Source organism: Acomys minous (assembly GCF_964271855.1).
Source record: "Acomys minous genome assembly, chromosome: 13".
In the NCBI taxonomy this organism is placed as follows: domain Eukaryota; kingdom Metazoa; phylum Chordata; class Mammalia; order Rodentia; family Muridae; genus Acomys; species Acomys minous.
In genome coordinates, this window is record NC_140495.1 from 112,487,813 (window position 1) to 112,558,349 (window position 70,537).

A 70,537-nucleotide genomic window follows, 5' to 3' on the forward strand; every position below is an offset into this window, starting at 1 on the left:
CAGCACTCGGGAGGCAGAGGCAGGCGGATCACTGTGAGTTCGAGGTCAGCCTGGTCTACAAAGTGAGTCCAGGATGGCCAAGGCTACACAGAGAAACTCTGTCTTGAAAAACAAAAAACAAACAAACAAACAAACAAAAAACCCAAATCAATAGTCCCTATAAAATATATATTAAAAAAATAATGGTATTTACAAGTGTCTATATGATGCTAACACATACAGCCCGTAAGCCTCGTGTTCCACTAAAATGGACTGTATTCTCCTGTTTCTTTGTATTGGTTTTAGTTGAGTATTTAAAAATAACTACTAACCGCTAAGGTGCGTGTATATGAAGTTTCCTTCCTGCTATGAAGCTTCATGCCCCTTGTGGTAATTATTTTGGTAACTCTGTATCCTATTATCATTTTCCCTTTTTTTCTTTTTTTTAATGTGTGTGTTCTTTGTGTATGTGATGCAGGGTTATATGTGTAGGTACGCATGTATGAGTTCATGTACATATACGTGTGTGTGTACGTGGGGCCTGAGGTCAACATCAGATGTTTCTCTCAGTTACTCGCCACTTTACTTATAGGAGCTCGCTAGTTTCTCCTGACTTTCCCCTCTGCAAGTGCCAAGCTTACAGGCACTGTTCAGCTTTTATCCGAGCTCTGGGGGAGGTCTAAAGTCCAGTCTCCATGCTTACACAGCAAGCCCTTTATTTACTGTCCAACATGAGTGAAACAGCTGTGGTAGTGGTGTGTGCACGTACTCCAGTACACAGAGGCAGGAAGATGTGGAATTCCAGGCCAGCCTCTGCTACACGGTGAGAAACTTCCAGGAAGGTGCCTACAAGCCTCCAGACTGTTCTTGCTGGGTCCAGACTCCATTTGTGTCCCCAGGAAGAGCTACAGTTTGTCTAAAATCTCCCAGGCTCCCAATTGCTGTTTTTGAGACTCCAGACAAATGTCACACACCTTCCCTGACGTCTACAGGCTTAAATTCTGATCCCTCCCTACTTATGTTGTAAGGGCTTTCTATTGCCAAGAAGAGAGAACCCATCCCAGTTAGCTTAAATAGTAAGAAAGTTTGTTATAAAAACAGATGCAGAAATACAGGGAATTTTCTACCATTTTCCAGGCCTGGTGGAAACGACGGCAGGTGCAGGGTGAGAAGCTCCCAGAAGGATCAACCTCCAACTTGACTCACGCTGTTGGGAGAATTTATTGCAACTGGCCCCTTGATTGCTGTCGGCTGGAAGATGGAGGCTGCTCTAGGAAACTAGGACCTGCCCACGTATCTTCCCCCCCCACAGCCACCGTAACTTCAGCAAGAGTTTCTAGAATGTATCTCGGTAGAACGCATCTCGCTAAAGCAAGAACGAGTCCAGTGGAAGAAGACACGGTCACTGCAGTGACCGCCATCACTCCTGCTGTAGTCCTTCAATGAGAAGCCACCCACACTCCAGAGTTGCACGTAAGTTACACATGCACAGGGACATGAGGGTGAGAACTGTGGATGTCACCCTGAATCTGTCTGCAACAGTCGCAACGAATGAACAATGTGGGCAGCACAGCCGGCTGGCGGGGGGCGGGGGGCGGGGGCGAGGGGCGGGGCGTCCATCAGAATCAGAAGAACTGTTACCCAGGTTACCCTCCGAGCTCCATACGCTGAGGTGGTCTCCTTCTGCTGTGTCACCCGGATACTTTGATGCTCACAGGACGGCGTAAGCAGTAGGTGATACCCACCAGCTCACAGGTTATATGGAGACTGTGCAAATGGCCCTGGACGCGGTGGAGATCTGCAACGCCTGGCCACACCACAGGCTGAAGCGTGGCTTAAGAAGGAGACTGTGTCGGAGGTTAGGGCATCAGGCGAGAGTCTCGGGCACGAGAACACACCAGGAGAACTAATTGAGCTTTGGACTGGCTGAAGGAAGGTGAGAGAGGAGTCCTTCTAACTTCTGTGGTGCACTCCTGAAAGCAAAGATATCATCCATAAATCTTACTGAATCTTCTACCGGCCGGGTAGTATGAAAGTGCCGAGTATGCCTCTTTGACTTGAATTTAGCCCATATATACATCTGTGTCACGTGGGTCTGCATATGTCTTCAAGTGTGGGACAGAGGGGGAGGGACTCATACCTGTCCAGTAAGTCACTGGCATCCTGAGAGAGAAAGGGTGACAGTCACAGTCAGTTATTCTCACCACTGAAGACCCTTCCTAGCTCAACCCTGAAGGACACTCTGCATGCCACCAAAAGAGCTGGAGGGCATAGCATCCTTCCTCACCCTGTTGTGTGGTGGTGTGGCTCTGTACAAGCCACTCTCCCTGCCCTCAACACACACATACACCACACGCACTCACGCATGGACACACGTGCACATGAGTGGGCACACACACAAGCACACACACACAAGCACACACACACACACACACACACACATCACCACACCCCAGGAGTACCTCCCCTTACACCTCCCAGAGGGGAACCCATAGTCAGGCTGTTTATTATTCAAAGACTCCCTCTCTAAATTTCGGGGTGCCTCAGGAAGTACACCTTCAGAGTACTGGCATCCAGTTCCTTGGCCATTCTTTCCAGGCCAGAGACCAGGATGCTGAGCTGGGTTACTGCCACCACCACCGGTAGGTCCTCTTGTTGGTCCGGCCAATGCTGAGGAAGGGCTTCCGGCGGCTCCTTGGTTTGGCCTTGGTTCTGCAGCTCCGTTCTTAGCCCGTGGCTCGCCCAACCCACCTAAAACCACAGCAGAGGAGCTACCTTAGATTCGACGATAGAGGGCGCTCTCCTGGCTCTCTGTGCACTGAGCAGCTAGGCGGGAACACTGGCCTCCAGTCCCCTTCCTCCACAGCCTTGCCTCACCACCCACCGCACCACGGAAGCAGCTGCTCTCTTCACAAAGCACCTCCCTGCCCACCTCACAGTTCCGAGCACATCTACAGATATTGGGACACACACACACACACACACACACACCACTCAGCTGTGTTCTTTTAATGTCTGCTTTTAACCCTGTGAGGAGAGAGCTCATCCAAGTGATCGATCGAGAGGGACAGAAAAGTGATTGTCATGAACAAGTTGGAATCTCATGATTTGTAATTTTCAACTCTGTCTTTTGATTCTCACCATATACCTTGGGCGGGGGGGATATGTGTTCTTTTTTTCCCCCCCCCCCCTTAAGAAAAAGATGCATGGTGGTCAGAAGGCTTCACATGTGACAAGTCACTCTGTTTACCAATCTCAAAGACAATCCCACAGCCAGAGCTTCAGCCTGCAGGACCGTGATTCCACAGCAGGCTACTGCAGGGACAAGCAGCTGTCGGCAAGGAAAGACGAGGCCCTTCAGGATTCTAGATCATTCCTGGGACTCAGACACCCACCTGCAGATCCTGCAGCTGCTCCTCTTCCTGAGCCTTAAGCCGCTGAAGGTCCCCAAGGTCCTTTCTGAGCTTTCTGATTCTGCGGTTGAGTCTTTCCTAGAGACAGACACAGCTGGAGGGTGAGGCCGTACCCACAAGGGAATCCTCCACAGAGCACAGTGGGGCCTTGGGTGAGACCGAGAATAAACACCCAGACCAGGTGTGGTGCTTTGCACCTTTAATCCCGGCACTTAGGGGGCAGAGGCAGCTGCACCCCCGAGTTGGAGGCCAGCCTGGTCTGCACAGAGTTTTCCAGGTCAGCCAGGGCTATGTAGTGAGATCCTGTTTCCAAAAACAAAACAAAGCAATTTCTGGGGGATGGCTCAGCAGTTAAGAGTAGCTGCTGCTCTTCAGAAGACCTGAGTTTGGTTTCCAGCATCCACAGTGGACAGCTCACAACTGCCTGTAACTTCAGCTTTAGGGAATCCATCACCTGCCTCTCTTCTGACTTCCAAGGACACGCACACACACACACACACAAACACTTTTTTTTTTAAAGAGAAAGCAAACATAAATAATGTCAATAACTTTAAATACACGGCGCAATAGTGGGAAAATGCAAGGTGTCATTGAAAATGGAATTCTCCATTTTTATAAACATGTGTTGTGTAGAGATTTGTTTTTATTTTTATTTTATTTTATTTTGTTGATTTTTCAAGACAGGGTTTCTCTGTGTAGCCTTGGCTGTCCTGGACTCACATTGTAGGCCAGGCTGGCCTCGAACTCACAGCGATCCACCTGCCTCTGTCTGCCGAATGCTGGGATTAAAGGCGTGCGCCACCACGCCGGGCTCTTGTTTTTATGTTTAACTATGTGTTTGAGTATTGTGTACGAATATGAATATGTGCATGCATGTGGGTACCCAAGGAGCCCAGAAAAGGAACCAGATTCAAGGAAGATAGAATTGCAGGTGATTGTGGGCTACCTGATATCGGTGCTGGCAACCAGACTTGGGTCCTCTGAAAGAGCAATCAACGCTCCCTCTTAACTGCCAATCCTCTAACTTCTGCAGGACCGTGTGTGCGTGTGTGTGCGCGTGTGAGTGCGTGTGTGTGTGTGTGTGTGTGTGTGTGTGTGTGTTGTTGTTCTTCTTCTTGTTTGTTGTTGTTGTTATTAGAGTAGAGACAGGGTTTCACTATGTAGCCAAAACTCTTTTGTGATGCAGAGATCAGCCTGCCTCTGCCTCCAAGTGCTGGGGCTAAGGGTTTGCACCGCCACACCCGCCTCCAAGCCATTGTTCTGATGCTAACATGAAAAAGTAATTAAAGCAACTTTAAGCAAACCCTGATTATAAATTCTCCAAGTGTAACAGGACTTCCCTGGCCTCGGATTCTCCACCTGCCCCCACACTCAGCCTTTGTCCTGGTGCAGCCTTTTCTCTGGGTCTCAGCTTCCATGTCACCTCCCATTAGGCCGTGGCTGGCCACTCATTATTCTCCTTCTTAGATCATAAACGCTTGTAGTTCTTTCGATTTCTTGTCTGCCTCTCTAACAAGTGCAGTCGGTTTTGTTCGTCATCATCTTTTTTTTTTTTTTTTTTTTGGTACGTGCAGCAGACACTCACTGTTTGCCTTACAGGAACAAACGTTCTTATTTATTTTTCTGCACTTCCTGTTATTACTTAAATACGGACGTGAAGTCAGCAGTCATGAATCACCTCTGTACTTCCTCCCAGTGCTTGGTGTGACACCTTACGGAAGTCACAGACCCTAGTCAATCATTCAAGGATGGATGTGCCTTGTCCTTGCACGCCTGACTCATGGAGAGCCCTGCCCCCTCTGCTGTAGACTCCGCACTTAGTAGGCACAGAAGAGCATGGTTCGTTCAGCTCTCCAAATCACCCTATGAATCCAGTTCTGATTTAGACTCTCTCATCTGCTGGTCCACATCATGACAAGGCCAGCTAGCTGAGAGGCTGGAAATGTACCCTTCCAGGCTGAGGAAGAAGTTCAGTGATTGGATATTCTCTCTCTCTCTCTCTCTCTCTCTCTCTCTCTCTCTCTCTCTCTCTCCCCCTTTGTGGAGCTGTGGTTTGAACCCAAGGCCTCACTCATTCCAGGAAAATGTTCTGCCTTCATTACTCGATAGAAGGACCTGACTGGGAAGCACATACAATGCAGTCAGGCGGAGGTCAGCACTGGCTTCCACCGGGGCAGCACCCAGGAAGCTTCGGGCCTTAAACTTTGTGTATGCGTGGCAACAGTAGTCCTCACTCCTAGGTGCTGATGTGCGCATGTGGAAGTCAAGCGACTGTAGGTGCCTGCTCACTGCTTCTGAAGCAGAGGGGCGTGGGAAGTGGGGTCCTAGGCGTGAGGAAGGCGGCAGGATAAGGGTGGGTGAGGCCACTCCACGGGAGACTTTGAAATGACTAGAACTCATTTTAAGGATATGGCATCACAGGAAATCTCAGAAGTGTTCAGTTTTGCCTCCCCGGATGACACAGGTTTCTCTGGCAGATGAGCAGGTTACAAGGTATGCCTTTGACTCCTTCAGCTTGTGAATAACAGGCAAGGAAACAGCAGTGCTGAGGAGGAGATATAGCTGAGGGAAAGTACAGCTACGGAGCATGTGCAAGGCCTTGAGTTCAAACCATAGAACTGTTTTTAAAAACTAGTTTTGAAAAAGAAGGAAGAAAGGAGACAAAATTAAGGCTCGGGAAGAAGATGTACCCTGGTAAGATGTTTGGGGCAAGGGGAAAACATCAGAAAAAGAAACACCAAGGGGATTCCATAGATCTGTAATTCCAGCACTCAGCAGGCTAGGGCAGGAGGATCGACATCAGGTACAGACTAACTATGACTACAGAGTAAGTTCCTGACTCAAGAAATATGAACAATGGGGCTGGAGAGACGGGTGGCTCAGTGGTTAGTAGCATGGCTGCTCCTGCAGAGACACCTGCCTGTTCCAGGGGATGTGCTGACATCTCCTGGCCTCCTCATGTGCCAGGCATGCCTGAGGTGCACATATAAATGCATGCAGGCCATACATTTGTGCACATATAATAATAAAAAAAACCAAATTCAATTATAAAAAGAAAAAACAATGAAAGCTGGCCATATTATAAATGTACAATTCTTAAAATAGTTTAACGTGTTCAGTCTGGTGTCATATGCATGAAATCTAGCTACTCTGGAGGCTGTAGCACTGGGATCAAAAGTAAGATTTGGCCTAAAAATAAAACCAAAAGAAGAAGGGGAGGAGGAGGAGGAGGAGGAGGAGGAGGAAGAAAAGAAGAAGAAGAAGAAGAAGAAGAAGAAGAAGAAGAAGAAGAAGAAGACTGAGCCAGGGGCAGTGGTGCACACCTGTAATACCAACACTCAGGAAGACAGAGGCAGGAGGATTGCTGTGAGTTTGAGGCCAGCCTGATCTATAAAGTGAGTCCAGGACAGCCGAAGCTACACAGAGAGAGCCTGTATATTTAGCATAGCCTGGCTTATATTTTGCATGTACAAGACCCTAGGTTCAATCTTAGTACTATGGGAGGAAGAGGAGGAGGAGAAGAAAGGGAAGGAAGAGTGAAAAAAGGAAGAAAGGGAAGGAGGTGAGGAGAGGGAAGCCATGGCGCACAGGCAGGAGCATGCAGAACCACAAAGCAGGATTTACGTGGAACATCCTGTACGTGGTAGTGGGACAGTTTACTATAATTTGGGAAAAGGTAAAGTTAAGTTTCTATACTCTACTTTCACCAAGATGCATGTTAAAAGATACTAATCATGACATTCTGTGTAACCTAAAAGCAACAAGCTGCGAATAATCCAGTTTTCTAGCTTTGGTCCGTTCACAGGACTCGAGAGAAAGCAGCTGATGAAAGATGTTCAAGAGATCTGGATGCGTTAAAGGGAAAGCAGAAAACGCCCAAAACATATTTTTTAGATGATAAAAACATACAGAAAAAGATGAGGGAACTAGAAAGATGGCTCAGTGGGTAAAGGTGTCTGCCATCTTGTCTGACAACCGAGTTTGGTCTTCATAACCCACTTGTTAAAAGGAGAGAACTGACTTTACAAAGTTGTTCTCCGACCTCCGATGCCTATGACCACATCATATATACACACAATAATAGATAAATGAATAGAATCCTTTATGCATTCGTTGTTGGTTTTTTTTTTTAAGTACTGAGGATTGAACCCATGGCTTCATTTATGTCAGACAGGCACTCTACCACTGAGCTATAGCCCGTGTGTGTCCGTCCGTCTCTCTCTCTCTCTCTCTCTCTCTCTCTCTCTCTCTCTCTCTCTGTGTGTTTAAGAGAACATTCAAACACTGTTTTTTCTGGAAGTATAGATTAAAAGAAATCTAATGCTGGTTCCCCTGAAGACTGAGAAGGGGTAAAGAGAGGAAAGGATTCATCATTTTTATCACATTTATTTATTTGGAAGGGGACGCACCATGGAACTTGTGTGTGTTAGTAGACGGCGGGTGGGAGTCATTTCCATCATTCTTCCAAATTCAGGGAGTGAAGCTCGGTGACAGGCTGCTGTACCCACAACTATCTCCTATGCCAGAGGCAAGACTGCTACCTTTGATATTTTATATTCTGATGTTGCCTCGGTTTACTACCAAAAGCATGAATCATTTTTTAGAAAAAAAAATAAAACAAGAAACGGCAATCATGATTAGTAAAGGAAGAATAGAGTTAAACAGGACACCATGTACTGCTTAGGAAGCAGTAACTCACAGTGACACAGCCTTACCTTGTAGTGGCTGATGGCAATTTCAATGGAGAGCTCAGTATGGGACTGGTGCTCAGGTGATTTGAGGCATTCCACGCACAGGAGGTGTCTGCTTGCCTCACAGAACACGCACATCTTCTTCTGGTGGCTGTAGCACATGTAACTGTCTCCGAGGACCCCCTCAGAACAGGGCTTCCTGCAGACTGGGCAGCCGAAGACTCCGGAGACAGAAGCCTTATCCATGTGCTGGCTGAGGCACTTGCGGCAGAACAGGTGTCTGCAGTCGGTGCTCACGGCCTCCTTCAGAGGATCCAGGCAGATAGGACAAACGTCCTCCCGGTTGTCCTTGTGCAGAGGGACCATGGTCCCCTCCTCACTAGCTTCCCTACTGGGTCTTTTGAAGACTAGACAGTCCCAGGCGAGAGGGCTCAGTGGAAGCTGATCTGGAACAGGACAGAGTGGACTGAGGCCTGGACTTAAGGCCACTGCCCACCCTGTAGCAAAGAGGCCAGAACCTGGGCTGTAAGAAATACAACTGTGCAGGGATTTCAGAAACAACTCAGCGCTTGCTGAACTTAGAATTATTCCTTGTTTTTCACACACCCAGGGGAAGCAGGTGGTCCAAAGCCCAGTTCTGTTTTGAGAGTTTTCTGTGTGATCATTTTACAGTTCAGAGCTAAATTTCAGGTCATTGTGTCACAGTCTTGGCCAGAAGGCAACCATCGATGACCAGCTGCCACCCATCGGTGACCAGCCGCCAACCATCGATGACCAGCCGCCAACCATCGATGACCAGCCGCCAACCATCGATGACCAGCCGCCAACCATCGATGACCAGCCGCCAACCATCGATGACCAGCCGCCAACCATCGATGACCAGCTGCCGACCATCGATGACCAGCTGCCAACCATCGATGACCAGCCACCAACCATCGATGACCAGCTGCCGACCATCGATGACCAGCTGCCAACCATCGATGACCAGCCACCAACCATCGATGACCAGCTGCCGACCATCGATGACCAGCTGCCAACCATCGATGACCAGCCACCAACCATCGATGACCAGCTGCCAACCATCGATGACCAGCTGCCAGTCTTATGTAGTGGGTGGTGGGTGGGGAGAGCTCAGCCAGAGTCATGTGTCCCTCCTGGGCTCTTACCCTACAGGGATCACTGCTGCTGCTGAGCATCACTGACCACTTAAGGTGGAACCTTGTCTGTGAGTCCTTATTAACCACTGAGGTTTCCAAGAATGAAACGCTGTCATGTTGAAAGAGAAAGAGAAACTGGGCGGTGACACACGCCTGTAATCCCAGCACTCGGGAGGCAGAGGCAGGCAGATCGCTGTGAGTTCGAGGCCAGCCTGGTCTACAAAGCGAGTCCAGGACAGTCAAGGGTACACAGAGAGACTCTGCCTCAAAAACAAAAACAAAAACACAAAACAAACAGACAAACAAAAAAACCAAGAGAGAGAGAGAGAGAGAGAGAGAGAGAGAGAGAGAGAGAGAGAGAGAGAGAAAACAGGAGGTGGAGAGGGACATGGGGAGGGAGGGAGTTGGGGAGGGAGGGTGGTGGGGATGGAGGGAGGGATAGAGGGAGGAAGGTAGGGAGGGGATGGAGGTGGGGAGGGAGGGGGAGGGAGGGAGGGAGAGAGGTGGGGAGGGAGGAAGGGAGGGAGGTGGGGAGGGATGGAGGTGGGGAGGGAGGGGGAGGGAGGGGAGAGAGAACATAATATTTGAGGCTACTTTGTCCCTTCCTTTCAAAAAACTTGCAAAAATGACCCAAATGAGGAAGCACTGCCCCCCTTCTGCTCCCCCACCGTCTCCTCCTCGTCCTCCTCCTTTTCCCAGCTCCTGTCTGAGCACCCTCCCCCCAGATATCTCTCTTACTGCCCTACCTCAAATTTCTCCTTTTCAACTTGGGCTCATTTTCTTGGTCTCCAGACCTGGGGAGAGTGGCAGCAGGTGATCGGCTCTTCTTGAATTATGCCCACTATATATGCTCACCTGCCTGTGAGCTAGGGAGAAGGTGGAGAGACTCATCCTGCTTTAGGGCTGAATTATCAGGGAAATGAAAACACCCATAAGCTGGGCTAACTCAGTGGTGAGATGGACTTTGCTGCAGGGTGCGGCATATTGGCTTATGGGGAAGAGGAAGGTCTTGGTGCCTTTAATGCAAATCTCACAGGACTTGGGAATTGACTCATAGAATGAACCCCAAGAACCTCACACACGTGGAAGCACAGGATGTGTCACATGACCATGACACCTGGGTCGTGCTGGAGACAGTCCACACCACCTTCCTTAATGGTCTCAGCTTGAACACTGGCGACACCTACTGGTTACCACTAAGTATCTCTACTTTTCCCAACGTTGTGACCAAATATCTGGCAGGAAGTGACGTAAGGGAGGATGGCAGGAAGTGACGTAAGGGGGAAGGGTGCATTCAGACATGGTGGGTAAGGCGCGGAGGCAGGAGTTCCTGGAAGCTGGGGAAGGAGGAACCTAAGGCTGCGAGTTCACATCTGCGTGGACCATAAAGCTAAAAGAGATGCCTGGTGGCGCTCAGCTGGCGTTCTCCCTTTCAGCCTGGGACCCCAGCTCATGGAACAGTATCTCCCACTTGAGAGAAGGCCTTCCCTCCTCACTTAGCCTCTCTGGAAGCATCTTTATCGACACACCCAGCGGTGTTCTTCACTGACGCCCTAGGCAGTTCTGTTCCTTCCTCCTCTGAAGGCTGCTGCCCACTCTGTCTGCATCAGGGAGGCAAGGCTGTATCTTTCCATCATCCCATTGCCTTTAAACGTAGCCTTTCAGATTCTGTAGTCCTGGGAGAGAAATGTGTAAGTTGTCAGAATTACAAACTAAATGGATTTATGCCAACCTGCAAAAAACCACAACAACCAATATTTATTTCTTCCTCTGGGTTGGGGCAAGGGTCACAGTTGAGACAGAGTCTCGTGTAGCCCAGGCTACCCTTGAATTCTCTGTGTAACCAAGGGTGACTTTTAACTTCTGGTCCCCCTGCCTCCACCTCCAAAGTTTTGAGACAAGAGACATGACCCACCAATGCTGGGGGGCGGGCAACCCAAGGCTTTATATACACCAGACAAATACTCCACAGCTGAGCTACATCCCCAGCCGTATCATCAGATTTTTAAAGTCCGTATTGACAATTCTAAACAGATTCCTGTAATGTTTTATCAGTTTACACACACAGTGATGACTAACACTTTGGATCATTAGTGATCCCACTTGGATTCTATCTGCTAGGTGTTGGTTATTTCTCATCTCTGAGCATGCTGGGATTTTGACCCTGGTGGGAGACCAGGTGCTCTAAGGAGAGTCAGGGTATCCCTCCCTTTGGCCACCAGACTACTGGACCCCAATGAATTATAGGTTTTCTAGGAATCTCACACTGGAGGAGGGAAAGGATAAAGCCTTGTGCCAGTCAGAAAAGGAGGGTCACACAGCTCTGCCAGCTTCGCTTCCTCTTAGATTAACATACACATTCTCTGACTTATAGAATTACAAATTGCTTCAGAAAAGAAGGAAGCTAAAATTACTTCTTTCTTTGGTTTGTCCAAACTAAACAGAGCCGCTTTTCTTTAAAAATTTCTGCTTCCTGTTTTCTTGTCTGATACGGGAAACTATGCCAGTAGAGGATTTAATTCATCTAAGGACCTCGCCATACTCCGTGCTGGTGCAGCGAAGTCAGTGAACCAGTGCAGGCCCAGGTTCAGAATTCCCTCTCCTTGTAGGTAACCCCAACAGGGCGTTGAATCCCCCTGAGCTCTAGCCCCATCTCACTCCTGTTTTGATCTCCTCACCAACTGAAGTTCAGTGTACCTTCTAAATTATTCTAGTTTGAATTAGCTGAAACTCAGCCCCAAATGGAGCCATGGAGTATCTCTTTCAGGCAAATGTTTTAGTAGTTGTCTATATGCAGACAGTAGATGGCGCTGCCTCCCAGGTTAGAACTTGGCTTTAGCCTCTCCCTGAAGGATTGGAGCTGTTGGCACAGCCCTGTCCTCTTCCTCTTTCTCCTCCCTCCTCTCTCTCTCTCTCTCTCTCTCTCTCTCTCTCTCTCTCTCTCCCTCCCTCCCTCCCCCCCCCCTCTCTCTCTCTCTCTCTCTCTCTCTCTCCCTCCCTCCTCTCTCTCCCTCCCTCTCTCTCCCTCCTCTCTCTCTCTCTCTCTCTCTCTCTCTCCCTCCCTCCCTCCCTCCCTCCCTCCCCCCCCCCCCTCTCTCTCTCTCTCTCTCTCTCTCTCTCTCTCCCTCCTTCTCCCTTCCTCTCGGTCACATTTTATTTGTATGTATGTGCACCTCATGCATCATGACCATGAAGGTCATAAGAGGGTATCAGATCATATATAACCGAGTTTTGGGCAATTGTGAGCCATGCAGGTGCTGAGAACCAAGCCTGGGACCTCTGCAAGAGCAATAAATGCTCTTATGTTGAGCCATTTCTCCAGGTTTCTGGGCTATTTCTTTTGAGAGTGCAGAGATGGCTCAGTGAGTTAAAATCCTTGTCCCCAGCATGGCGGATGCTTTGTGCTTTTTTTTTTTTCCTTTGTGCTTCTTTAAACATTTTTTTAAAGGTTTCTGAATCAGAATCACCCAAGAGAATATCATCCATGTAATGGTAAATGATAGATTGAGGAACCTGCTTATGAAGTATTTCTAATGGTCTTTGAACGAAATATTGGCATAAGGTGTGGCTATTCACCATTCCTTCCCTGTGGGAGTACCTTCCAATGGCATCTCTTCATTGGACCACTACTGCTCAGTGTAGGTACTGAGAAAGCAAACCTTTCCCTATCCTCATGCAAAGGCATTATAAAAAAAATAATAATCTTTTAAATTGATTACTGTTATAGGTCGAGACTTAGTTAACAGGGAAGGTAAAGGAATTCTAGGCTGTAAATGACCCATTGGTTGGGTTACCTTATTTAATGCTCTCAAATCTGTTATCATCCTCCAGCTGCCTGACTTTTTTTTTTTAACCAAAAACACAGGGGAGTTCCCAGGGCTAGTAGACTCCTCTATATGCTTGGCCTCCAGCTGCTCTTGTACTAAATGATGAAGCACCTGCAATTTTTCTTTTGTTAGAGCCACTGCTCTTGCCACACAGGGCTGTTTGAAATCCATTTTAGGGGCAAGGCTGTTGGTACATCAGCAGTGGCCCCTTTCATAAATTTGGAAACTCAATACCTGTCTGAGTTTGGACAATGGGCACAGCTTGCAGTTGCTCCTGATTATTTATTTGAATACCCTCCCCAGAAGCATGTACCATTTTACCCCTAGCTTCATCATTGTTTATCTCTGTAATTGCAGGAATATTAATCTGAGTACCCCATTGTTGTAAGAGATCCCTTCCCCATAGATTTATGGGTATGTCACCCACATAGGGTCTCAGCTTCCCTGTGTGCCATTCTGGTCCCATACACTTAAATCATCATATGCTTTGTTGTATTTGCGATAATTCACCAATCCCTATAATTTCTGGACAAACTTTAAAAAAAAAAAGAATTTATTTCACAAAACCAGTACAAAGCCACTGTGCAACCATAGGAAGGAACACAAACAGGCACAGGCCCAAACCTCAGTTCCTGTCAGTGGCAGGCAGGATGGAGGAGGGCGACTATTTTAGGCCAACACGTAACTAGAAAGTGGGCAGGTGTGAAGCTGGAGAGTTCTCCTTACACTGGCCTAGCTCCTTATACCGGTTTGCAATTTTCTATAAACACTTTTCACACAGTTTCTAATAAACCAAAATACGTAAGGCTCAAACCCTTAAGTAAAACAAACCACTGTGCTCAAAGAGAGCACATTTTAAATCTAAGCATTTGGAATCAGAATAAGGACTTGGTTCTAACATGTCATTTCATCCAAGCATAAGTTTCTAAAGAAACCACAGGCATCTTCTTTGACATCCCAGAGTTGCTGAACGGGCTGCATGACTACAGTACAATCCACTATGATACACACGGGGAAGGTCCAAGAGCTCACATAAGATGACAGAGCTCTAGTCGCTATGGACACAGCAAGTACTGACAGTGGAGTTTTCCAAAAGGTAGCCATCAGATGTGCATAGGAAACAAGAGATTTCAGTGACAAATCACCACCTGAGAATTATTTTCTTGGAATCTCGTACACACAAAAACCTTAGTATGATAAGGAATTGATGTGATGGAGTCACCATGTACATTTTAATGTTGATCACCAATGAAAAAAATAAACCATTTTTATAGGCTTAAACTTTTCATTAGTGCATTTAGACTTCTGGAGAATGAATAAAAATATAAAATACTGTTATAATAATACAATATTAGAAATTAGCCATGTACTGAGGTCATTTTAGTGAGCTACCATTGTTTAAATATAAGAAAAGTAATTTCTTGATCCAAATTAGTGAAAACTTTAAAAAGATTGTCTTTAGAGGACATTTGAAGACAATTTTTTTTCACATACATTCTGGTACTCAAAAATCACTTTATAATAGAATTATAGGTTAAATTTTCAATAACATCCTTAAGAAGATGTCAGACTTCCATTTCTACGGGAGACATTTTCACCGGTATGTTCAATTCCACAGGATAAGCCTTCTTCATTATTATTAAGAACTTCATACATTTTAGAAAGATTGCCATTCACTTCCTTTTCATCTTTTCGAAGAGATACGGGCAGATTTGCTAGACTAAAATTGACATCTTTAAAGGCATGCAGCAAAAATATCCCCACAATGATTGTGAAGAAGCCACTCAAGGTCCCAATGACATCATCAACAGGCATATCTTGCCATTCTTTAAGAAGAATAGCTGAACAAGTCAACACTGAAGTTGTAAAGAACACATAATATATTGGAGTCCCTATGGATGTGTTGAAGACGCCCAGAGCTCAGTTTATGTAATTAATTTGTGTGCTCACACAGACCACAAGGCTAAGCAGCAGAATCCAGGCCAGGGGTGCTGCGGAACAGGCTTTCTGGCCAACAACTCTTTGATGGCGGTGCCCAAACCCTTCACACAGGAGACTGAAAATGCTCCAATCACAGAGCAGATTGTTATATACACAAGAATGTTTGTCTGTCCGTGTTGAGGTCCCACCACAAAGATGACTATCAAGGCCACAATGACCACAAATATTGCAAAGACCACAAAACCTGGATCACTTAACTTAGGTGACATTTCATTTAAGGTCTTAATCTCCTCGTCCTTTGGAGCATGAATGACCGTAACTGTAGACCCTAGAATACTTAGCAAACATCCAATTTTCCCATGAAGATTAAGTCTTTCATTTAGGAAGCATGAAGACAGAATGGCACTTACAGGGAGGCCGAGTGCACCGAGTGGAGTCACTAGTGTGGCCGGAGCTAATGCCTATGCAGCCAAGTTGGCCGCCTCGCCAGCTCCCGGCAGCCCAGCCCAGCACGCCACTCCTTAAGATATGCATGACAACCCTGACCTGCTCGCATGGAGCCTTTTCTGGCAAGTCGCAGAAGGCCTTTCTTTTTCAAAAACGAAACTCCCTCCAATGAAAATGCTGGAGATCGTAGCCAATCCCAGACCGATATAAAAGTCATATTTTCCATGCCCCAGGCTCATTTCGTTTGTTACTTAAGTTCCTGTGAATGACACTGACCACAGAACAGAGAATCTGCTTGTACTGGAGACAGGATGGTACAGTCTTCAAATACATAAGTTTAATGTGGTCTTACTTTTTAAAAAACAGAGACGACTCATTCCTTCTCATTTTCTTGGAAATGCTCTCCTTTATCCCCATTTAAAGTATTTAACCATGGCAGAGTAGCTCCACCCTTAGAGCAGTCGCGGCTCCCGCCAGGACCCGGTACAAACCCTTTGAAGTGGCCAACTTGGATTCCAATACTTGTTTGAAATAATCATGGTGTCCGAGCCAGTATCAACCAAACCTTCTAATTCAACACCGTTCATTTGTATTATCAATTTAGGTCTCTGATCACTAATCATTGTTTGCCAGAACACACGTTTCCCCGTTCTTCCAAACGCACCTGTTCATTCCACTGGAGCAGCTTTGCCCTTAATACAGGGAAACAGTAATAGCTGAGCAATTCTGCCCCCTGCATTAATTCAGATTTCCTTCTTTACACATGCCATGACTTTTATATCCTCTTTACAATCACCATCTATAATACCAGGATGCACAATAAGACCTTGAAAAGTCGGCCCACTTCTTCCCAGAACCATTCCTACTGTCCCTAAAGGCAAAGGGCTGTAAACACCAGTACTCAGTTTGTAACAGTCAACCTGTGGGGATAATGTAATAGATGTTGGTAAGGCCAGATCCAAGGCTGTGCTGCCTTCAGTAGCATGCATTAGGTCACTAATACCTAATTCCCGTTTTCATGTGAGTCTGCACTTCTGCACTGGCCTGAGGTTCTGCTTGTATTGTCGGTGGTAGGGCCACAAGCCAATGAGCCCCTCCTGACATTTCCCGCAGGTAAGAGATTACCTTGCACATCTTTTATGGATTGACAACCTCTATCCCAGTGTTTTCCTTTCCCACATGGGCTACAATACCCTGGAAGTCTTGGCACCTCGTAACCATCATGGCCAGATGCTCCTTGTTCTGCCCTATGAGCATCATTTACTCCACATTGAGTGCACCTGCTATTTTGAGGTCTGAAACTTTTAACCTCACAATTTCTTTGTACATGGCCAAGTCTGCCACACTTGAAGCACTGGGTGTTATGATATCTGGGACCTCTGGCCATAGCTTGACTTACTATATTGTTTTGATGTTCTGGAAAGCTAATATTAACTGTTTCTCTTACTCATCCATCTAATGGAGCTCCTCAATGCTCTAAGGGTCTAATTGCCCTCTTACATCCCGTATTACCATCCCCCACCCCCTGGACTGTGTGTTATAAATATAAATAAGGGGCTGGGAAGATGGCTCAAGGATTAAGAGCATTTGTTTCTTTCCCAGCACCTACATGCTGACTCACAAGCATCTGTAACTCAAGTCCCGGGGCATCCTACCCCATCTTCTGACCTCCATGGGAGCCAGGCATGCACATGGTGTGTCGCGTCCTCCTGCCGGCAGGAACGACGCAGACACCAGGATCCTTCTCAAATCACGCTTTATTGGGAGCATCCTTTGAAGTTGAAGCGAAAGACCCCGAATGCCTGCGAGCACGCCGCTTAAATACTGTCTGGATGTGGAGTGTCAATGTCTCATTGGTTACATTCGGATGCCTCATTAGCATGTCTCATTAGCATGTCCCATTAGCATGCCCGCATTAGCATGCCCGCAGATGAGAGGCTGTGTTGGAGTACTTCATTTGCATACCCCTGTCGGGAGGGGTGCATTGAGAGGGTTTATGTCTGCGCATGTGCGGGAGCTGTAGCAACTGTAACAGTTGCCACCAAGTGGTAACGGTCGCTGCCATTATCCGGTGTGGCCGCGCCTTACAATGGTGCACACACATACACACAGGCAAAGCACCCTTATACACAAAACCAATCAGCTATTTAAAAATATAAGTGGCTGGGCAGTGGTAGTGCATGCCTTTAATTCCAACACTCAGGAGGCAGAGGCAGGTGGATCTGAGTTCAAGGCCAACCTGGTCTACAGAGCAAGTTCCAGATCAGCCATCAGCCAGGGCTAAACAGAGAAAAGTTCCCTCTCCCTGCCAAGCCCCCCCCACCTCTCTCTCTCTCTCTCTCTCTCTCTGTGTGTGTGTGTGTATACATATGAAGAAGGAGACAGAGCTGAGAGGGAATCATGCTGCATGTTGGATCTGGGACAAGTAACATGAATGATTGGGATGTGGGTCAAGAAACAATGTAAACATGTAAAATTATTAATGATTAAATAAAAATATTTTTAATTTAAAATATCAAATAGCATTTAATGGTTTGGGAGAACATGAACAGACAGGAAAAAAGACAGAGCAATGAAATACGGGTGAAATTAATGTAGAAGAAATGGCTGCCGTGGGGAGAAAAGGAAGGAGGAGAAGTGAGCGCTGCGATGGAGGGAGAGGAGGAATAAGAGCCAAGACAAAGACAGATGTGTGAGCTGCTGCAGCGGAGCTCAGTGCAGAGAACCACAGAGCACGGGAAAGGTCCTGGGCTCAGCCAAGCCCAGAGAAGAAAGTGAGAAGGGGGAGAAGGGGCATGGGAGACATTGAAACTGTAAAAACCAAATTTAAAATTGTGGCTGCGGAGACGGCTTCATTGTGCTCTCAGCTAACACAGGATCCACATGTCTGCTGCTCCCAGCACCCACATGTCTGCTCATAACCGGTGATAGCTCCAGTTTCTAGGGGGGAGGCAATGCCCTTTTGTCCCTCTGTAGGCGCCAGGCATGTGCACTGTGTATACACATACAGGCAGGCAAAACACTCATGTGCATAAAATTAAATAAATAATTCTAAATCCTTTTAATTTAAAGGTTAGTAGTTTGGTTTTTTAAAAAATATTTATTTATTTTATATATATGAGTGCTCTATCTGCGTGACAGAAGAGGGCATCAGATGCCAGTATTGATGGTTGTGAGCCACCATGTGGGTGCTGGGAATTGAACTCAGGACCTCTGGAAGAGCAGACCGCTCTTAACCACTGAGCCATCTCTCCAGCCCCCAGTAGTTTGGTTTTTAATGACAGAAGAGAGGACAGTTGAGCCAGGAGGGAGAGAGAGAAGCACATGACTCCTGGGCACAAAAGAGCAAGAGAAAGGTGAAGAAGTGGAGTGTTAAACTACTGGAGAGAACTGAGTGACACTGGATGATACTTTCCTCCTCAAGACAATCAGTAATGTCTTCTTAAGCCACTAAAGTTCCATGTCTTCCCATCACCCCCTTGTCCTAGTGAGAGAAAAACAGGGGGTCTGCTAATAATGACATCAGCACCCTGGGAAAACCTCCCAAGAGGGAGGCAAGCTCAGGCAAGCTGGGGGGTCTGAGAAGTACAGACACAGAGGAAGAAACAGACAGGCCAAACAGAACAAAGGAGGGCATCAGAGACAGGAGGAAAAGCCAGCAGAAGACAGGGTGGGGAGGCAGCTCTGCTGGGGGCAGGGCTTAGCACACCTTCCTGCCACTCCCTACCTGCAGCTGAGTGGACTTTGACACCTCATCCTTCTGTTCCTGCAACTGCTTTGGAAAGAGATCTTTAATTAGTTCACAATCCAGGAACCATTGCTCTACTTCACAGGCAGCACGAACTCACAGATTCTGTTTGTTCTAGAGAGACGGTGAGGTGAGACTGAGCATCTCTTTACAATATTCCCCATGTTAGTTTTACTCTTCCTTATCACTCCCCCTCCTCTTCATTGGTCCGTCTCTAGCCCCCAGCTGAGAGTCTCTCTAACCTCTGCTTCCTGTTTCCTTTTCCTTTCTCAGAACCAGGGTCTGCCTTGGAGTCCTGAGCTTTAACATCTCAAATTAGCCTTGTTGATCCATCATGGAGGGCCTACACATGACCACTCAACTGCTGGAGGAAGTGAACTGCCCCATCTGCATGGATGTCCTGCGAGACCCTGTCACCATTGATTGTGGGCACAACTTCTGCTTGCAGTGCATCAGTCAGGTGGGGAAAACGTCAGAGACCATCCAGTGTCCCCTCTGCAAACTCTCTGTGAACAAGAACACGTTCAGGCCCAATAAGCTGTTGGCTAATCTTGCAGAGAAAATCCAGGCCATGGATTCTGCTGAGATCCAAGCAGAAGGGGAAGAGAGAAAATGTCAGAGGCACAAGGAAAAGCTACATTACTTCTGTGAGGAGGATGGAGAGTTCCTCTGTGTGGTGTGTCGGGAATCCCAGGTCCACAGATCCCACCATGTCACCTTGATGGATGAGGCTGTCCAGAACTACAAGGTAGGCACCTGGACCCTTCTCTGTCCCCAGCCCAGCAGAGCAGAGTCCCTGGAGACAGAGGAGCTGCTGCCTGCTCCAGCTGGTTGACAGCCATTGCTGCTCTCTTTGCACTTGAGTTGGCAGTTTGTAGCCAGGCCCAGAGGACATAAAACAGGGCCTGGGGCATCCAGACAAGCCAGTGCTGTGTCTACCCCTGAGGTCCCTGCTCTGGCTGCTCCTGGCTTTGCCTCTCTGTGAGGCAGATGAAATCTACCTCGAAACAAGTGGGTGGGTGGCACCGAGGAGGGGAAGTCTTTCCCCATAACACCAAGGTGCCATCCGCATGGTCATCAGTAATGTTTTCTTAAGCCAATAAAGTTCCATGTCCTCCCATCACCCCCTTGTTGTAGTGAGAGAAAAACAAGGGGTCTGCTAATAATGACATCAGCACCCTGGGAAAACCTCCCAAGAGGGAGAGCCTGACTGAAATGCCCTCTCCCTACAGGTACAGATTGAGTCTCAGGCCCAGGATTTGCAGCAAAAGGACAAGGAAATAATTGAAGAGAAAAAGCAAGGTGACGGGGCAATCCTGGTGTTCAGGGTAAGAAATATTCATTGCAAACACGTCCCAGGACACTGAGGTGTCTCTGCTGAAAGTCCTACCCTTCCTTGCTCCTCCATGTGGGAACAAAGTCTTGCTGACATGGTGGCTGGGGCAGGGCCGAGGGTGTGGTCTCTGACCTGTGCCCCTGGGCTGTGCTACCTGCTGCCAGGGTGCTGTACCAATGGAGGGGAGGTCTGCCCCTCCTGCCACAGCAGGCAGTGTAAGGAACACAGTGGCTCACCCAAGCCCTATCTAACTAGAAACTTACACAGGAAAAAAAAAAAAAAAGACAGAGTGTGACACCAGCAGACATCTCCGCCTGATTTTGTTTGCATTTTAAAAAAAGGTTATTTTGATTATTTTTATATATGGTTTTATGTGCGTGTCTGTGTGAGTGAAAGTCATTATGTGCAGATACGGCAGAGACCAGAAGAACTGGAGTTATAGGCATTTGTGAGCTGCCCTAGGTAGGTGCTAGGAACTGAATTCAGGTGCTGTGGAAGAGCATTCTTAACTGCTGAGCCACCTCTCCAGGTCCTGTTGATTTGGTTGGTTAGTTTTGGTCCTCTTCTGGGCCCCCATGGCTCTTTTCCTGTCTCGTGGTGATGATTCCAGGTGCCCCACCTCCTCCCTCCTCTCTCTCTCTCTCTCTCTCTCTCTCTCTCTCTCTCTCTCTCTCTGTTCATGCCTGGCTGAGCTCTGGAGAGGTCCAGGGTAAAGGTCTCTGGTGCTGGATGTGGATGCCCTTCCAGTTTGCCTCACCTCTTGGGCCACCAGAGCTGATGGCTCCGGCAACCTGTCAGGATAGAAAAAGAAAGTAAGGAAAAGGGGGGGAGGAAGCCCAAGATTTCTTCTAGAACTGCTTGTACTGCAGCTGAGAAGAATTTAAACTGACCACAAATTTCCTAGGGCAGAGGCTGTAAAAGCAGCTCCTGGGTAGAAACTGCACTGGGGCTGTAAAAGGAGGCTCTTTGACCTGTAGACAGGCTGCTTTGTGACGATCCCCAGTAAGCTAGTGTGAACCTAGGTTTGTTAGCCATAGAAGGCTGATGGCCCTGAGTCTGCTAACTTATTTGTGAATCTACAGGGAAATAAGAAATAGGAGACAGGAAATAAACCACTCACACACATACATTCAAGAGAATAGGTGGATGAAATTAGGCATCTCGACTTCAACTGAAGTCAGATTTCCCAATCTCAACACATACGTTCAAGAGAAACGGTTAAAGAGAAAAGGTGGATGAAGTCAGGCATCTTAACTTCAACTGAAGTTAATCTTTCCAATTTCCATCGCTGTTTATTGTAGAAGACCATACTTATACTTCTGAGAAAAGGGAATTACCTCATAGTCAAAGGAATACAATTAATCATAAAACAGATGAATTCTAAAATACAGCAGGTTACATGTTTTAAAGCTAAACATTTCTTATCTATGTATCCATTACAAAAGTTCACAGTGAATTCGGAATGAGGAAGGTTGGCAGAGGCTAAGGTTAACAAGGTCTGAAACTTACAAGAGTGTACGACTTATCAATTAGGATGGACCTAACTATACATTATCCAGCTATCTCTTAGTTCATTATGCGCTCAGGACAATAAGTTTATCTGTCTTTCATTCTAAGACACAGAGTAAATTCATATGTATCTAGGTAGCTTCATTCCACTTAGGTTCATGCAAAGTTTAAACAAACTTGCCTATATTTATGGTGAAATACCAAGATTCATGGTGCCATCTGGAGTGGGGGCTTATCTGAAGCCACAAATCTGCTACAAGGCTCTGCTTAGTGAGGCACCTGGAGGTCCACGAAGGTATTTATTACAGCCATAAACTAAGTTTAACTTTTAAAACTATTTGAATCAAATCAGGAATTCCATAATCAGGGATTAATTCATCTGAATAACAAACAGGGCATCTTCAACAAAATCCTAAAGGAAGTTTGCTCAATCAGAGCTGGTCAATACCCAGAAAATAACAGTTCACATCAATGCCAGATGTATTTACTTTTGGTTTTACAAGACAGGGTTTCTCTGTGTAATCTTGGCTGTTGTGGACTCGCTTTGTAGACCAGGCTGGCCATGAATGTAGTCCTGGCTGTCCTGGACTCACTTTGTAGACCAAGCTGGCCTTAGACTCACAGTGATTCACCTGCCTCTGCCTCCCTGGGTGCTGGGATTAAAGGTGTGTGCCACCATGCCTGGCTCTAATGACAGATTTTAGAGAGATGCAGCAGAGCACAATTGACAGGGTAGTCAGAGGTTGGAAGCAATTCTGGGGTACATCATGATACAGAGTTTGCAAATACCAGATCCTTTCCAGAGATCTCTCATGCCTACTGGACTTCCCAAAATCAATGGCTCCTGACAGCATGTCAGAGGCTGGAAGCAGTTCCGGAGTGAATCATGGTATAAGACCTTGCAAACACCAGATCATCTCCTAGACAGCCCACTTGCCTAGTGAGCCCCCTTAACTGAGTGGCTATTGGTTTCTTTCTTTCTTTCTTTCTTTCTTTCTTTCTTTCTTTCTTTCTTTCTTTTTCTCTTCAAAGACCAGTGAGCCATGCCTATCCCACTTGCCTGCCCAGGTATGTCAGTTTTTACTTGTCAAATAGGAATAAATTTGTTGGCAAGGTTACATAGCAATACTTGGGGCACATTAAAAGAAAGCAAACAGTAACTAGCATCAAAATACGTCAGACCAACCTCCAGCAAGGCAGCTAAGCTGAAAAAGGTTCTTTGTTTCTCTTTGTTTATTTCCTTTGTTTGTTTGTTTGTTTGTGCTCTTGTCCCACTGACATTTAACACAAGCTGTTATTTATTTATTTTTAGATCTAATTTGATCAGAATGGTGCTTTGCCTACGTGTGTGTATGTATGTATGTATGTATGTATGTACACCAGATGCATGCCTGGTACACATGGAGATCAGAGAGGGCATCAGATCACCTGGTTTGGAGTTAAGATGGCTGTGAGCCACCCTGTGGGTTCTGGGAATTGAATTTGAATCTTTTACAAGAGCAACAGGTGTTCTAAACCACTGAGCCATCTCTCCATCCTCTTGGCACAGCATCTTATGGAGCCCAAGCTAGAAATCGTTATGTACAAAAGAATAGCCTCCAGCTGCTGATCCATTAAGGGCTATAACAGCTGGCCCAGTGTGTACAGCACATGTGGCTGATGTCCTTGGAGATAAATGAAAGCATCCAGCCAAATCTGTGAATACAGGAAGTGATTTGGTCTTCTTGCCTTCACTTCCCCATAGGTATGCCCCAGCAAGCTGTCCTAAACTGGTGTGGGTATAATCTTTAAATACACTTAAAGAGTGAATGGTGCCAGGTGTGGTACATGCCCTTAATTCCAGCCCTTAGGAGGCAGAGGCATGTGGATCTTTATAAAATTCAAGGCCAACTTGTTGTAGTTAATGAGTCCCAGGCTACCCAGTGCTATATAGTGATATTTTGCCAATAAATAGACAATAGTGGATAATGGGGCTTAAAGGAGGCATGGAGGACGCCTCTCATGCCCACCTCATTTTTACATTCCTTCCGTGTCCTCAGGCCCAGGTGCAGCTGGAGAAACTGAAGATACGTGAGGAATTCAAGCATGTGCGTCAGAGACTGGATGAGGAAGAGAATTTCCTTCTGTCCAGGCTGGACTGGCTGGAGCTGCAGGGAGCTGAGCAGATGGGACAGTATGACAGTGTGATTGAGAAGCAGCTCACCTCCCTCAGGGAGCTCACTGAGTCCCTGAAAAGTAGGATGGAAGCACCACCATCCATGGAGATACTAAAGGTGAGTCCTTTGTCTCTCTGTCTCTGTCTCTGTCTCTGTCTCTCTCTCTCTCATACACACACACACACACACCAAACAAGCACATACACACATGCATACAAAAATACACAAACACACACACATACACACACACACACACACACACACACGAGCAAATAAGGACACACACACAATGACACACACACAAACACACACATACACACAGGAGAGAGGGGGGTGGCTAAAGAGAAAGGAACAGCATTTTCTCTCTGCCTCCAGCTGAGTCTGAGCTTCCTCTCAGTGCCTGTGACTCAGGAAGCTCTGAAATTGTTCTCTCTTTCTCTTCCAGGACGTCAAAGGCATCTTGGGCAGGTATGATGGGCATCCCATGTGCACTGTGCTTTCTGGGTCACTCACACATACAACAGTCAACATATGTCCGAGTGTGTTCACAGCCCCAGGAACTCAACTATAAACTATTTAGGCTGCAGGTGGGGAGGTTCAAAGTGTCCACAGCACAGGTGGCCTCTGGGTAAAGGCTCCGCTCTTTTCTCCAAGCACCCAGGTTCTTTCCCAGCCCCCCCCCCCCCTCTGCACATTCCCCTTGATTCAGTGGGTGAGTCCTGCGTTTCCTGCGCTGCCTCCCTGGCCCCTTTCCCTTCCCTGCATCCATCTCCATCTTCACTTCCACATTTCCTCAGGTGTGATCTCACTCAGCCCTGTACTCCCAGACCTGGGCTCCTCACACTCAGCTCACTGGGTCTAGACTGTATTTCTCACTCTGACTCCTACCTCAGGAACCCATCCCACAGGCCCTTCCTGCCCACACTCTGCCCCCTGAACTCACCACTCACATCAACATATCTCCACAGGAGTAAGGAATTTCAGTTTTTCAAGCCAAGCCCAATTCCTGTGTACCTGGAGAGAAAAACCAGTAAAGCAAAAGCGAGACGGGAATCCATCATAGAAAGCCTGAGGGAATTCAAAGGTGAGGGGTGGCTGTCACCTCCTGTGCTTTCCTGCCTCAGGGTTCCCTCCATCACCTCAGACACTGCCTGAACTCACTGGTGCCAGCCCTGAGGCTCCTAGAAGCCAGGCTGAATGCTGAGCACTTTCCAAGCATCCTTATCCAGAAATGTATCATGCTGTGCTGTAGCAGGGCTCCCCAGGGGTTAACGTTGTGCTAAGGGTGGAGCCCAGGACTTTGTGTTTGCTTGACAAGCCTCTGAGCTACAGCCCCAGAGCCAAATCACCTCCAATCTCACAGTTTTCATCTTGTTTACCAGGTGGTGAGCATGGGGCTGGATGTATGTTCCCAATTTGGTTGCTGCTAGCCACATGTACCCTTGGGCACAGAATATAGCATTCTCCTGTTGTGTAGGTAAAGAACACACATTGACTGTGAAAGACATAATATTAAAATAGACATAAAATGCAGTAATGAAAAACAAAAGTAAACAGAAATACAGCAATGAAAAATTTGGAGACTGCATCTCACCATTTTGCCCAGGGTAGCCTCTTTTTGAAGATAAGCCTTCTGAGTAGCTAGGACTCTAGCACCCAGCACTGTGCCCAGGAAGCAGTAACTTTTATTCTACATGCTGAAATAATAACATTTGTTTAATTCTGAGCTACCCATTTACGTTTTTAAATGTTTTATTTATTTGTATGGATGTTTTATGTGCATGTACCATACGCATGCCTGGTGCCCATGAAGGTCAAAACAGAGTGTCAGATTCCTGGGATTGAAACTTCAGAGGGTACTGGGAATTGAACCTGGGTCCACTGATTAAAAACACTGTTTTTAACCTCTGAGCCATCCCTTCTGCCCCCTTTTTATTTTCTCTTGAAACACTGTGTGAATAGCCCAGATTTTGAAACTCACCACATACTGTGAAATCACCTAAAAGTTGTCATCCTCCTGTCTCAGCTTCCTGCATGGCAGCATGCCCTGGTCTTTTCTGTTTTCAAAATGGCATGTAGAAAGTTCACAATTTAGTGGTTCATGTCAGTTGCTCCTCATGTATTTGCTCTGCACAGAGCTGCACTGAAGGCCACTGTGGAGGGCCTAAGGCAGCTCTCCCTCTTTGGTGTCTTCTTGGTTCACTGAGACTAGGAGAGAAATTCCAGTCCCACCTCTCCCAGCATCTGCAATCAGAGCCCTGCTGTGTGGTCGGGGTTCCATGCTTTACCCCTGTGGCCTCTCCATTTTCTTCACTCTCTCCTCACAGACAACCTGAAGGATGAGTGGAAGAAGGATAAAAGTTCATTCCTGGACAGCCTGAATAAAGAGGAAATGGAGATCTGTAAGTGTGTGCTGATCTGCTGTTTGAGGAAAGTAAGAAATACAATAGGGAAGGTCCTCTCCTTAGTGGGAGATTGAGGAAGGCCCAGTGTTTGTGAACACCAATGAAGAACAAGCTTCTAGAATTGTCTTATTACATTAAATTTAGATAATCATGACATTAATTAAAAGATCTTCAAAATGAATGAAAATATCTAAATTTATCTCTTCATTGCATAAAGCCCAGGTGGAGGCAGCTCAGTCTGTGGTTGGAGCTGAAAACCAGACTCTGCTGGCTCAGCACAGCTGACACAGTGGCCTGTGATGATGTCATCTGAGGTGGTTCAGTTATGAGGGTAGCTAGGGTAAAAGTCAGGTTCAGCCACCAATCCCCAATATGACTTTTAATTTGTGACTTCTTGTTATCAACCTAATGTTCATTTTCTCTCTCCAATTTCTAGGGTCCCTGTCACAGAAGAATAAGTCAGAGTTGCCCAGCTCAGGTAGGATGCCTGCTTGGCACATGGGTCTTCCTGTAGGGAAGCGAAGGACATCTAGGTCTGCAGGTTCATTCCCAGCTCTGATACAGCAGGGGAGAGAGAGACCAGTCCCCAGGAAGAGCTGCCGAATCAGCAGAGCACCCTTCATGGATGAGTGCTCTCAGTTCCCCTGAGAGATACAGGAATAAGGAAAGAACAGAAAGCTGAGTAAAAGGGAGATGACGGGGGAGAGTGAGAGGAAGGGCTGTGTGGCTGTACAGACTCTGAAAGCCCAGATATGGTCATCATAAGGTGAGAGGCAGGCTTCTCAATTGCCTTTTCTTCTGAAACTATCCCTTCCCTGGAAAGGCTTCGCCTCCCTCAAGGGACCCCTGATGTGCTAGCCCCATGCTGTGTGGTCCATGTCCCCACTGCAGGCTATGGAGCTCAGCAGTGCCTGTAGCTCTACTGACCTCGTCTTTCTTCTTTGCTGTCCCTCAAATGACAACAAGTCAATAAAACTGGGGTCATCTAATGCCCAGCTCTATTCCATGCCCTTCCACTCTGAGGTGTCCTTTATGGGGCAGCCCATCCTTTGGCATTGCCCTGGAACAAAGCACAGCCCCTTACTCCAGGTTCCTGGAGGTGGAGCTGGCTGTGAGCCTGGGCTCTGTGCACACCAGTCAACCTCTAGGTGACACTCAGTTGTCTTACTGAAGAGTTGGGGGAGGTGTGTGCTGCTCTCCCTGATGTTGCCCTTTCCTACTCTAAATATTTTCTTCTTGTTTGTTATAGTGTGTGTGTATATATGTGTCTGCTTGTGCATGTGTGTGTATACAAGTATATGTGTGCATGCATGCATGTGTGTGTGTGTGTGTGTGTGTGTGTGTGTGTGTTTGTGTCTGTGTGTGCGCGCTCACAATGGCGGTGAGGCCCAGAGTGTGCAGGTCAGAAGTCTGTTTGTGAAGATTGTTCTCTCCTGACATCTTTATGTCAGTTCTGGGCTTTCCTGGCAAGCATTTGTACCTGCTAAACCATCTTACCAGTCTTTTATTCTCTCTCTGTGTCTCTGTCTCTGTCTCTGTCTCTGTCTCTGTCTCTGTCTCTGTCTCTGTCTCTGTCTCTGTCTCTGTCTCTGTCTCTGTCTCTGTCTCTCTCTCTCTCTCTCTCTCTCTCTCTCTCTCTCTCTCTCTCTCTCGTGTGTGTGTGTGTGTGTGTGTGTGTGTGTGTGTGTGTGTGTACATGTGCCTATGTGTGGACATCAAGGATAACCTAGGGGAGTCAGCCTCCCATCATGTGGGTTTCAGGACTGAAATCGTGTATCAGGCTTGGGAGCAAGTGCCTTATCTGCTGAGTCACCTCCCCGGCCCCAAGGACTCCATTTTAGAAACTCTGTGTTAGTCTTGACCTCTCATAGTAGCCCCAGTTGTTTGTCATTTGAGAACTAAGAAATAGGGAAATGGAGATGCAATGGCCTCACTGCTACAATATCCAAATTACTCAGGGCCTCTTTGTGAAGTCATTTTACTATGATCTGCAGGAGTGTACCTCTGTGCTCACAGAACAGTCCCTCATAAAATTAGGGGTAACTTTGAGAATTGGGGATGGAGAGAAGGGAGAGGTACTGGGAGAGCAGTGTAGGGGATATGGAAGGTGGCCCACATCTACAGTTCCTGCACTAGGGAGGTTCAACCTGAACGATGAGAGGTTCAAGATCATCTTAGCTACACAGTGGGTTTCAGCCCCACTTACCTGAGAGATCTTCTCAGAAAACCAAAGCAAACAGGAGGAGCCAAGATTTTTCTGGGAACGTGGGCTGGGATTTCACAGGGAAATTCTCCCTCCAGCTGCTCCCTGAGAAGCTGAGAAGCAGGGGAATGGAGGACTTGACATGAGGCTATCTGTCTTTTCTCTTCTTTATCTTCCCACAGTCCCTGTGACCCTGGACATGGCCTCAGCTGACCCAGACCTCACCTTTTCTCAGGATTTAAAGAAAGTGACCTTGTACATGGTGGACAGAGCAGCTTTGAATGAGCAGGCAAAACCTCGACTGTTCAATGTTTTCCGCACTGTGAGGGGTTTCCCAGGCCTCTCCTCAGGACACCAGGTGTGGGAGGCAGAAATCCATAGTCCCTCTGGTGGCTGGTGCATGGTGGGTGTGGCCACAGCACCAGATCTACAGGCCCAGAGTCAGAGCTCCAGCGCACGGAGCTGCATATGGGCACTGAGGGTCTCATCCTCAAGATGCCAGCCGTTCTCCAACAGCAATGCCCTGGAAAGTATCCAGGTCAGTCTTCAGAAAGTGGGCGTCTACGTGGATTATGACTGTGGGAGAGTCGTCTTCTATGATGCCATCACCAGGAAACACATCTATACTTTCCACACGTCCTTTGACGGGCAGATCTTCCCCATTATAGGGCTCCAATCTGGCCCCAGCCATATCACCCTGAGCCCCTAGTTCTGCTCTCTTGTGGGTCTCTCAATCTGAGGTGGTGAGATGCAAGTGTCAGGAGTGAGGCTTGGCCCTGCTGGGGCACTCTGTGCACCCTACACACTCCTGGTGTCTCCTCTTTCCTGAGCAGAGAAGACAGTCGAATACTCTAAGCACTAGAAACAAGGTTTCTCAGTGCCACACTTTGTACCAAGACCTCATCGACAGGCTGTGGAAAGATCAGGCCATACTGAAGAATTCAGGTCAGCCAGAGTTAGGCAGAATGCAGCCATGTTAAACCTTTATTAAAGATCTATGCCAAGCTGAGACAAGTTAAGAAAAATTTCCATTGCTGCACCCCATTGCTTCTACCCCACCTACTCGGAACCCACTAGCTCAAGATAGTTTCTAGAATAACCACACCTTCATGCCCACCCCATCTCACCCTAACATGTGCTAGGTCAACAGCCTGCAGGCTGCTCCCTCACGCCTTCCCACGCTCCATTCAAACTACCCAATCCCCTTAGAGGTTAATTTTGTTAGCCATTTAAGTTTATACTAATTGCTGTTGCTGAATTATGCTTCTGTAAAGGGTATTTAAACCCACTGCTGTGGCTTCTGGGGTCCTTCAACACTTCTGAGCTTGATGGACCCCACCATGTGGGCTCAATTAAATTTTCTTTGCTTTTGCATCAACTCTGTGCTCTGACTCTCAATGGGCTTCCAGGAATAGACTCTGACGACCTGAGTCTAGCAGGACCTTGATAAGACGCAGGTGCAATCTGGCTGCACCTTGATGAGACGCAGGTGCAAGGCACTGTCCACCTACCTGGCTGCCCTTTGTCCACCTGACCACCTGCAGCCCCTGTGACTCTGTACTTGAGCCCCTCACTCTCATCCTATCCTGAGATCTAGAACTGAACGCTGTGAGCAGAGTCAGCCAGGCCTGTGCCAATGCCAGTTTGTAGATGAGGACAGTCTGCAACCAGGGTTGTAACCGTTTGACATTTCAAATCCATGTTGTGAACGTTAAAGACTCTGTTTTCAAATTAAAAACAAGATTTTAAATCAGCCTCCAGGTTGACTTGAATTTCCAGTTTTGTTTTAAGCCATATTCATATCCTTGGCTTCATCTGTCCCTCCAGCCTCAGGCCGGGAAACACTGGAATAGGTTAACTGACAGTTGGGGGAACCACACACAGCACACTACATTTCATAGTTAAAATTTTTAAATTTATTTTACATTTCTGGTGTGTGTGTGTGTGTACACATATCATGATCTCCTGGGAAGGTTGAAAGATGGCTTTTGAAAGTCATTTCCTCTTTCTATGTTGTGTGTTCCTGAATAGAACTCAGCTCTTGATGGTGTCTTTCTGATGAGTCATCTCATGGGCCCCATTTCCCCTTCTTAAAAAAGCGATACATAGACATGCCCACTAAGTGGTTGAAACTGACCTGGAACTTCTGATCTTTCTCCTGCCTACTAAGTGTTTGCTGGACAGGCCTGTGCACCAAACCTGGTGCATGTGGTGCTGGGAACCCAGGGATCCGGGTGTGGTAGACATGGACTCTACCACCTGAGCTACAGCCCAGTCCCATCTCTCTGACTTTCAAATTTAGATTGACAATTTTGAATGAATCCCAGTGATATTTTCTCAGTCACACATAAGCTGATAACTGACACTTCAAGTCATTGATGGAGATGAATTCTCTATTGCCCTTTGTTCCTTTCATTCTGATGGTTCTGGCACTATGGCATTTGAAGAAATAAGAAACTCTAAAGAGAAACACTTGCTTCTTTTTTTGGCCACCAGATTGTTAAACAACACACATCTAATAAATTTGTAATTTAAAATTTACCTTGTGTTTGTCCTTTTATAGTCTGGCATGCACCTAGTGGGTGGAGGTGATGAAGTCATAAGTTGCTAAGCAACCTTGAGGCAGATCAGATTGGCTAGCATACTAGCAGACCCCAAAGCTTAGGGAACAGTCAAAAGTAGTTGTTAATTTCTCAGAATGATGTAGGTAAGCTTCAGAGTGGACTCGGCCTGAAGTAGGAACATCAATAGATTCTGGTGAGGATCATCCCCAGCCAAGCACCATGAGTATGCACTAGGGTTTCCCGAGGCCCTAGAATGACCCTTGCCATGTGCCCCCATGGTCAGTCCACTTTAGTAACTTTACACAATGTAGTCTGACCACAGTGAGGATTGTTGGTTCCTTGTACTCCGGCCCGCCTCTTCCATGCTGTCCCTAGTAAGGATTGGTGTTTCAGGGTTCAGGTTATTGGGAACTCAAAGAGGGCTTCTGGGGCTTTATTTCCTAAGATACATAAGTCATGAACAGTTTGTGTCTATTTCAGTTATTGCCACTGTCTCCATGGAGAGGTGGCTCCTGGGTTACCTCTGCCTGCCGAAAACCCACCTAACATTAGAGAGTCAAGCGCAAAGCCGCAAAGCCAGAGGCCCCTTTGGAAACCTTCTGACGGAAGCTTCTGCTCTTTGCGCTGCACTCTGGGCCTCCCCTATTCCCCAAACCCTTAGCACAAACACCTCCCAGTTTCCTCAGGCCCAGTGTCCTGGGAGGTGGTGCTCCAGGGCCCCTGAGAACTGGCCTCCTGGGTGAGCAAGGTCTTCATAGTGGGAAAGATCTCCCAGCTCACTCCAGGGCTAGGCCATCTGCAGATGAAGCTTTTGTCTGGCTTCGTGCCACTTGGCATCTCCCCAGCTGTCCCCAGGAGAAGCAATGGCTCTGTCCAGGGAAAGTAGGTGTCTACATGGATCACAACATTTGTTACAATAATTTGTATCGGTTCAACCTAGGAAGACACTAACTGACACAGAGTCTGAATCCTACTTTGAAGTTGTTAGCACTTAGCGCCAGGCAGAATCTAAATGGATTCTAATCTACTTGTAAAATAAGGAAACTATGCTAAACCTCATAACATACATATTTTCCAGGCACTTGCCAATCTGGTGATCCTCCAGCCGTTTCTCTCCCCTGTTCTCTTCAACTCTCAACCTTGTCCTTCCCCTCTCAACTGTTAAACTTGGCTCCGCCCCCTCTCCAGGAAGTCCCACCTTCCATTTCCTGTCTTTCTGCCCAGCTTATTGGCTAAACAGTGCTTTATTGACAGTTGTTACATCCACTGAAGACATTCCTCCACACAGGACCATGGGAAGATAATCTTTGGCACCCCTTTCCCTGGAAAGACTGTCCCCTTCTCCAGGCTTCTTGTTCTCAATTCCCAGAACACCCTGAGCCCTTATAGCTTCTCATGAAACTCTTGTTGAGGTCTGCTTCATCCCTTAGCAAAGTGTAGCCATTTTGCTTTAAGTTTTCCATCTTGATTTTTAAGGTGAAATTAAGTTCACGTTTTCAGGCTCTGCTTTCCAGTGATTATGTCTCTATGGTTTCATTCCTCAAACTTTGTATAATTAGTTACCTGGACACTCTATAAAGTTCCAACTGCAAACCAATCAAATCAAAGTTCAATTAGAGAGGCTTTGTCTAGCTAGTCAAAAGGATGAAACGCTGCCCTCACCTTGCTACATGGTTGCAACATAGTTGCAGTTTGTTTCCTACACCTGGTTTCAGTTTTGTTACCTGGTTGTTACTTGGTTACAGATTTTCTTTATAAAAAATTTTAGTACATATTTTTACATATACATTTATATTATTACACATGTAAATAATAACTACCTATATCAAGAAGAACCAGGGAACAATCAAGAATTATATACATGTTACCTTCATAATGTTTTGAGTATTTGTATTGGCAGCCTTGAAGAAAACATCTTTCCTATCTTGATGAGTCTAAATTTTTTTATACTTTTATTTTATTACACATGTATAAAACAAACTACATACAGCAAGGAGAACCATGTGACAATCATGAGAATAATGAATTCTGTGGAGAGCCATAGATAGCAGCGCCCCCTGCTGCTTCACCGGCGCAATGCACCCCCTTCTGCGCATGCTCAGTGAGATAACCCTTTGCGCATGCACAGTGAGAAAAACCCTTTGCGCATGCGCAGTGAGAAAAACCCTTTGCGCGTGCGCAGTGAGAAAAGCCCTTTGCGCATGCGCAGTGAGCAAGCCCCTTATGTGCATGACGTAAGGTGGCGTGATTCTGACAAGGCATGGCGTGAGGTGGGGTGATCCGAATGCACCAACCAGGAGTGGCGATGTGGCAGTTTCTGATAGGACAGGCACACTATAAAAGGTTCTGTGGGAGCTTTTCCCAGGGTCACTCCGATAGTCAAGGATCCTGAATAAAAACTGCTACAAGAAGAGTTTCTGGTGTTGGTGTCTTTCCTGCTGGACAGGAGCGGCATCGGCAGAATTCTATACTTGTTACATTTATAGTGACTTGGCCATCTGCATTCGTCTCATTTTAAATAAGTGTTTTTCCTGTCTTGTTGGGTCTAAATTTCTGAATGAGATTCAATATTTATCCTATCTCAACTCTAATAGCTTAACTTCTTTATCTTGATCTAAAACGATCTTGCCCCCTAGCCAACTAAGCTTGGTTGTAAAACTATACTATCTTTTCTTCAATGCCCCTCAGAGACTTGAGAAGGAATAAAACTTAAATTCCTGAGTGAACCAGCAGTGTGTGTTAGCAGCTTCCAAAAATGTACAATTGACTTAAGACAGTTTACTGCCTGACCAGTCACCCAAAACACTTTATAGTGTAGGGGCCTCATCTTCAGCTTTCTGGCCTAATATCTCTGCCAGACTTGTTTGCAGGGCAGGAACTATTGAGGACTTGCTTACCCAGACTTGGCAGAGTGTGGCCATCGACTCTGCCTGCATCTAAGTAGCCCATTTTAAGGCAGATTCTGTTTGTGGCAGGAGTCTAAATTTTTTTCTTTTTTAAATTTTTTATTAATTTATTCTTGTTACATCTCAATGGTTATCCCATCCCTTGTATCCTCCCATTCTTCCCTCCCTCCCATTTTCCCTTTATTCCCCTCCCCTATGACTGTTCCTGAGGGGGATTTCCTCCCCCTGTATATGCTCATAGTGTATCAAGTCTCTTCTTGGTAACCTGCTATCCTTCCTCTGAGTGCCACCAGGTCTCCCCCTCCAGGGGACATGGTCAAATGTGAGGCACCAGAGTACGTGTGAAAGTCTTACCCCATTCTCCACTCAAGTATGGAGAATGTTCTGCCCATTGGCTAGATCTGGGTAGGGGTTTAAAGTTTACCGTCTGTATTGTCCTTGGCTGGTGCTTTAGTTTGAGCAGGACCCCTGGGCCCAAATCTGCCTATCATAATGTTCTACTTGTAGGTTTCTAGGACCCCCTGGATCCTTCTACTTTGCTGTTTTCCCATGCTTCTCTCATCTAGAGTCCCAATAGGATGTCCTCCCCTCTGTCTCAGTTTCCTGGTAAGTGGAGGCTTTCATGGGACAGGCCCCTTGGGCTAGTATACAGATATAAGTGAGTATATACCATTTGAGTCTTTCTGCTTCTGGGTTAACTCACTCATTATGATAATTTCTAGCTCAATCCATTTACCCACAAATTTCGGGAATTCCTTGTTTTTAATAGCTGAATAGTATTCCATAGTGTATATGTACCACAGTTTCTTTATCCATTCTTCTACTGATGGACACTTAGGCTGTTTCCATGTTCTGGCTATTATAAATAAGGCTGCTATGAACATGGTTGAGCAAATTTTCTTGTTGTGTGCTGGAGCATCTTCTGGGTATATTCCAAGGAGTGGAATAGCTGGGTCTTGAGGAAGCCCTATTCCCAGTTTTCTGAGATAGCACCAGATAGATTTCCAAAGTGGCTGTACTAGTTTGCATTCCCACCAGCAATGAAGGAGTGTTCCTCTCTCCCCACATCCTCGCCAGCATGTGGTGTCGCTTGACTTTTTGATCTTAGCCATTCTGATGGGTGTAAGATGGAATCTCAGAGTCATTTTAATTTGCATTTCCCTGATGACTAAGGAGGTTGAGCATTTCTTTAAGTGTTTCTCAGCCCTTTGATATTCCTGTGTTGAGAATTCTCTGTTTAGTTCGAAGCCCCATTTCTCAATTGGGTTATGTAGTTTGGTAATGTTTAATTTCTTGAGTTCTTTATATATTTTGAATATTAGACCTTTGTCAGATGTAGGGTTGGTGAAGATCTTTTCCCAGTCTGTAGGCAGTTGCTTTGCTCTGTTGACAGTGTCTCCTGCCTTACAGAAGCTTCTCAGCCTCATGAGGTCCCATTTATTAATTGTTGACCTTCAGGCCTGGGCTGTTGGTGTTCTGATGAGGAAATTGTCTCCTGTGCCAATGTGTTCCAGCTTCTTCCCCACTTTTTCTTCCAACCAGTTTAGTGTCTCTGGTCTTATGTTGAGGTCTTTGATCCACTTGGACTTGAGTTTTGTGCATGCTGACAAATATGGGTCTAATTGCATTTTTGTACATATAGACATCCAGTTAGACTAGTACCATTTGTTGAAGATGCTACCCTTTTTCCATTGAATAGATTTGGCTTCTTTGTAAAAAATCAAGTGACCATATATGTGTGGATTCATTTCTGGGTCTCCAATTCGATTCCACTGATCAACCAGGCTATTGCTGTGCCAGTACCATGCTGTTTTAATTACTGTTGCTCCATAGTACAGCTTGAGATTGGGTATGGAAATTCCTCTGGAGGACATTTTATTGTATAGGATTGTTTTAGCTATTCTTTTTTTTTTTCCATATGAAGTTGAGAATTGATCTTTCAATGTCTTTAAAATATTTCAAAGGTATTTTGATAGGGATTGCATTGAATATGTAAATTGCTTTTGGTAAAAAGGCCATTTTTACTATGTTAATTCTCCCATTCCATGAACAAGGGAGATACCTCCATCTTCTGATGTTATTTTTAATCTCTTTCTTCAGAGATTTTAAAGTTTTTTTTTTCAAACAAGTCCTTCACTTGCTTGGTTGGAATTACTCCTAGATATTTTATATTGCTTGTGGCTAATGTGAAGGGTGTAGTTCCCCTAATTTCTTCCTCTGCATGATTGTCATTTGAATATAAGAAGGATACTGACTTTTAAAAGTTAATTTTGTATCCAGGCAATGTGATGAAGGTGTTTATCAGCTGTAGGAGTTCTCAGATGGAATTTCTGGGGTCACTTATGTACACTATCATATTATCTGCAAATAGGGATAATTTGATTTCCTTCTTTCTCATTTGGATCCCTTTGATCTCTTTTTGATATCTTATTACTCTGGCTATAACTTCAAGAACTATATTGAAGAGATATGGAGAAAATGGGCAGTCTTGGCTGGTCCTTGATTTTAGAGGAATTTACTTGAGTATCTCTCCGTTTAATTTGATGATGGCTATTGGCTTGCTGTATATACCCTTTATCATGTTTAGGTATGTGCCTTGTATTCTCAATCTCTCCAAAACTTTAAACATGAATTGGTGTTCAATTTTGTCAAATGCTTTTGCTGCATCTAAGGAGATGATCATGTGGTTTTTTTCTTTCACTTTGTTTATATAGTGGATCACATTGATGCATTTCCATATATTAAACCATCCCTGCATGCCTGGAATGAAGCCTACCTGGTCATGGTGAATGATATCTTTGATGTGTTCTTGCATTTGTTTTGCAAGTATTTTATTGATTATTTTTGTGACAATGTTCATAAGAGAAATTGATCTGAAATTCTCTCTCTCTTTTTTTTTTGGTTGGGTCTTTGTAGGGTTTAGGTATCAATGTGACTATGGCCTCATAGAATGTATTTGGTAATGTTCCATCCATTACTATCTTTTGGAGTAGCTTGAAGAGTATCGGTATTAGCTCGCCCTTGAAGGTCTGGTAGAATTCTGTCCTGAATCCATCTGGCCCTGGGCTTTTTTTGGTTGGGAGTCTATGAATGATTGCTTCTATTTCTATGGGAGAAATAGGACTATTTCATTTGTTTATGTGATCTTGACTCAATTTTGGTAGGTGGAATTGATGAAGAAAATCATCCATTTCCCTTAGATTTTCAAATTTTGTGGCATATATGCCTTTAAAGTAGGATCTGATGATTCTTTGTATTTCTTCAGTGTCAGTTGTTATGTCTCCTTTTTCATTTCTGATTTTGTTGATTTGGATAGTGTGTCTCTCTCTTTTAGTTAGTTTGGCTAGAGGTCTGTCTATCTTGTTGATTTTCTCAAAGAACCAGCTCCTGGTTTTGTTGATTGTTTGAATTGTTCTCTTTGTTTCTATTGTAATGATTTCAGCCCTGATTTTGATTATTTCCAGATGTCTACTCCTCTAGGGTTTCTCTGCTTTTTTTTCCCTAGGGCTTCCTGATGTGTCATTAAGTTTCTTATGTGGGATGTTTCCAATTTCTTTATGAAGGCACCTAGTGCTATGAATTTTCCTCTTAGTACCACTTTCAATGTGTCCCACAAATTTGGGTATGTTGGTCCTTCATTTTCATCGAATTTCAGGAAGTCCTTATTTTCTTTCTTTATTTTTTCTCTGACTCAGGTGTCATTAAGTAGAGAATTGTTTAGTTTCCATGTGTGTGTAGGCTTTTTGTTATTTCTGTCGTTGTTGAAGTACAGCCTTAGGCCATGGAGATCTGATAGGATACAAGGTATTATTTCAATCTTCTTGTATCTTTTGAGGCTTGTTTTGTGACCTACTATGTGGTCAATTTTGTAGATGGTTCCATGGGATCCTGAGAAGAAGTTATAATCCTTTGTGTTTGGGTGAAAAGTTCTGTAAATATCTGTTATACTCATTTGATTCATGGCATTGGTTAATGGTGTTATTTCTCATCTTAGTTTCTGTTTCAATGACCTATCCTTCAGTGAAAGTGCGGTATTGAAGTCTCTCACTATTAAAATGTGGAGAATCAATGTGTGGTTTATATTTTAATATTTTTTTTTTTTTACAAATGTGCATGACCTTTTATTTGGAGCATAGATGTTCAGAATTGTGATGTCATCTTGCTCGATTTTATCTTTGATGAGTATAAAGTATCCTTCCTTATCCCTTTTGATTAGTTTTTGTTGAAAGTCTATTTTATTGAATATTAAAGTGGCTACACCAGCTTGCTTCTTGTGACCATTTGCTTGGAATATTTTTTTCCAGCCTTTCACTTTGAGGTAATGTCTGTCCTTGTGGGTGAAATGTGTTTCTTGAATGCAGTGAAATGTTGGATCTTGTTTATGCATCCATTGAGTTAGTCTGTGTCTTTTTATTGAAGAGTTGAGACCATTGATGTTGAGAGATATTAATGACAAGTGACTGTTAAGTCCCTTACTTTTTGATGTTGGTTACAGTAGAGAGTTTGTGTGGTTGTGTTTTTGTGACAGTGTAGTTATCTATTTCCTGTGTAGTTTTGACTGTGGCTTGTCCCTTTGGGGTAGAGTTTTCCATCTAGTAACTTTTGTAAAGCCAGATTTGTGGTTAGGTATTGTTTGAATTTGTTTTTGTCATGGACTATTTTGTTTTTTCCATCAATGGTTATTGATAGTTTTGCTGGGTATAGTAGTCTGGCCTGGCATCTGTGGTCTCTTAGCATTTGCAGGACATCTGTATAGGCTCTTTCGGCTTTTATAGTCTCTGCTGAGAAGTCAGGTGTAATTCTGATAGGTTTGCCATTGTGTGTTACTTTGCCTTTTTCTCTTGCTGCTTTTAATATTTTTATTTGTTTTGTATATTTTGTGTTTTTATTATTATGTGTCAGGAAGATTTTCTTTTCTGATCTATTCTATTTGATGTTCTGTAGGCCTCTTGTATGTTTATATCCATCTCCTTCTTTAAATTGGGGACTTTTTCTTCTATGATTTTGTTGAAGATATTTTCTGGGCCTTGGAGTCAGGACTCTTCTCTTTCCTTGATGCCTACTATTCTCAGGTTTCATCTTTTCATGGTGTCCTTGATTTCTTGGAAATTTTGTGTCAGGAAGTTTTCAGATTTAGCATTGTCTTTGACAGTTGCTTCAAGTTCTATAATTGTATCTTCTAGTCCTGAGATTTGTTCCTCCATTTCTTGGATTCTGTTAGAGAAGCTCACTTCTGTGTTGCTTCCTTTCTTCTCTAAGTTCTCTCTTTCCTATTTTTCTTCTGTCTGTGCTTTTATTACTGTTTAGGTTTTCATCTTTAGATCTTGAACTGTTTGATTTCCTTCATCTGGTTGTTTGTATTTTCCTGAAAATTTCCCAGTGCCTCTCTATGGGCCTCTTTTATGTCTTCCACTTGTTTGGCTGTGTCTTCCTGCATTTGATTATGGATTTTATTCATTTCCTCCATTATCATCTTCATTACTAAGGATTTGAGGTCACTTTCTTGAAGTTTAATTGTGTTTGAGTTCTCAGGGTTGCTTTCTTTGGGACAGCTGGGATCTGGGGATACCGAGTTACTTTGGTTTTTGTTGTTTGCATTCTTATGCTGTCCTTTAGTCATCTTGTTATCTCTGAAGTTTGGTGGTAGCTTCTGATGTCCTTCACTGGTCATTGAGAGTGGGTAGCCTGTGGGGCTTAGGGAGTTCTTCTCTGGAACCAGCAGGTGACCTGGTTTCTGCTCCAGGAAACTTTCTTCTACATCTTACGCTCCTGACTGAGTCAGCAGAGGTAGGCTTCTGCCTGAGCCTGTCACACTACTGAGGGGACTCAGACTAGCTGTGTTGGAGGCCACTGTTTAATTTTCTGTCCTGGCCCCTCGGGTCAGTCCAGCCTCTCCCAAGCATGTAGGAGACCCTGCCGGGCCATGGGGACTGTGGTTTTATCTGCCCAATTGTCCAGGCCCGGACCACCATGGTCCACAGACAGGTTCCTGTCTGGATCAGTCTAGATAGTGTGCCAGTCTATATTGTGCACCCTTGGCGGTTCAGTCCCACTGAGCTGTGGCCAGAATTCAGACCATCTTCCAGACCCTCAGGGCAGTCCAGCTTCTCCCATGAGTGTGGGAGTCCCTGCAGGACCATGAGGACTGTCCTGGATGGGTTCTATCAGCTCAATTTTTCAGGCACAGTCCACTGAGGTTGGCTGCCTGGCTCTGGTCAGACCTGCCTGGACTGTGCATGCTGTTGCTGGGCACCACGGGCTTAGCCACAGCCTGCATGGCTCCTCGTGGACTGGGGTGGGGTGGGTGGTGTCTGAGGACAGATTCACTTGTTTCCCTGAGACTTTCTCAGGCCAGGAGCTCTGGTGTTCCACTGTCGCACACATTGCACCTGGGCTATAGAGGCCGGCTGCAGTCCACAGGTGGGTTCTGTTCCAAAATCTGGAGAGTGGGTTCAGGTCCTCCATGTTCTGTTATTTGACCCAGGGCCAAAGGCGCCTGTGGTGTTCACTGTGCAGGACCCCACTCACCCAGTGCTCTCCAGTTCTTCCAGTCTGTAGCTCCTAGTCAGGTCCCTGGTCTCTGCGCGGTAGATCAGATACAGTGCGTGATAGGCGCCGCCATCTTACAACCTCGAGCTGATATATTTGTAAGCCCAAAGTTTCTCAGGAACCCTACAGTCCTTTCCAAGATGTCAGGGCTCTGCCTCTCTGCTGTGTTCCAGATGGTACTCTGTGCCCCATTTGGGTAAGGCCAACAGAGAGAGAGAGAGAGATTAGAGCTCCAAGCTTCTCAGGAAACAACAGTGAATGTGGAGTGTGGCCTGCACAAATATCTGGTCTCTGACCTAGGTGGATCTGGCCAATAGGCTGTAGGTGGATGGTTGAGATCAAGGCCAGATGCTGCTAGCAGGATTGCAGTTAATGAGTGATGTGGCCCAAGCTGGTCTCTGCTCAGGGGGCTTGCCTTATGTCTTAGCTGTATCTTAGTGGTGTGCTTGAGGTGGGTGTGCATATACAGACCAAGGCCCGAAGTTGCTCGTAGGATGGCGGCTGGCTAATGTGGACTGTGGCTGGAGCTGGATTCGGCTCGGCCAGGCACAAGATTTGTTCCTAGCTAGTAAGCAGTTGTGAGTGTTGTAAGAGATCAGGTCCCCAAGCTGCTCATTTGTTCCACAGGCCCTCTTGGGATGGCGTGGGCATATTTATCTGCTCCATGAGCCAGCCAGTCTAGGATGGCAAGGAGCTGGGAATCTAAGATAGCTCAGAGCTCAGAGGTACTTGGGTGCCCTACAGTCTTTTCTCAGGAGGCAGCTAATATGGATTGTATCCTGTTCCAGGATTAGGCTCTGCCTGTTTTCTCCCTATCTGGATCCAGCAAGCAGTGGATGGAGGGCTGGGGAGGGGCAGGAGGAGTGAGAGCCCAGAGCTGTAAGTATATCCCACAGTTTTTCTGTGTGGGGTCCCACAAGCAGTAGCCAGTAGTGAGGACTCATAGCTACAGGGATTTCCCACAGTCCTTCCCAAGATGGCAGCTAATGAGAGGTATTCCCAGGGATATTTCCATGGATTAGCTAGATGGCCAGGGGCCAGACCCACCCATGGCCCACACAATTTGGATCCCTCTCACCTGAGAATCAGATCGCTGGTGTTTTGTAGTTCTCAGTATGGTCTTTAGGTCACTGTGCAGTCCTGTATTTCCTGCTTATCAGATGCAGTGTGTGATCGGTGCCACCATCTTGGAAAATCCTGTCATCATTCTTAAAGCACTATACAAACAAAACAAAACTTGCCTGAAAATTGCATTCTGGGAGCTAGAGAGATGGATCAGCGGCTCAGAGCATTTTTCTGCTCTTACAGAAGAACCATGTTAGATTCCCAGCACCAGAGGGGCAGCTCACAACCAACTATAACTCCAATTCCAGGAGGTCTAGATGCCCTCTCCTGGCTTCCAAGAGTACTGCATGTGGGTCACAGACACATACAGGAAAACACCTATACCTATACAAATTATTTGTAGTAATACATTCTAAAGATAAATAATTTCAAATTAAAGAAATAATTTAATTTAGAACATAAGTTAAAAGTTGCCTCTAGATCTGATGGTTGAGTATGAATGAAAGCTGTACAACCTTACACAGATGGTTTACTTTACTCCAAGCTTAAAGCAAATTAGACAGGCCTGAAAGTGTTGGGCTTTCAGCAGTTGCTATGATCAAAGTGACCACTGTATTATTAGTGAATAACTTTGAGAAAAAAACAGGATGTGCTCTTGACATTAATACCAGGAGAAAAGTAAAGCCAGGACTGTCCCTGGCAAAGCAGAATGAATGGCAGCTGGGGCCATAGCCAAGCAATCATCCACAGCCTGTGTGACCTGGGAATGGCCTTGGACCCATGAACTCAGCACATGTGGTTTCCTGTAGAAGTTCAGGCCAATCACCATTGGCCCCACCTCACCATGCAGAGCTATTGGCAATGAATTGATAGTTACTGGGGAGGGAGAACCATTTTTCCTGAAGTTGTGGAAATGTAGTAGCCTGTGTTCCAGGGGATGGTACCACACCATTTACACGTGGTTAGTGCTAACTGGACTCAGTGTGGATTTTCTCCCATTCCCTGGACAGTGTTATAAAACATGAATAAGGGGCTGGGAAGATGGCTCAAGAGTTAAGAACATTTGTTTCTTTCCCAGCACCTACATGCTGACTCACAAGCATCTGTAACTCAAGTCCCAGGGCATCCTACCCCATCTTCTGACCTCCATGGGAGCCAGGCATGCACATGGTGCACACACATACACACAGGCAAAGCACCCTCATACATAAAAACAATCAGCTATTTGAAAATATAAGTGGCTGGGCAGTGGTAGTGCACGCCTTTAATTCCAACACTCAGGAGGCAGAGGCAGGTGGATCTGAGTTCAAGGGCAACCTGGTCTACAGAGCAAGTTCCAGATCAGCCAGGGCTAAACAGAGTGTGTGTGTGTGTGTGTGTGTGTGTGTGTGTGTGTGTGTGGTGTGTGTGTGTGTGTGTGTGTGTGGTGTGTGTGTGTGTGTGTGTGGTGTGTGTGTGTGTGGTGTTGTGTGTTTGTGTGTGTGGTGTGTGTGTGTGTGTGTGGTATGTGTGTGTGTGTGTGGTGTGTGTGTGTGTGTGTGTGTGTGTGTGTGGTATGTGTGTGTGTGTGTGTGTGTGTGTGTGTGGTGTGTGTGTGTACATATGAAGAAGAGGATAGAGCTGAGAGGAGAACATGTTACATGTTGGATCTGGGGCAAGTAAGGTGAATGATTAAGATGTGGATCAAGAAAGAATGTAAACATATAAAATTATTATTGATCAAATAAAAACATTTTTTATTTTATAATATCAAATACCAACGGTTTGGGAGAACATGAACAGACAGGAAAAAAGACAGAGCAATGAAATACGGGTGAAATTAATGTAGAAGAAATGGCTGCCGTGGGGAGAAAAGGAAGGAGGAGAAGTGAGCGCTGCGATGGAGGGAGAGGAGGAATAAGAGCCAAGACAAGGACAGATGTGTGAGCTGCTGCAGCGGAGCTCAGTGCAGAGAACCACAGAGCACGGGAAAGGTCCTGGGCTCAGCCAAGCGCAGAGAAGAAAGTGAAGAAGGGGGAGAAGGGGATGGGAGACATTGAAACTGTAAAATCAAATTTAAAATTGTGGCTGCGGAGACGGCTTCATTGTGCTCTCAGCTAACACAGGATCCACATGTCTGCTGCTCCCAGCACCCACGTGTCTGCTCATAACCGGTTATAACTCCAGTTTCTAGGGGGGAGGCAACGCACTTTTGTCCCTCTGTAGGCGCTAGGCATGTGCACTGTGTATACACATACAGGCAGGCAAAACACTCATGTGCATAAAATTGAATAAATAATTCTAAATCCTTTTAATTTAAAGATTAGTAGTTTGGTTTTTAATGACAGAGAGAGGAGAGTTGAGCCAGGAGGGAGAGAAAGAAGCACATGACTCCTGGGCACAAAAGAGCAAGAGAAAGGTGAAGAAGTGAAGTGTTAAACTACTGGAGAGAACTGAGTGACACTGGATGATACTTTCCTCCTCAAGACAAAGGCCACAGCTCAGGCAAGCTGGGGGGTCTGAGAAGTACAGAGACAGAGAAAGAGAGACAGGCCAGAAAGAACAAAGGAGGGCATCAGAGACAGGAGGAAAAGCCAGCAGAAGACAGGGTGGGGAGGCAGCTCTGCTGGGGGCAGGGCTTAGCACACCTTCCTGCCACTCCCTACCTGCAGCTGAGTGGACTTTGACACCTCATCCTTCTGTTCCTGCAACTGCTTTGGAAAGAGATCTTTAATTAGTTCACAATCCAGGAACCATTGCTCTACTTCACAGGCAGCACGAACTCACAGATTCTGTTTGTTCTAGAGAGACGGTGAGGTGAGACTGAGCATCTCTTTACAATCTTCCCCATGTAAGTTTTACTCTTCTTTATCACTCCCCCTCTCTTCATTGGTCCGTCTCTAGCCCCCAGCTGAGAGTCTCTCTAACCTCTGCTTCCTGTTTCCTTTTCCTTTCTCAGAACCAGTGTCTGCCTTGGAGTCCTGAGCTTTAACATCTCAATTTAGCCTTGCTGACCCACCATGGCGGGCCTACACATGACCACTCAACTGCTGGAGGAACTGATCTGCCCCATCTGCATGGATGTCCTGCGAGACCCTGTCACCACTGATTGTGGGCACAACTTCTGCTTGCAGTGCATCAGTCAGGTGGGGAAAACGTCAGAGACCATCCAGTGTCCCCTCTGCAAACTCTCTGTGAACAAGAACACGTTCAGGCCCAATAAGCTGTTGGCTAGTCTTGCAGAGAAAATCCAAGCCATAGGTCCTGCTGAGATCCAAGCAGAAGGGGAAGAGAGATGTCGAAGGCACAAGGAAATTCTACATTACTTCTGTGAGGAGGATGGGGAGTTCCTCTGTGTGGTGTGTCGGGACTCCAAGGTCCACAGATCCCACCATGTCACCTTGATGGATGAGGCTGCCCAGAACTACAAGGTAGGCACCTGGGCCCTTCTCTGTCCCCAGCCCAGCAGAGCAGAGTCCCTGGAGACAGAGGAGCTGCTGCCTGCTCCAGCTGGTTGACAGCCACTGCTGCTGTCTTTGCACTTGAGTTGGCAGTTTGTAGCTAGGCCCAGAGGACATAAAACAGGGCCTGGGGCATCCAGACAAGCCAGTGCTGTGTCCACCCCTGAGATCCATGCCCTGAATGCTCCTGGCTTTGCCTCTCTGTGAGGCAGATGAAATCTACCACATAAACAAGTGGATGGCACTGAGGAGGGGAAGTCTTTCCCCATAACACCTAAGCACCATCAACATGGTCATCAGTAATGTTTTCTCAGAAACTTCCATGTCCTCCCATCACCCCCTTGTTGTAGTGAGAGAAAAACAGGGGGTCTGCTAATAATGACATCAGCACCCTGGGAAAACCTCCCAAGAGGGAGAGCCTGACTGAAATGCCCTCTCCCTACAGGTACAGATTGAGTCCCAGGCCCAGGATTTGCAGCAAAAGGACAAGGAAATAGTTGAAGAGAAAAAGCAAGGTGACGGGGCAATTCAGGTGTTCATGGTAAGAAACATTCTAAATGTCCCAGGACACTGAGGTGTCTCTGCTAAAAGTCCTACCCTTCCTTGTTCCTCCAAGTGGGAACAAAGTCTTGCTGACATGGTGGCTGGGGCAGGGCAGAGGGTGTGGTCTCTGACCTGTGCCCCTGGGCTATGCTACCTGCTGCCAGGGTGCTGCACCAATGGAGCAGGAGGTTTGTCCCTCCTGCCACAGCAGACTGTGTAAAAACATATTCACTCTTTCTAACTAGAGCCTTACATGGTTTAAAAAAAAAAAGACAGAGACTATGACACCAGCAGAATACATTCCACCTGATTTTGTTTGCATTTTAAAAAAGGCTTATTTTGATTATTTTGTATATGGTTTATGTGCGTGTCTGTGTGAGTGAAAGTCATTATGTGCAGATACGGCAGAGACCAGAAGAACTGGTGTTATAGGCATTTGTGAGCTGCCCTAGGTAGGTGCTAGGATCTGAATTCAGGTGCTGTGGAAGAGCATTCTTAACTTCCCAGCCAACCCTCTGGGTCCTGTTAATTTGGTTGGTTGGTTGTGGTACTCTTCTGGGCCATGTGGCTCTTTTCCTATTTCATGGTGATTCCCGGCCCCCCACTTCCTCTCCTCCTCCTCCTTCTCCTTCTCCTTCCTCTTCTTATTCTCTTCTCTTTTCTCTCTCTCTCTCTGTCTCTCTCCTTGAAGACAAATGAGGCATCCCTATCGATTTGCCTGCCCAGGCATGTCAGCTTTTTATTGGTCCAATAGGAGTAAGTTTGTCATATTAAAAGAAGTCAGGCAGCTGGAGGATGATAACAGATTTGAAAGCAGTAAATAAGGCAATCCAACCAATGGGTCATTGGTTGGAATTCCTTTACCTTCCCTGTTACCTAAGTCTTGGCCTATAATAGTAATCTATTTAAAAGATTGTTTTGTTTGTTTGTTTTTTACAATACTTTTGCATGAGAAGGATAGAGAAAGGTTTGCTTTTTCAGTACCTACACTGAGCAGTAGTGGTCCAATGAAGAGATGCCATTGGAAGGTACTCCCACAGGGAATGTTGAATAGCACTGCTTTATGTGAAAATTTCATTCAAAGACAATTAGAGATACTTTGTAATCAGTTTCCTCAATCTATCATTTACCATTACATGGATGCTATTCTGTTGGCTGATTCTGATTCAGAGAATTTAGAAAAAATGTTTAAAGAAGTACAAAACATTCAGCCATACTGGGGATTACAAATTGCTGTAGGAAAAAATAGAAAGAAGAGATTCAATTATATATTTAGGCTATAAAATAACTGAATAAAAAATTATACCCCAAAAGGTACAGGTCCGTAGAGATCAGTTGCAAACACTAAATGATTTTCAAAAATTAATGGGAGAAATTAACTGGTTAAGCCCTACAATTGGACTAGCTACCTGTGAGTTAAGTAAGTTATTTCAAATGTTACAGGGGATTCATATTAAAACAGTCCAAGGTGTCTAACAGCTGAAGCAGAAAAGGAGTTAATTTTGGTAGAGCAAAAACTGCAAAAGGCATATGTGGATAGAATTGATCCAAAACTTGGTTGCATTCTGGTTATTTTGCCTTCAAAACATTCTCCTACTGGGCTCCTTATGCAAAGGGAAGACAGAATTATGGAATGGGTTTTTCTAGCAAATAAAGTAAGAAGTTGAAGACGTATATCGAAAAAATTTCTGAGTTGATTACAAAGGGAGGGTTATGATTGCATCAAGGACAGACCTGGAGGAAATTGTGGTGCCTCTTACTACTCCAGAAATCATGTCACTATGGGTAATCAATGAAGATTGGCAAAGGGCTTGTAGTAACTATTTTGGAGAAATTAATAACAAATACCTGAAAAGCAAACACATATAATTCATGAAGAAAGCTAATTGGATCCTTTCAAGTATTGTAAAGAGGACACCCATACCAGGGGCACCAACCTTCTACATGGACGCAAATAAGAAGGGTTATGGCTGCTTGTAAGTCTGATAAAATGACTAAGGTGATCAAAAACCGGTTTACTTCCATCCAAAATCAGAATTATATGCAATCCTTATGGCACTGTTCGATTTTCCCGAATCTCTTAATATAACCACTGACTCTCAGTGTGCAGAAAGAGTCATTCTGCATATAGAAACTGCTGAATTTACTCCTGATAACTCTGAATTAACTACACTATTTAAAAAACTGCAACAGGTCATCCAAAGTAGAACCTATCCCTTGTATATTACTCATATTCGATCCCATACAGGTTGCCAGGTCCATTGGGACAAGGAAATGGGAAGTCGACCAACTGTTAATAGAAAATGTGCTTGAAGCCTCAGATTTTCATGAGAAACATCATGTTAATGTTAAGGGTTTGAAGAAAAGGTTCCCTATCACTTGGCAACAAGCCAGATAAATAATTAGTAGGTGTCCTACGTGTTCTTTGTGTAATCAAAACCCTTTACCTGCTGGAGTTAACCCTAGGGGTACAAAAAGGAATGAAACTTGGCAGATGGATGTGTTTCATTTTGCAGAATTTGTAAAACTAAAATATGTACATCATACTATCAGTACTTTATCAGGATTTAGATGGGCAACTGCCTAGTTCTGAACAGGCTGATTGTGAAATTACTTCTTTATTGGAAATACTGGCAATTACGGGAATACCTGCACAAATAAAAACTGATAATGCTCCTGCCTATGTGTCCCTTAAGATGAAAAAATTCTTTATATGTTAAAATATTAAACATATTACTGGTATACCACACAATCCAACAGAGCAGAGCAAATCGTACCTCAAAGGAGATGCTTATTAAACAAAATGGAAAGGTAAAGACTCCCCAGAGACAGATTAAATAATGGTTTGTTGACTTTAAATTTTCTTAGTGTTGGTGATGAAGGGACAACAGCAGTTGAGAGACATTGGGTTATAGAAGAAACTGAGAAATTAGGACAAACAATGCACTATAAAGACTCATTGAGTGTGGACTGGAAACCTGCAAAAGTTTTGAGTTGAGGCCAGGGCTATGTCTATATTTCTACAGAGAGTGAAAACATATGGTTGCTGACAAAATTTATAAAGATTAGATCTGACCAGGAAATACCTCTTAGTACATAATACATGAACGTGTTGGTACAGCAAGGGAATAATAAGGGATGCCTCATCCTTATAACATGGCATTCCTTCTTACAGCCTGGAGATTATGGCTCAAACGTGTATAACATCAATGGCTTACACCTGCTCAAAAACAGGGCAGATGTTTATCTTTAAATAATTTGTACACCTTGAATATATATATATATATATATATATATATATATATATATATATATATATATTAAAACAAGACAAAACACTTTAGACATTAAGATAAGAATCAGTAGCATAGGAGAGATAGTGGAATAATTTCTTAAAGATTGTTAACTACAAATGGACTGACTAGTTATTGTAAATGTGACTTACTGGATAATTCTTATAAGTATTTGTTGTATGTAGCTTATTTTATCTATTAGAAAGGGGGAGAAGGAGAGATGTTTGTTGTTTAAATCACAAGGGCGATGAGAAAAAGACCTGTGAGAGAGCAGGTGATGTTTATCCCCCTAGAAGTCAAACCACCGTGTCGGGGAGATTGGTTATGAAGCAGCTGAAAAATATCCTTGAACGAATTCTGAGAGGAGGTACAAATGTGAGCTAAAAACAGGAGGCGGGGCCTTTGGAGACTTGGGATAGTTTTGGCTGCTCATGGCTCCACTTTGAGATGCTCCCAGAGAGAACTGCTAGAGGGAAGGCTTCGGGGCTCCGGCTCCTACTGAGGTTCCTAGCTCTGGGTACTCCAGGTTTTAACAGAAAAAAATCCTGCTGACTATGCCAGGGGAATCATTCCTCAGAACTGATATCATTACGGTTTTGTTAATGTATTCTTTAATCTCCTTTTTTTATTGTTTAGGTTAGTTGGATTATAAGTGAGGTGCTCTCGGTTAACAAGTTCGTAGTAAAATATATTTGCTAAGAACATTGAGCCTATGGACCAACCTCCAGCAAGGCAGTTAAGCTGAGAACTCTTCTTTGTTTCTCTTTGTTTATTTCCTTGTTTGTTTGTTTGTGCTTTTGTCCCACTGACATTTAACACTATCTTTTATTTATTTATTTTTAGATCTAATTTCATTGGCATAATGCTTTGCCTACATGTGTGTAGGCTCATGCCTGGTACACATGGAGATCAGAGAGGGCATCAGATCACCTGGTTTGGCGTTAAGATGGCTGTGAGCCACCCTCTGGGTTCTGGGAATTGAATTTGAATCCTTTGCAAGAGCAACAGATGCTCTAAACCACTGAGCCATCTCTCCATCCTCTAAGCACAGCATCTTATGTAGCCCTGGCTAGAAATCGTTATGTACAAAAGAATAACCTCCAGCTGCTGATCCATTACAGGGCTATAACAGCAGGCCCAGTGTGTGCAACGCTGGGGATTGAATCCAGGGCTTCATGCATGCTAGGCAAGTTCTCTAGGCACTGAACTACATAGCCCAAGCCTATTTGTTTGTTTTTACCGAATTTTATTTTATTTTATTTTAAATATTAATTTTATTAATTTATTCAGATTACAACTCACTTGTTATCCCATCACTTGTATCCTCCCATTTCTCCCTCCCTCCTGCTTTCACCCTATTCCCCTCCTCTAGGTCTATGACTGAGGGGGACCTCCTCCCCCACTATATAGTCATAGGCTATCAAGTCTCATCTTGATAGCTTGCCTATGCTTTCTTTGAGTGCCACCAGGCCTCCCCACCAAGGGGAAGTGGTCCATCCCTGGGTTTTGGAATAGTGATGTTCTTTGTTTGTTTCTTTGTTTGTTGAGACAATGGCTCAAGCAGTGCCTGCTGACCTAAGATAGAGGCTGGCCTTGACCTCCTGTATCTCCTGCCTGAACTCCCAAGTGCTGAGATTGCATAGTTGTGCCCCAACACATCTGGCTGATGTCCTTGAAGATAAATGAAAGCATCCAGCCTAAATCTGCGGATACAGGAAGTAACTTGGTCTCCTTGCCTCCCATTCCCCCTCCCCCAGCAAGGTGTTCTAAACTGGTGTGGGTATAATCTTTAAATACACTTAAAGAGTGAATGGTGCCAGGTGTGGTACATGCCTTTAATTCAGCACTTAGGAGGCAGAGGCAGGTGGATCTTTATGAATTCAAGGCCAGCTTGTTGTAGGTAGTGAATTCCAGGCTACCCAGGACTAAATAGTGGGATTTTGCCAATGAATAAACAATACTGCATAAGGGGCTTAAAGAGGGCATGGAGGGGCTGGAGAGATGGCTCAGTGGTTAAGAATGCCACCTGCTCTTCCAAAGATCCTGAGTTCAATTCCCAGCAACCACATGGTGGCTCACAACCATCTATAATGAGATCTGATACCCTCTTCTGCAGATAAAGCACTCATATGCAATAAATAAAATAAATAAATCTTTTTTAAAAAGGAGGCATGGAGGACCCTTCTCATGCCCACCTCATTTCTACATTCCTTCCCTTGTCCCAGGCCCAGGTGGAGCTAGAGAAACTGAAGATCCATGAGGAATTCAAGCACTTGCATCAGAGACTGGATGAGGAAAAGAGTTTCCTCCTGTCCAGGCTGGACTGGCTGGGGATGCAGGGAGCTAAGCACATGGGACAGTATGACAGTGTGATTGAGCAGCAGCTCACCTCCCTCAGGGAGCTCACTGAGTCCCTGAAAAGTAGGATGGAAGCACCATACACGGAGCTACTAAAGGTGAGTCCTTTGGGAGCAGTTTCCCCCCATGCCCCCCCCACCCTCTCTGTCTCTCTCTCTCTGTCTCTCTCTGTCTCTCTCTGTCTCTCTCTGTCTCTCTCTGTCTCTCTCTGTCTCTCTCTCTGTCTCTGTCTCTCTCTCTCTCTCTCTCTCTCTCTCTCTCTCTCTCTCTCTCCCTAAATCGAAATTGTGAGAAGTTCCTGTTTCTCCCTGAAAAGATGTAACAGTAAGACACTTTCCTGTGTTTGGGGAGTTTCATCCCATATGTCACCTTATCTTTCTTACTTGAAGCTCTCACTTTGACAAAGCTCCTCTCCAGGGATTAGAGGGAAGCCTCGCTCCAGTCATGTTGTCTCTGACACAACGCTCTGTCCTTTGCTAATGCTTTTCCACCCTAAGACCCAGTGTTCACCATGCCCTTTCTCGAGTAAGCTCATGTATGAAGTGTTTTTGTTGTTTTAAATATCTGCTTTCCTGAACTAATCCACTAACTGCTACTCTTCTTCATGTAATCCAGCAGTTCTCAATTTATGGGTTACGGAACCCTTTGTGGGGGTAGGGTGTCAAACAACCTTTTGACAGTGATCACTGAAGACCATTAGAAATATCAGCTGGAGAGATGGCTCAGAGGAAGGCTCTGCTCTTCCATAGGTCCTGAGTTCAATTCCCAGCAACCACATGGTAGCTCACACCTATCTATAATGAGATCTGGTGCCCTCTTCTGTCCTGCAGGAGTATGTGCAGGCAGAGCACTGTATAGTAAATAAATAAATAGATTTTTAAAAATATATCAGATATTTATAGCTCAATTCATATCAGTAACAAATTCACAGTTATGAAGTAGCAACAAAATTTATGGTTGGGGTCACCACAACATTAGAAGCTGTATTAAAGGGTTCCAGCATTAGGAAGGTCAAGAACAAAGCCCTTCCCATAACTCAGGACTCTGAGGCAAGATGACTGTGTCTAGTCCAAGGCTAACATGAGCAAAGACCAAGACGCAGTTTGAAATAGCTGGGCATGCTCTCTCACACCTGTAATTGTAGCACTGCAGAGGTAGAGGGAGTTCCTGGATCACTAGAGTTCAAGGCTACCCGGAATGGACGGACACACACACACACACACACACACACACACACACACACACACACACACACGGGGGTGGGGGGTGGAGAAAGAGAAAGGAACAGCATTTTGTCTCTGCCTCTCAGGAAGCTGTGAAATTGTTCTCTCTTTCTCTTCCAGGACGTCAAAGGCATCTTGGGCAGGTATGATGGGCATCCCACATGCACTGTGCTTTCTGGGTCACTCACACATACAGCAGTCAACATATGTCCGAGTGTGTTCACAGCCACAGGAACTCAACTATAAACTATTTAGGCTGCAGGTGGGGAGGTCCAAAGTGTCCACAGCACAGGTGGCCTCCGGGTAAAGGCTCCGCTCTTTTCTCCAAGCACCCAGCTTCTTTCCCAGCTCCCCCTGCACATTCCCCTTGATTCAGTGGGTGAGTCCTGCATTTCCTGCGCTGCCTCCCTGGCCCCTTTCCCTTCCCTGCATCCATCTCCATCTTCACTTCCACATTTCCTCAGGTGTGATCTCACTCAGCTCTGTACTCCCAGACCTGACACTCAGCTCACTGGGTCTAGACTGTATTTCTCACTCTGCCTCCAGCCCAGGAACCCATCCCACAGGCCCTTCCTGCCCACACTCTGCCCCCTGAACTCACCACTAAGATCAACATATCTCCACAGGAGTAAGGAATTTAAGTTTTTCAAGCCAACCCCAATTCCTGTGGACCTGGAAGGAAAAACCAGTAAAGCAAAAGCGAGACTGGAGTCCATCACAGAGAGCCTGAAGGAGTTCACAGGTGAGGGGTGGCTGTCACCTCCTGTGCTTTCCTGCTTCAGGGTTCCCTCCATCACCTCAGACACTGCCTGAACTCACTGGTGCCAGCCCTGAGGCTCCCAGAAGCCAGGCTGAATGCTGAGCACTTTCCAAGCATCCTTATCCAGAAATGTATCATGCTGTGCTGTAGCAGGGCTCCCCAGGGGTTAACGTTGTGCTAAGGGTGGAGCCCAGGACTTTGTGTTTGCTTGACAAGCCTCTGAGCTACAGCCCCAGAGCCAAATCACCTCCAATCTCACAGTTTTCATCTTGTTTACCAGGTGGTGAGCATGAGGCTAGATATATGTTTGGTTGCTGCTAGCCACATGTACCCCTGGGCACAGAATATAGCATTCTCCTGTTGTGTAGGTAAAGAACACACATTGACTGTGAAAGACATAATATTAAAATAGACATAAAATGCAGAAATGAAAAACAAAAGTAAACAGAAATACAGCAATGAAAAATTTGGAGACTGCATCTCACCAGTTTGTCCAGGATAGCCTCTTTTCGAAGATAAGCCTTCTGAGTAGCTAGGACTATAACACCCAGCACTGTGCCCAGGAAGCAGTAACTTTTATTCTACATGCTGAAATAATAATGTTTGTTTTTTAATTCTGAGCTTTCCATTTATTTTCTTAAAGTTTTATTTATTTATATGGATGTTTTATGTGCATGTACCATATGCATGCCTGGTGCCCATGAAGGTCAGAACAGAGTATCAGATTCCTGGGATTGAAACTTCAGAGGGTACTGGGAAATGAACCTGGGTCCACTGATTAAAAACACTGACTTTCACCTCTGAGCCATGACTTCAGCTCCCTTTTTATTTTCTCTTGAGACACTGTGAATAGCCCAGATTCTGAAACTCACCACATACTGTGAAATCATCTAAAAGTTGTCATTCTCCTGTCTCAGTTTCCTGCATGGCAGCATGCCCTGGTCTTTTCTGTTTTCAAAATGGCATGTAGAAAATTCACAATTTAGTGGTTCATGTCAGTTGCTCCTCATGGGTTTGCTCTGCACAGAGCTGCACTGAAGGCCACTGTGGAGGGCCTAGGGCAGCTCTCCCTCTTTGGTGTCTTCTTGGTTCACTGAGACTAGGAGAGAAATTCCAGTCCCACCTCTCCCAGCATCTGCAATCAGAGCCCTGCTGTGTGGTCGGGGTTCCTTGCTTATTCATCCCCTGTGGACTCTCCATGTTCTTCACTCTCTCCTCACAGACAACCTGAAGGATGAAGGGAAGAGAGATAAAATGGCATTCCTGGACAGCCTGAATAAAGAGGAAATGGAATATTGTAAGTGTGTGCTGATCAGCTGTTTGAGGAAAGTGAGAGGGAAGGTCCTCTCCTTAGTGGGAGATTGAGGAAGGCACCATGTTTGTGAACACCAATAAAAAATAAGCTTCTAGAATTGTCTTATTATATTAATAAGACAATAATTTAGATAATCATGACATAGTGACACTCTCACTAATTAAAAGATTTCCAAAATAAATGAAAATATCTAAATTTATCTCTTCATTGCATAAAGGCCAAGTGGAGACAGCTCAGTCTGTGGTTAGAGCTGACAACCGGACTCTGCTGGCTCACCACAGCTGACTCAGTGGCCTGTGTGGTGATGTCATTCTGACACAAAGGGCCTGTGATGATGTCATCTGATGTGGTTCAGTTATGACATAGCTAGGGTAAAAGTCAGGTTCAGCCTCCAATCCCCAATATGACTTTTAATTTGTGACTTCTTGTTATCAACCTAATGTTCATTTTCTCTCTCCAATTTCTAGGGTCCCTGTCACAGAAGAATAAGTCAGAGTTGCCCAGCTCAGGTAGGATTCCTGCTTGGCACATGGGTCTTCCTGTAGGGAAGCGAAGGACCTCCACGTCAGCAGGTTCATTCCCAGCTCTGAAACAGGAGCGGAAAGAGAGACCAGTCCCCAGGAAGAGCTGCCGAATCAGCAGAGCACCCTTCATGGATGAGTGCTCTCAGTTCCCCTGAGAGATACAGGAATAAGGAAAGAACAGAAAGCTGAGTAAAAGAGAGATGACGGGGGAGAGAGAGAGGGAGGGCTGTGTGGCTGTACAGACTCTGAAGGGCTAGCGATGGTCCTTCCTAGAGTGAGAGGCAGGCTTCTCAAATGCTTCTTCCCAAACTATGCCTTCCCTGGAAAGGCCTAGCCTCCCTCAAGGGACCCCTGATGTGCTGGCCCCATGCTGTGTGGCCCATGTCCCCACTGCAGCCTATGGAGCTCAGCAGTGCCTGTTGCTCTACTGACCTCTCCTTTCTCCTTTGCTGTCCCTCAAATGACAACAAGTCAATAAAACTGGGATCATCTGATACCCAGCTCTATTCCCTCCCCTTGCACTCTGAGGTGTCCTTTATGGAGCAGCCCGTCCTTTGGCATTGCCCTGGAACAAAGCACAGCCCCTTACTCCAGGTTCCTGGAGATGGAGCTGGCTGTGAGCCTGGGCTCTGTGCACACCAGTCAACCTCTAGGTGACACTCAGTTGTCTTACTGAAGAGTTGGGGGAGGTGTGGGCTGCTCTTCCTGATGTTGCCCTTTTCCTCGATTTTTCTCTTTAAATATTTTCTTTACTTGTTTGTTATAATGTGTGTATATGTGTCTTCATGTGCATGTGTATGTATACAAGTACATGTGTGCGTGCATGCATGCGTGCATGTGTGTTTGTGTGTGCACAATGGAGGTGAGGCCCACAGTGTGCAGGTCAGAAGTCTATTTGTGAAGGTTGTTCTCTCCCAACTTCTTTATGTCAGTTCTGAGCTTTTCCTGCAAGCATTTGTACCTGCTAAGCCATCTTACCAGTCTTTTATTCTCTCTCTGTGTCTCTATCTCTTCTGTCTCTGTCTGTCTGTCTGTCTGTCTGTCTGTCTGTCTGTCTGTCTCTCTCTCTCTCTCTCTCTCTCTCTCTCTCTCTCTCTCTCTCTCTCTTTCTCGTGTGTGTGTGTGTGTGTGTGTGTGTGTGTGTGTGTGTGTGTGTACATGTGCCTATGTGTGGACGTCAAGGACAACCTAGGGGAGTCAGCCTCCCACCATGTGGGTTTCAGGACTGAAATCATGTATCAGGCTTGGGAGCAAGTGCCTTATCTACTGAGTCACCTCCCTGGCCCCAAGGCCTCCATTTTAGAAACTCCGTGTTAGTCTTGACCTCTCATAGTAGCCCCAGTTGTTTGCCATTTGAGAACTAAGAAATGGAGAAATAGAAAAGCTATGGCCTCACTGTTACAATATCCAAATTACTCAGGGCCTCTTTGTGAAGTCATTTTACTATGATCTGTAGGAGTGTACCTCTGTGCCCACAGAACAGTACCTTATAAAATTAGGGGTATCGTTGAGAATTGGGGATGGAGAGAGGACAGAGGTACTGGGAGAGCAGTGTAGGGACTATGGAAGGTGGCCCACATCTACAGTTCCTGCACTAGGGAGGTTCAACCTGGACAATCAGAAGTTCATAATCATCTTAGCTACACAGCAGGTTTCAGCCCCACTTTGGTTACCTGAGAGATCTTCTCAGAAAACCAAAGCAAACAGGCAGGAGTCAAGACTTTTCTGGGAACATGGGCTGGGATTGCAAAGAGAAATTCTCCCTCCAGCTGCTCCCTGAGGAGCTCAAAGGTGGAGATTGGAGGAGTTGACATGAGGCTATCTGTCTTTTCTCTTCTTTATCTTTCCACAGTCCCTGTGACCCTGGACATGGCCTCAGCTGACCCAGACCTCACCTTTTCTCAGGATCTAAAGAAAGTGACCTTGTACATGGTTGGGAGAGCAGCTCCAAATAAGCAGGCAAAACCTCGCCCGTTCTACCCTTTCCGCACTGTGAGGGGTTCCCTAGGCCTCTCCTCAGGACACCAGGTGTGGGAGGCAGAAATCCATGGGCTCTCTGGTGGGACAAGCATGGTGGGTGTGGCCACAGAGTCGGCTCTAGTGGCCCAGAGTCAGAGCTCCAGTGCACGGAGCTGCATATGGGCACTGAGGGTCTCATCCTCAAGATGCCAGCCATTCACCAACTGCAATGCCCTGGAAAGTATCCAGGTCAGTCTTAAGAAAGTGGGCGTCTACGTGGATTATGACCGTGGGAGAGTCGTCTTCTATGATGCCATCACCAGGAAACACATCTATACTTTCCAAACTTCCTTTGATGGGCAGATCTTCCCCCTGTTAGGGCTTCAATCTGCCCCCAGCCATATCACCCTGAACCCCTAGAGTTGATCTCTTGTGGGTCCCTCAATCTGAGGTGATGAGATGGAAGTGTCAGGAGTGAGGCTTGGCCCTGCTGGGGCACTCTATGCACCCTACACTTCCTGCTGGTTCCTCTTTCCCTGAGTAGAGAAGACAGTTGAATACCCTAAACACTAGATACAAGGTTTTTCAGTGCCACACTTTGTAGTAGGACCTCATCAAGATGCCATGGAAAGACCTGGCCATGCTGAAGAATTTAGGTCAGCCAGAGTTAGGCCAAATGCAGCCATGCTAAACCTTTATTAAATATCTATGCCAAGCTGAGACAAATTAAGAAAAATTTCCACTGCTTTACCTCATTGCTTCTACCCCACCTGCTCAGAACCCACTAGCTCAAGATAGTTTCCAGAATAACCACACCTTCATGCCCACCCCTATCTCTCCCTAATATTTGCTAAGGCCAATGGCCTCCAGGCTGACCCCCTTCTCCTCCAGGCTGCTCCCTCACTCCTTCCCACGCTCCATTCAAACTACCCAATCCACTTAGAGGTTAATTTTGTTAGGCATTTAGATTTATATTAATTGCTGTGCTGAATTATGCAACAATTTAAACCCACTGCTTTTGGCTACCTAGAGTCCTTCAACTCTTCTGAGCTTGATGGACCCTGATTCGTTGGCTCAATTAAAATTCCTTTGCTTTCAAGACCGTTCTTGAAACCATAAACACATGTAATGCACATCCAACTCTTTTGTGTTTTGAAATTTAGTCTCAGGTTACACTTTAGATGTGTTTTCCTCCTTTTGTATTGTTGCAGACTCTCCCACCGAAGATGGGTGTTCCCAGTTATCACCCCAGTGTAGCCATTTTGTTTTAAGTTTCCATCTTGATTTTTAAGGTGAAATTAAGTTCAAGTTTTCAGGCTCTGCCTTCCAATGATTATGTCTCAATGGTTTCATTCCTCAAGCTTTGTATAATTTGTTACCTGGACACTTTGTAAAGTTTCAACTGCAGAACCAATCAAATCAAAGACCAATTAGAGAGGCTTTGTCTAGCTAGTCAAAATGATGAAATGCTGCCCTCCCTTTGATACTGGGTGGCTATATAGTAGCAGTTTGTTTCCTACCCCTGGTTACCGTTTTGTTACCTGCCTGTTACTTGGTTACAAATTTTCTTTATTTCTTTTTACAGTTTTTTATAAAATATTTTTACATATACATTTGTATTATACATATATACAATAAACTACCAATGGAAGGAAGAACCACGAAACAATAAAGAATTATATAAATTTTACATTCATAGTGTTTTGGGTATTTGTATCTGGCAGCCTTGAAGAAAACATCTTTCCTATTTTGGTGCATCTAAAATTCTGAATGTAAATCAATATCTATCATATCTCATCATTATCATCTTTTTAAAAAGTCTGCCATAGGAGCAGACCAGCTTCACAGTTAGGCCTAACTGATTATGACCCTGATGGCCATCAGCCTGGTACAGGCATTCAATAAGCCATTGATCTTTCACTAAGATTGGTGTCTGAGGGGTTTGTGTGGCAGTTCCTGGACTACAACACTCCCTGTGTCCTTCATTGGCTTCTGACCCATAGCACTGTGATGGTGATGAGGTTGAAATTTGACCTGGGTTACACCTGGTACAGGCTCATAGTTTCCTTTCTTCCAAGTCCCTATGTAGAGGAACTTCAACTCATAAAATGGCTGCTCTGGAAAGAGATCAAATCCAAAGACTATCTAGGCCTGTGTGATCTGGCTGAGATACAAACACGCCTTTAGCTCAGTAGGCAGAGGCAGGCAGATCTGAGTACAGAGAAAGTTTCAGTTAAAGAGGCTTGGGTCCAGGAATGGTGGTCCACACCTTTAATTCCAAGCAATGAAGGCAAAGTTAATTTGTAGAAGGAAGTACCCATGTTTGAAAGTGATGTTTAATTGAGTGGGAAAAAAAAAAGAAAAAGAAAAGAAAAGAAAAGAAAAGAAAGTGATGAATCAGAGAAAAATTTGTCAGAATAGGAGAGGCTCAATTCTCATGAGAAGAGAAAGGAAAGTTACTTAAAGGGACACTGCATGAGGTGGCAGGGGAGGGGGCCAATGTTTACTGGGAGAGTTTTACAGAGGGGGATTGAATGAGGGAACAAGCTAGACACAGATGAAGACAGAACTAGCCAGAGGAGAAGGTGCCAGAACATCAGAACAGATTGCTGGGGTTAGTCTGAGGCCAAGCAGAACAATTCAGAGGGTGAGAAAAAAAGCCAACTTGAATAAATCAACTGGGAGAGGAGTTTGAGCCTGAACAGCTGAGTTGAACCAGCCAACCCAGAGCTCAGTAAGAACAGAAAGGGTGAGCTCATTAAGCAGTAAATCTCAGAGGCTAAAAACATTCTAGGCCTAGGTTAGATTACATGGAGACTAGCAGCTTCCCAGGATTGGGCCTACTTTAGCAGAGGAAGAGGCAGTAAGCCTCTGAGACTGTGATTGAAACAGGTGAATAAAATTTCCTTTTACATGCCTGAGCCTAGAAAAAAGGTTTGAACACTCTCAAGTCTAAACACAAGCTTATTCGCCAGGGCACAGTATGACAGGACAGTAATCTCATCAACAGACCATAAGACCAGTTGCTATCAGAGAGTGTCCACCTACACCTTGTTAAATCACAGGTACAAGAGGTAGCCTAGATCACCTTGACTACTTTTCTTCTCTGTCTGAACAGCTGAATCATTATAAAATCAAATTAATTGTAGGAGAGGCTGGCAATCTCTTTGAGTTACTGGCCAGCCTGGTCTACTTGTGAGCTCCAGGCCAGCCAGAGATACATAGTGAGACACTGACTCAATTAACCTATTAATTAAATTAGACAAAAATGGGGGTTGCATCATCAATAGACAAATGAGACAAAGCGAGCCTATCTGGGTGACTGGCAGCTTACACACCAGAGGGAAGTTATGTTGAGTGACTTAGCTGGGTCCTTAGGAGCCTGTGATTCCTTCTAGTCAAATAGATGGGGACAGGAGACTCGGTTGAACATACAAGTCGGAGACCAGCCTGGGCAGCAAAATGAAACCCATCTCAAAAACACAAACCTAACAAAACTTTAGCTGAATCATAAAATACTGGTGTTTCTACTGTTCCTTTGGATCTATGCATTTGAATGCACACATGGGAAGCAAATAATGGCAGGGTCACTAAGAACCAAGATTCTCAACCTAAAAAATTAAGTTTTATTCTTTTCTGAACATAACACAAGACAAGAGAAATAAACACACAATAACCCAGATTTTGAATAGAAAAATTAAAATGACATGATGCTGAATTCCCCCTTAAAATAAGACATTAAAAATTTTTTTCATCCACACTCACATACACACAAAAAAAGTCTTTAAAAGTCTGAAGCCCATAGAATCTAGGTCTGCTGCAGTCTCCTCAGCAACACCGTGGGACACAAGCTGAAGACACAGCTTGGTTATAATCACATCTATTAAAACAAGATTAATTCGGGGACTCTAAGATGGCAGTGAGCAGCATGGACCATATTTAGAAGCTCCAGTAAATGATTCAGGGAATTGCATGGAATTCTTAACCAGGAACACAAAGCTCCCCACCCCACTACAGCGGGAGTAGTACTCCACAGTTCGAAAGGATCAAAATACAGAAAACCTTCTTACCCCTGAATACGGGAGGAGCGCGGATGTTCTCGGACCATAGCACAGTGGTTGCAGCTGGGAATCCTCCAGCAGAGGCAATAGTCGTGGTGATCAGTGGGAATTGCTGCAGGAGAGGGGACTCAGTGCAAGATGTGGGCCCCATAACCTAGCTGAACTTGGCGTGCAGTTTGGGCCCAGAGAACCTAGCTGGGCTCAGCATGCAGTTTGGGCCCAGAGTCCCTGTTGAGCTTGGTAGGTGGTTTGGTTTCAGAAACTCTAGCTGAGCCTGGTGCACAGTCCAGGTCCTGAGACTCTAGCTGAACTCAGTGAGCTTAGTGTGCGGTTTGGGCCCGAGACCCTGGTTGGACTCACCAATAACTGGACTAAGTACCCTGATTAGGCCCCAAAACCCATTTGTGTCAAGAGATATGAACTGGACTCAACACTCAGGTTGGGTCCGTGGACGCTAACTGGACTCAGTGTGTGTGCAGTTTGGGCCCGGTGACACTAACCTGCAATCTGGGAGCAGTCTGGGTCTCAAAACACGACCAGAAGCCACAGACCAGTAGAGCATCAGAGCTCCAGGACTAAGGAAATTTCATGGAGACAGGGAATAGAGTGGCCATCAGTTCCTCTCCGCCCGACCTGCGTCAGAACCTGAAGAGCTCCAGTGCCACAAGGGGGCCCGGAAGGCTGTGGACACTTTGGCCTGACCTAGCACACATTCTGAGATCCAGGACAAGTACAGTGAAGCTGGGGATTACTGACTGTGAGAGACCCAAATTACAGGGCTGGCCTCCTACCATCTAGACCAGTGAAGCATCAGAGCTTCCAGCCTAGGGAAAACATGAGAAAACAGGTGAATCTACCTTCAGACTCCCTCCACACAACTCTGGAAGCTACCTTCAAAAACATAGACACAAAGATGACTAAAGGACAGCATAAACTCATACACAATGAACTCCAAAATAATATGGCATCTCTAGATCCCACATATCCCAAAGAAAACAACCCACAGAATTCAAACACAATGGAAATACAAGAAAATGACCTCAGATCCTTAGTAATGAGGGTGGTAATGGAGAAATCAAATAAAATTCATAATCAAATGCAGGAAGATGCAGCCCAACAGGTGGAAGACATAAAAGAAGCCTATAGAGAGGCACTGGAAAAAGTTCAGGAAAATACAAACAACCAGATGAAGGAAATCAGTAAAACTGTTCAAGCTCTGATGGCCTGTAAAGAGGCAATGGAAGAAACTCTGGAATATACAAACAATCAGATGAAAGAAATCAATAAAACAGTTCAAGATCTGAAGAGGAAAATGGATTCAATGATAAACACACAGACAGAAAAAAAAAACGAGAATGTGAGAGCTCAGAGAGGAAGGCAAGCAACACAGAGGCAAGCCTGTCTGACAGAATCCAAAAGATAGAGGAATGAATCTTAGGTCTAGAAGATACAATCATAGATCTTGAAGCGACCATTAAAGAAAACGCCAAATCTGGAAAAATCCTGACACAAAACATCCAAGAAATCAAGGACACCATGAAAAAAAGAAATCTGAGGATAACAGGCATTGAGGAAAGAGAAGATGTCAGACTCGAAGACCCAGAAAATATTCTCAACAAAATCATAGCAGAAAAATTCCCCAATCTAAAGAAAGAGATTGCTATAAACATACAAGAAGCCTACAGAACACCAAATAGAATAGACCAGAAAAAAAAAAACCTCCGGTCGCATAACACAATCACAAACACAAAATACACAAAATATACAAAACAAAGAAAAATATCAAAAGCTTCAAGGGAAAAGGGCCAAATAACATTTAATGGCAAACCTATCAGAATTACACCAGACTTCTCAACAGAGACCATAAAAACCAGAAGGGCCTGGACAGAGTTTCTGCAAACCCTAAGAGACCACAGATGCCATGCCAGATTACATTACCCTGCAAAACTATCAATAACCATTGACGGAGAAAATAAAATATACCATGACAAAAACAAATTCAAACAGTACCTATCCACAAATCCAGCTTTACAGAAGGTACTAGAAGGAAAACTCCACCCCAGAGGGACAAGCTACAACCAAAACTACACAGGAAATAAAAACTACACCATCACAAAAACACAACAACACAAATACTCTGCTGGAACCAACATCAAAGTTAAGAGTCTTAATAGTCACTGGTCATTAATATCTCTCAACATCGGCCTTGAGGCCACTTCAGAACATACCGATTGGCCAGGGTTGAAAAACAACTTTTCTATCTTTTCAATATACACAAATAGGCATACACACACACACACACGAGAGAGAGAGAGAGAGAGAGAGAGAGAGAGAGAGAGAGAGAGAGAGAGAGAAGCAGACAGACATTGACAGAGAAAGAGAGAAACAGAGCGACAGAGAGACAGAAGTGGAGGGTGCTAAAGAGAAAGGAACAGCATTTTCTCTCTGCCTCCAGCTAAGTCTGAACTTCCTCTCAGTGCCTGTGACTCAGGAAGCTCTGAAATTGTTCTCTCTTTCTCTTCCAGGACGTCAAAGGCATCTTGGGCAGGTATGATGGGCATCCCACGTGCACTGTGCTTTCTGGGTCACTCACACATACAACATTCAACCTATGTCCAAGTATTTTCACAGCCCCAGTAACTCAACTATGAACTATTTAGGCTGCAGGTGGGGAGGTTCAAAGTGTCCACATCACAGGTGGCCTCTGGGTAAAGGCTCCGCTCTTTTCTCCAAGCACCCAGCTTCTTTCCCAGCTCCCCCTGCACATTCCCCTTGATTCAGTGGGTGAGTCCTGGGTTTCCTGTGCTGCCTCCCTGGCCCCTTTCCCTTCCCTGCATCCATCTCCATCTTCACTTCCACATTTCCTCAGGTGTGATCTCACTCAGCCCTGTACTCTCAGACCTGGGCTACTGACACTCAGCTCACTGGGTCTAGACTGTATTTCTCACTCTGCCTCCAGCCCAGGAACCCATCCCACAGGCCCTTCCTGCCCACACTCTGCCCCCTGAACTCACCACTAAGATCAATATATCTTCACAGGAGTAAGGAATTTCAGTTTTTCAAGCCAACTCCAGTTCCTGTGGACCTGGAGAGCAAAACCAGTAAAGCAAAAGCGAGACTGGACTCCATCACACAGAGCCTGAGGGAATTCAAAGGTGAGGGGTGGCTGTCACCTCCTGTGCTTTCCTGCCTCAGGGTTCCCTCCATCACCTCAGACACTGCCTGAACTCACTGGTGCCAGCCCTGGGCCTCCCAGAAGCCAGGCTGAATGCTGAGTACTTTCTAAGCATCCTTATCCAGAAATGTATCATGTTGTGCTGTAGCAGGGCTCCCAAGGGGTTAATGTTGTGCTAAGGGTGGAGGACAGGACTTTGTGTTTGCTTGACAAACCTCTGAGCTACAGCCCCAGAGCCAAATCACCTCTAATTTCAAAGTTTTCATCTTGTTTACCAGGTGGTGAGCATGGGGCTGGATGTATGTTCCCAATTTGGTTGCTGCTATCCACATGTACCCCTGGGCACAGAATATAGCATTCTTCTATTGTGTAGGTAAAGAATACACATTGATCCTGAAAGACATAATATTAAAATAGACGTAAAATGCAGTAATGTAAAACAAACATAAATAGAAATAGAGAAATTAAAAATTTGGAGACTGCATCTCACCCTGTTGCCCAGGGTAGCCTCTTACTGAAGATAAGCCTTCTGAGTGGCTAGGACTCTAGCACCCAGCACCGTGCCCAGGAAGCACTAACTTTTATTCTACATGCTGAAATGATAATGTTTTGTTTTGTTTTGTTTGTTTACTTTTGAGCTACTCATTTCTTTTTTTAAAGTTTTATTTATTTGTATGTGGGTTTTATGTGCATGTATCATATGCATGCCTGGTGCCCTTGGAGGTCAGAGAAGGATGTCAGATTTCCTGGGATTGAAACTTCAGAGGGTACTGGGCATTGAACCTGGGTCCACTGATTAAAAACACTGGTTTTGCCAGGCATGGGGGGCACTCGGGAGGCAGAGGCAGGTGGATCCTGTGAGTTAGAGGCCATCCTGGTCTACCAAGTGAGTACAGGACAGTCAAGGCTACACAGAGAGACCCTGTCTCAAAAACAAACATACGAACAAACAAACTCACTGGTTTAACCTCTGAGCCATCACTTCAGCTCCCTTTTTATTTTCTCTTGAGACACTGTGTGAATAGCGCAGATTCTGAAACTCACCACATTCTGTGAAATCGTCTAAAAGTTGTCATCCTCCTGTCTCAGCTTCCTGCGTCTCAGCATGCCCTGGTCTTTTCTGTTTTCAAAATGGCGTGTAGAAAATTCACAATTTAGTGGTTTATGTCAGTTGCTCCTCATGGGTTTGCTCTGCACAGAGCTGCACTGGAGGCCACTGTGGGGAGGGCCTAGGGCAGCTCTCCCTCTTTGGTGTCTTCTTGGTTCTCTAAGACTAGGAGAGAAATCCAGTCCCATGTCTCTCAGCACCTGCAATCAGAGCCTCGTTGTGTGGTCGGGGTTCCCTGCTTATTTAACCCCTGTGGACTCTCAATTTTCTTCACTCTCTCCTCACAGACAACCTGAAGGATGAAGGGAAGAGGGGTAAAGTCTCATTCCTGAACAGCCTGAATAAAGAGGATTTAGAGATCTGTAAGTGTGTGCTGATCAGCTGTTTGAGGAAAGTGAGAAACACAAGAGGGAAGGTCATCTCCTTAGTGGGAGATTGAGGAAGGCCGGTGTTTGTGAACACCAATGAAGAACAAGCTTCTAGAATTGTCTTATTATGTTAAATGAAGATAATCATGACATAGTGACACCTTACTACTTAAAAGATCTTCAAAATGAATGAAAATATCTAAATTTATCTCTTCATTGCATAAAGCCCAGGTGGAGACAGCTCAGTCTGTGGCTGGAGCTGACAACCGGACTCTGCTGCCTGAGCACAGCTGACACAGTAGCCTGTGTGGTGATGTCATCTGACACAAAGGGCCCGTGATGATGTCATCTGAGGTGGTTCAGTTATGAGGGTAGCTAGGGTAAAAGTCAGGTTCAGCTGCCAATCCCCAATATGACTTTTAATTTGTGACTTCTTGTTATCAACCTAAAGTTCATTTTCTCTCTCCAATTTCTAGGGTCCCTGTCACAGAAGAATAAGTCAGAGTTGCCCAGCTCAGGTAGGATTCCTGCTTGGCACATGGGTCTTCCTGTAGGGAAGCGAAGGACCTCCAGGTCTGCAGGTTCTGTCCCAGCTCTGATACAGCAGGGGAGAGAGAGACCAGTCCCCAGGAAGAGCTGCCGAATCAGCAGAGCACCCTTCATGGATGACTGCTCTCAGTTCCCCTGAGAGATACAGGAATAAGGAAAGAACAGAAACCTGAGTAAAAGAGAGATGATGGGGGAGAGAGAGAGGAAGGGCTGTGTGGCTGTACAGACTCTGAAGGGCCAGATATGGTCATCATACGGTGAGAAGGCTTCTCATCTGCCTCTTCTTCCCAAACTATCCCTTCCCTGGGAGAGGCCTAGCCTCCCTCAAGGGACCCCTGATGTGCTGGCCCCATGCTGTGTGGTCCATGTCCCCACTGCAGCCTATGGAGCTCAGCAGTGCCTGTTGCTCTACTGACCTCTCCTTTCTCCTTTGCTGTCCCTTAAATGGGAACAAGTCAACAAAACTGGGACCATCTTATGCCCAGCTCCATCCCATCCCTTTCCACTCTGAGGTGGACTTCAGTCCCTTGGCATTGCCCTGGAACAAAGCACAGACCCTTACTCCAGGTTCTTGAAGGTGGATCTGGCTGTGAGCCTGGGCTCTGTGCACACCAGTCAATCTCTAGGTGATACTCAGTTGTATTACTGAAGAGTTGGTGGGTGTGGGCTACTCTCCCCAATGTTGCCCTTTCCCTCCTCTTATTTTCCCTTTAAATAATTTCTTTTCTTGCTTACTATAGTGTGGTGTGTGTATGTGTGTGTGTGTGTGTGTGTGTATGTGTGTGTGTGTGTGTGCACAATGGAGATGAGGCCCACAGCATGCAGTTCAGAAGTCTATTTTGTGGAGGTTGTTCTCTCCTAACATCTTTGTTAGTTCTGGGCTTTGGTGGCAATCATTTGTACTTGCTTAAGACATCTTACCTGGCTTTTTTTTTCTTCTTGCTCTTCTTCCTCTTCTTCTTCTTCTTCTTCTTCTTCTTCTTCTTCTTCTTCTTCTTCTCTTCCTCCTCCTCCTCCTTCTTCTTCCTCTTCTTCTTTTTCTCTCTCTCTCTCTCGTGTGTGTGTGTGTGTGTGTGTGTGTGTGTGTGTGTGTACATGTGCCTATGTGTGGACGTCAAGGACAACATGGTGGAGTCAGCCTCCCACTATGTGGGTTTCAGGACTGAAATCATGTATCAGGCTTGGGAGCAAGTGCCTTATCCACTGAGTTGGCTCCCTGGTCCCAGGGACAACATTTTAGAAATTCAGGCTTAGCCTTGACCTCTCATAGTAGCCACAATTGTTTGCCACTTGAGATCCAAGAAATGGGGAAATGGAGAAGCTATGGCCTCATTGTTACAAGATGCAATATTTTCAGGGCCTCATTGTGAGGTCATTTTCTATGATCTGCAGGAGCGTACCTCTGTGCCCACAGAACAGTACCTTATAAAATTAGGGGTAACTTTGAGAATTGGGGATGGAGAGAGGGGAGAGGTACTGGGAGAGAAGTGTAGGGAATATGGAAGGTGGCCCACATCTACAATTCCTGCACTAGGGAAGTTCAACCTGGAGGATGAGAGGTTCAAGATCATCTTAGCTACACAGCAGTTTTCAGCCCCACTTCAGTTACCTGAGAGCCCTTCTCAGAAAACTGAAACAAACAGTCAGGAGTCAAGAGTTTTCTGGGAACATGTGCTGGGATTGCAAAGAGAAATTCTCCCTCCAGCTGCTCTCTGAGGAGCTCAAAGGTAGAAATTGTGGGACTTGACATGAGGCTATCCCTCTTTCTTTTTCTTTATCTTCCCACATCCCTGTGACCCTGGACACGGCCTCAGCTGACCCAGACCTCACCTTTTCTCAGGATCTAAAGATAGTGACCTTGTATGTGGTCAGCAAAGCAGCTTGGAATGAGCAGGCAATACCTCTACCATTCTACCCTTTCCTCACTGTGAGGGGTTCCCCAGGCCTCTCCTCAGGACATCAGGTGTGGGAGGCAGAAATCCATGGACTCCCTGATGGGAGATGGATGGTGGGTATGGCCACAGAGTCAGCTCTAGGGGCCCAGAGTCAGAGCTACAGCCCATGGAGCTGCATATGGACACTGAGGGTCTCATCCTCAAGATGCCAGCCATTCTACAACAGCAATGCCCTGGAAAGTATCCAGGTCAGGGTTAAGAAAGTGGCCGTCTATGTGGATTATGACCGTGGGAGAGTCGTCTTCTATGATGCCATCACCAGGAAACACATCTATTCTTTCCACACTTCCTTTGTCGGGCAGATCTTCCCCATTGTAGGGCTCCAAGATTCCCCCAGCCATATCACCCTGAGCCCCTAGAGCTGCTCTCTTGTGGGTCCCTCAATCTGAGGTGATGAGATGCAAGTGTCAGGAGTGAGGCTTGGCCCTGCTGGAGTCTACGCACCCTACACTTCCTACTGGTTCCTCTTTCCTTGAGTAGAGAAGACAGTTGAATACCCTAAACACTAGACAGAAGGTTTTTCAGTGCCACAGTTTGTAGCAGGACCTCATCTACAGGCCATGGAAAGATCTGGCCATACTGAAGAATTCAGGTCAGCCAGAGTTAGGCAGAATGTAGCAATACTAAACCTTTATTAAAGATCTATGCCAAGGTGAGACAAGTTAAGAAAAAGTTCCACTGCTACACCTCATTGCTTCTACCCCACCTGCTCAGAACGCACTAGCTCAAGATAGTTCCCAGAATAACCACACCTTCATGCCCACCCCTATCATACCTTAATATGTGCTAAGGCCAATGGCCTCCAGGCTGTTCCCTCACTCCTTCCCATGCTCCATTCAAACTACCCAATCCAAAATTAATAAAGGAGAAAAAAATGAAAAAAAAATAGAAGATATTTTTGTGCCGGGGGGAAAAAAAAACTACCCAATCCCCTTAGAGGTTAATTTTGTTAGCCAGTTAAGTTTATATTAATTGCTGTTGCTGAATTATGCAACAATTTAAACCCACTGCTTTTGGCTACCTGGGGTCCTTCAACTCTTCTGAGCTTGATGGACCCTGGTGTGTTGGCTCAATTAAAATTCCTTTGCAACACTGTTCTTGAAACCATAAACATGTAATGCACATTCAACTTTTTCTGTGTGTTGAAATTTAGTGTGGGTTACACTTAGATGTGTTTTCTTCCTTTTGTGTTGTTGCAGACTCTCCCACCAAAGGTGGGTGTTCCCCCTTATCACTATAGTCTAGCCATTTTTTTAAGTTTCCATCTTGATTTTTAAATTGTAATTAAGTTCAAGTTTTCAGGCTCTGCCTTCCAATGATTATGTCTCTATGGTTTCATTCCTCAAACTTTGTATAATTTGTTACCTGGACACTTTGTAAAGTTCCAACTGCAGAACCAATCAAATTAAATGTCAATTAGAGAGGCTTTGTCTAGCTAATCAAAATGATGAAATCCTGCCCTCCCCTTGCTACCTGGTTGCTACATAGTAGCAGTTTGTTTCCTACACCTGGTTACAGTTTTGTTACTTGCTTGTTACTCGGTTACAGATTTCCTTTCTTTTTACAATTTTTTATTAAATATTTTTACATATACATTTGTATTATACATATATACAATAAACTACCTATAGCAGGAAGAACCATGAAACAATAAAGAATTATATAAATTTTACATTCATAGTGTTTTGGGTATTTGTATCTGGCAGCCTTGAAGAAAACATCTTTCCTATTTTGGTGCATCTAAAATTCTGAATGTAAATCAATATCTATCATATCTCATCATTATCAACTTTTAAAAATGCCTGCCATAGGAGCAGACCAGCTTCACAGTTAGGCCTAACTGATTATGACCCTGATGGTCATCAGCCTGGTACAGGCATTCAATAAACCATTGATCTTTCACTAAGATGGGTGTCTGAGGGGTTTGTGTGGCAGTTCTTGGACTACAACACTCCCTGTGTCCTTCATTGGCTTCTGACCCATAGCACTGTGATGGTGGTAAGGTTGAAA

At 45.3% G+C, this 70,537-nt stretch overlaps 3 protein-coding genes and 1 pseudogene across 9 annotated transcripts; 2 read left to right on the forward strand and 2 right to left on the reverse strand.

The window, feature by feature from the left end:
• Positions 1-1,826: 1,826 nt before the first annotated feature.
• On the reverse strand, positions 1,827-24,143 carry TRIM40 (tripartite motif containing 40). Of its 6 annotated transcripts, none has more exons than XM_084753933.1 (8): positions 19,446-19,503; positions 19,183-19,227; positions 15,947-16,147; positions 10,737-10,916; positions 8,108-8,529; positions 3,375-3,470; positions 2,536-2,730; positions 1,827-1,952 (listed from the first exon to the last, which is right to left on the reverse strand). In XM_084753933.1, the coding sequence occupies exons 4-8, from the start codon at positions 10,753-10,755 to the stop codon at positions 1,839-1,841; spliced, it is 846 nt and encodes a 281-aa protein (XP_084610059.1). In that variant the 5' UTR covers positions 10,756-10,916; positions 15,947-16,147; positions 19,183-19,227; positions 19,446-19,503; the 3' UTR covers positions 1,827-1,838. The 6 variants fall into 6 exon arrangements, with proteins under 6 accessions (XP_084610059.1, XP_084610058.1, XP_084610057.1 ...); XM_084753932.1 differs by having other exon boundaries at positions 19,183-19,317; positions 19,446-19,496; XM_084753931.1 differs by lacking the exons at positions 19,183-19,227; positions 19,446-19,503 and adding an exon at positions 24,058-24,143.
• LOC311581529 (magnesium transporter NIPA2-like) lies at positions 14,286-15,843 on the reverse strand (annotated as a pseudogene). Its single transcript has one exon. The product of its transcript is annotated as a magnesium transporter NIPA2-like (transcript).
• On the forward strand, positions 19,468-30,586 carry LOC311581516 (E3 ubiquitin-protein ligase TRIM31-like). The gene is made up of 8 exons (XM_084753853.1): positions 19,468-19,951; positions 20,436-20,531; positions 24,088-24,321; positions 24,650-24,672; positions 25,173-25,288; positions 26,532-26,606; positions 27,046-27,087; positions 28,995-30,586. Exons 1-8 carry the CDS (start codon positions 19,538-19,540, stop codon positions 29,519-29,521), a joined length of 1,527 nt encoding a protein of 508 aa, XP_084609979.1. The 5' UTR covers positions 19,468-19,537; the 3' UTR covers positions 29,522-30,586.
• Positions 30,587-44,587: 14,001 nt separating this feature from the next.
• On the forward strand, positions 44,588-58,964 carry LOC311581839 (E3 ubiquitin-protein ligase TRIM31-like). The gene is made up of 8 exons (XM_084754358.1): positions 44,588-45,306; positions 45,782-45,877; positions 51,398-51,628; positions 52,874-52,967; positions 53,130-53,495; positions 54,736-54,810; positions 55,296-55,337; positions 57,205-58,964. The coding sequence occupies exons 1-8, from the start codon at positions 44,896-44,898 to the stop codon at positions 57,729-57,731; spliced, it is 1,842 nt and encodes a 613-aa protein (XP_084610484.1). The 5' UTR covers positions 44,588-44,895; the 3' UTR covers positions 57,732-58,964.
• The last annotated feature ends 11,573 nt before the right edge of the window (positions 58,965-70,537 follow it).

Coding starts and splice junctions, on each gene's coding strand:
- LOC311581516 (XM_084753853.1), top strand. CDS start 19,538: ATGGAGGGCCTACACATGACCACTCAACTGCTGGAGGAAGTGAACTGC. Junction 20,532..24,087: donor GGGCAATCCTGGTGTTCAGG/GTAAGAAATATT, acceptor CCGTGTCCTCAG/GCCCAGGTGCAGCTGGAGAA. Junction 27,088..28,994: donor GTCAGAGTTGCCCAGCTCAG/GTAGGATGCCTG, acceptor ATCTTCCCACAG/TCCCTGTGACCCTGGACATG.
- LOC311581839 (XM_084754358.1), top strand. CDS start 44,896: ATGGCGGGCCTACACATGACCACTCAACTGCTGGAGGAACTGATCTGC. Junction 45,307..45,781: donor AGGCTGCCCAGAACTACAAG/GTAGGCACCTGG, acceptor CTCTCCCTACAG/GTACAGATTGAGTCCCAGGC. Junction 45,878..51,397: donor GGGCAATTCAGGTGTTCATG/GTAAGAAACATT, acceptor CCCTTGTCCCAG/GCCCAGGTGGAGCTAGAGAA.
- TRIM40 (XM_084753931.1), bottom strand. Junction 3,471..8,107: donor TTGCCATCAGCCACTACAAG/GTAAGGCTGTGT, acceptor GTCTGTCTCTAG/GAAAGACTCAACCGCAGAAT. Junction 2,731..3,374: donor AGCAGCTGCAGGATCTGCAG/GTGGGTGTCTGA, acceptor CTGTGGTTTTAG/GTGGGTTGGGCGAGCCACGG.